The 72,089-nt window shown below is 43.4% G+C and overlaps 1 protein-coding gene, 1 long non-coding RNA gene and 1 pseudogene across 2 annotated transcripts; 1 reads left to right on the top strand and 2 right to left on the bottom strand.

Moving 5' to 3' along the window:
* Nucleotides 1-14,245: 14,245 nt before the first annotated feature.
* On the bottom strand, nt 14,246-42,925 carry LOC123480074 (uncharacterized). The gene is made up of 3 exons (XR_006655935.2): nt 42,810-42,925; nt 37,040-37,205; nt 14,246-16,043 (listed from the first exon to the last, which is right to left on the bottom strand). It is a non-coding gene; the product is annotated as an uncharacterized lncRNA (long non-coding RNA).
* Nucleotides 42,926-45,589: 2,664 nt separating this feature from the next.
* LOC112307368 (receptor tyrosine-protein kinase erbB-2 pseudogene) lies at nt 45,590-47,128 on the top strand (annotated as a pseudogene).
* Nucleotides 47,129-55,031: 7,903 nt separating this feature from the next.
* On the bottom strand, nt 55,032-59,702 carry PPP1R3C (protein phosphatase 1 regulatory subunit 3C). Its single transcript, XM_024563477.4, has 2 exons — nt 59,462-59,702; nt 55,032-57,501 (listed from the first exon to the last, which is right to left on the bottom strand). The coding sequence occupies exons 1-2, from the start codon at nt 59,473-59,475 to the stop codon at nt 56,562-56,564; spliced, it is 954 nt and encodes a 317-aa protein (XP_024419245.1). The 5' UTR covers nt 59,476-59,702; the 3' UTR covers nt 55,032-56,561.
* Nucleotides 59,703-72,089: the final 12,387 nt, after the last annotated feature.

Raw genomic sequence — 72,089 nt, 5'->3', positions numbered from 1 at the left:
AGGGGAAGGGTTAAAAAGTAACGATTGCGGAATATCTACTGTGCACTGGCTGTTTCATGTGCTTTATCTCTCTTAATCCTGAAAAAAAAAAAAAAAAAAACCCTGCTCTAAAGGAAATGTGACCTCTCTGCCTTTGACAAATGAGGAAACAGATTGAGAGAGAGAAAGAGCTGCCCCCAGATGCTAGTAAATGGCTGGGTCAGGATGCAAAGCCAGCTGTCTTTTTTTTTTTTTTAAGAGCCTGTGTTTTTCCCAATTAGACTGAAACTCTAAGTCAACAACAACAGCAAATATTAAATGTCTACTATTTAATAGGGCCAAGACCTGGGCCCTGTGGGCACATACCAATATGAACAACACACAGTCCCTGGCTCGCAGGCTAATGGGAAATGCAAAACCTCTAATTACAATGGTGGGGAACTAACAGCCCTTAGAGCAGTCCACAGTAACAGCCCCTCGATCTTGTCTTGCACTCCTCTCCCCCAGGTCACAGTCGGACTGGACCGGACTTCTTTCTGGTCTACCCAAGTCTGGCTCCCTCTCACCCAGGAGTCTCCGTGTTTGCCCTTCCTTTTGCCCGTCCTAAACTTCCCAGTTCATGTCACTTTCTCAGAGCCCCTCCCCTATCTTCTCTGCCCCATACACTCCCTCACCCTCACTCCCTTTACCTGTTCCTGGTTTTAGTTTCTTCCTAAACTTCAGGTACAGGTTTTGAAGTCTTGCTGCCTGGATTCCAGTCCTGGTTGCACCACTTTCAAGCTGTGCGATTAAGGGCAAAGTAGTAACTCCCTCAGGTAGGTTTCCTGTCTGTCAGCAGATACAATACTAATTGTACACAGTGCAGAGTGACAGCTATTGTTTTTATTCATTAATTTGTCTACTGTGTTTCTTCCTCACTAAAATGTAAGCTCCATGAAGGCAGGAATTTGGACTGTCACCACGACATCCTCAGGGCCTGGCACATATAGGCAGCATTAAATATTTGTTGAATGAATAGCTAACTTTCTATGTGCCAGGCATGGTCTATCCAACTTAAGCTTCACAATAACTCCATAAAGAATGAACTATTACCATCCTCATTTTACAGAAAAGATTCAGGAAGGTTAAATACATTTCCTGAGACCACAGAGCCAAACACACAGCGAGCCAGGATTCGGACCAAGGGGCTGCATGGTGTTATGCCACTGGCTCCTAAGCCAGGGAGGCCACGAGAGTGCAGGGAGAGAGAGAGATGAGCAAAGGGCTGGGGACTCTCAAAGAAGAACTGTTGTTCTGTGACCTTCAGTTTAGGTGTTGAGGCAAGGCTGGGTGAAAGGAGGAGGATTCTGAGTGGGTCTCTAAATGACAGGTAACATTTATGGGTGAAGATCGAAAGGAAAGTATTTCTCAACGAGAGAAAGAAGGAGACGGAGTACAACCCTGAAAACAGGAAAGCTCTGAGCATGTTTCAGAAACAACAAGTTGTCTGACTAGGACATGACTGCCCCAGGGTGTGACATTTTGACTCACTGCCAGCCACAGTAACTGATGGAGTTAGTGCGCATTTGTAAAGTGATGCCTGGAGGTGGAATTATGCAATAACAACCTCTTCTGTGTCCAGAGGTAGCAACAGCAAGTTACCTTGGAGCAGATTTTTATATTTACGAGAAAAATTACCTGAGGGACCATTTGTCCATGGAAAAAAAGGAACAGGGAATTTTTCCTGGAGTCTAGCCAAGACTGTCCCCTTCCTTTGCCTTGTATGTAGAGTCCAGGGCACTGGGGCCAGAAGAGGATGAGAAGCAGCTTGCAAAGGAGCCCTTCTGGAAGGGAAGGAAGCACAACCACACCCATCTTCCCAGAGAGGAAAGCTAGAATTGAATAGCCCTGACTATGCACCACCCTGCCCCAGGAGGAAAGAACACCAATAGCCCCTGAAGGAACTTGCCACAAGGTAAAGACAGCCCTGGGCTGGTGTCCTGGGTTTCATAAAAAGTTAAGGCAGTTGGTGTGTTACGGGGTGATGACACAGGACTCAGGGTCCCTTGGACCCCAGCTATCCTGACCAGGATAATGCTTCGGAAGCATCCACAGAGAACTATGGCCCTGGCTCCAGGAGTGCTGCCCGCTGTGATCACTCAGAGCTCTCTGCACTGTGGGACCAATGTCTGTGGTCAACGGAATAAGTGCTATAACCAAAACAGTGGCACTGTTAGAATAATGGAACATCCCAGTCCTCTGTCTGCCCAGATTTGGAAGTGGATTTGATAACCACCTGTGATCTTTGGCTGATTGTGAAGGAGGTGAGCTTCAGAAGGAGGGTATCTGACTTTCTGCTGCTGAGAGCAGAGGAGCTAGAGCAACTAGCTGAAAAAAAAATAAATATATTCTCACTTCTGGGAATATATCCAAAGGAGCACAAAACACTAAATCGAAAGAACATAATCACCCCTATGTTCATTGCAGCATTATTTACAATTGCCAAGATATGGAAGCAGCCCAAGTGCCCATCAGCAGATGAGTAGATAAAACAACTATAGGATATTTACACAATGGAATACTACTCGGACGTAAAGTAGGAAAAAATTTTACTCTTTGCGACAGCATGGATGGACATGGAGAATATTAAGCTAAGTGAAATAAGCCAGTCAGGGAAAGACAGACACCATATGATTTCACTTATATGTGGAATCTAATGAGCAAACTGAACTAACAAGCAAAACAGAGACAGACTCATAGATAGAAAATAGGCTGACAGCTATGGGGTGGGTGGTTAGTGATGGAAGGACAGAACAAAAAGGAAAAAGGACTCATGGACACGGACAACAGTGTGGTGATTGTGGGGGAAGGGGGTAAATGGGGGATAAATGGTCATGGAGAAAAATTAAAATTAAAAAAAGAAAAAAATGAAATTGACATGTGACCCTATTTATACTTCAACCTAATAATGTGGTTAAAGTCTTCCAAAAATGAGGAAGACATGTCCCACAACATCTTACAGCAAAAAAGCAGACGAGTGGTGAGTTACAGTATGACAGAGAGAGGGAGGAGCCTGAGAGAAAGTGGTCTTGGCTGCAGAGAGGGCATCAGGTAGGAGGGACTCGAGGACGAGGAACAGTGTCAGGACAGCAGGAAGGAACATCAAAGCAGGTTGATGTCATGGAAGAGACACTTTATCTATGAAAACCACCCTGGCAATCAGCTAGTCCCCATCTTCCACATCAAAGACTATAGAGATATTTAGGACAGACTTGAACGGTCACACAAAGATTTAATTTTCTGTAAGGTAGATTATCCTAACACAGGTTATCTAGAAAGCTTGTGAGATCTCATTCCATGAAGAGAAAATAACAATATTAAGACTGATTCTCAATGGTCATCAGAAAAGGTTTGCACAGGGCAGTGGTTGTCAAACAGTCTTAGTCACAGAAATATTTATTAGAATAAAATTATACACAGAACCTCAATATTTAAACTAGGGAAAGATGAGCAATTTGGAGGGAATCAGCGGCAAGACCCACTGAGCCACAAATACCAAGACCTTCCATTGTACCTCCCACCCCCTGCTATGGTGGCCCTGAGGGGCCTCGTGGGAACATCCAGTGCTTTGTAACATACAGTTTAAAAGCCAGTAGTGTAGGAGATGTGGTGTAGCAAAATAGACCCTAAGTCTAAGTCCCTTCTTTCTCATGAATCTTTACTCCTAACACAGGTTTTCGAAACACGGTTTTGCCTGCAACAGAGAGGGTTCCTGTCCTCAGCTGCTATGTCTGACCCAGCTAGAGCAATGGGTCACAAGTCTCCCATGGGCCTCTCTCTGGCCACTTGCTCATGTCCATATGAGCAATCCCATGCCGGTTAGCTAATGCCCAGTGTTCCTAGGCTCAGCCATATCTTGGCATTTTTTCCCAGTCTGAGAAACATCCTACAGTGATGGGCAAACTGAAGTGGTTCCACTCCCACACATTTACACCTCCTGCAGCCAAGCTCATCTTGAACTACTCCCAAAGCACCCTCAGAGAGAACAGCCTCTTTGGAGTCCCGCTGTGCCAAGTGCCAGAGATGCCATCCCAAGGGTGACTATGGAGAGCCAGACTCTGCCCGTGGAGTAACAAGAGATGAAGGGACAGACACCAGCTTAGACCCCAGTGACAAGGCCCAGACGAATGTCCAATAACTCCACACTGACTACAGCTTGTTCACCATTGGATCTCCCAAGCCTGGCTCAGTACTTGGCACACACAGATGCTCGGTAGATTCTTGCTGAATGAATAAAAGAATCACCAAGTCAGGAGACGAGGCTTTCTCTGGCCTGTCATTAATTAATGTGTGACTTGGGACAAGTCACATCTCTTTGACTTCAATTGCCCACTTAAAAAATTAAGTAGTGGGATTGTATAAGTTGTTCTATGGTACTGAGACTTCCTGAAGAAATGAAGCATTATCCACTAAAAAATGAATATTTAAATTCCTAGGAATCCATTCATTTTTGTTATTTGGGTTTTCATAAGTTTTTGTTTGAAACTTTATTTCCTGAACTATTCTTAGCCTATTCCAAAGGGATGATAAAGTCAAACTGAAAAAAGTGAAATCAATTGCCACTTAGTTCCACCTTCAAGTAAAACTGTGACAGAGACTAAGATGGGTCCCCATGTCCTCTGCAGACCCCTTACTCTGACACTACCACCCTTAAATACACTATTGAGTTGGGCCAGAAAACAGCTGGAACACAATCCCGGCACGGGCCTCCACACCAAATGTGTTTTTCGTCATATCCCCCTTAGAACCTATTATGTCAACTGACCTGTTGGACTAACCAAGCCATGCTCACGCCTTAGGATCACAGGGCTGGTGTCCAAGGCCCAGAGAGGGAGAGTGACTCGCTCAAGGCCAGAATCTAGATCCAGGTGTCCCAGTTCTCAGCCAGGGTTCATTCCACCAAAGAGTACTTCATACCCTGGGCTGCACGTGAAGACCCCCCGGAGGGCTGTGTAAAGTACTGTACTTGGGCTCCACCCCCAGAGTCAGATTTAATTTGTCTGGAGCCAGGTCCAGGCATCACTAATTTTTTAAAAGATGTTTATCAAAGTGTAACATATATGCAAAAAAGTGAATAAATTATAATGTACATGATAATGAATTTTTACAAACACCCATGTACGTAGACCAAGAAACAGGAGGTCTCTAGCACCCACAGTTCCCACCAAGGAAATTGCTATCATAATTTCCGACACATAGATTACTTTATGTAAGGGAAATATACGGAATGGCCTCTTTGTATGCTTGACTTCTTCTGCTCAGAATTATGCTTCTAAGATTTATCCATCTTATTCACTATGATTATAGTTCATTCTCATGACAGTACATTATTTTATGGTGCGAGTATAACACAATTTGTGATCCATTCTATTGCCGATGTGTCCATTGCATCGACACATCACATCTGAGCAGTTTCCAGTTAGGGGATATCATAAACAGTGTACATTTGCACACATACCTTTTGATGGACATATGCATACACTTTTTGAGTGTGTACTTAGGAATGGAATTGCTGTGTCATTAGGGATGCCCATATTCAGCTTTAGTAGATACTGTGAAACAATGAGATAAAGTGATTATATCAATTTATACCCCTAACCTGAATTTCATGACAGTTTCAGTTATTTCTACATCTTCATCCACACCTGCTGTCATCAATGTTATTGTGTTGTCATTCTGGTGAGTGGGAGAGTGTATTACATTGTTTTAAGTCCCCTTAGTGAGTCTAATGGACTACAAAGGATCAGAACCTCTACTTTATCCCTGAACTCATGACCGCTTGGGGTTTATGAAAATAGTGTTCTTACTTTTATAATTCAGGGCCTCTATGATATTCTACAAGCCACCCCAAAGTGTGAGGCCACTAAAATCAATGTTTTTAGAAAAACTTTTCCTAATGTATACAAAAAGTAAATTGGTGGATAAAATTTTGCCTTAATTTTAAGTTCTCCAGTACATTTTTCTTATTTTTGGCACCCACTGCAGCCTTTCACTAGTGAATGCTAGCAGTCAACAAAATAAACAGATAGGAAATGAAACAATAACCTCTTCCATGGAATCCTAGAATATGCAATTTGCTTCCGTAAGGTTTTTTTGGTAACCACAAGCATTCCTGCTAAGTGTGCAAGTTTCTCTGTGCTAAAAATATCCTGAAGGTCCCTCATCTTCCTCTGTCCGATTTCACTTTCCTCACCGTTAGGAAAAGGCATCCCTCTGCACCACGTGATCCTCTCCCAACTACAGTTGACTCGGCCCAAAGTAAACACCTGACTCAGTTTGGGCCAGCCAGATCCTCTCCTTTCACAAATTAGGAATTAAGATTTAGAGGCTGATCATTTATTTGAAGCCATACAACTATGTGAAATTGGAACCAAAATTGACACCAAGTTATTTGAAAGCCACATAAATGCTGGTATGACATTGGTATGAGCAGAGCTTAGGAGCATACCTACAAGAGATCTTAAGAGGAAAATTAAATAGCAATTGCACAAAAATAATTTCAATCTCAAAAGCCAAATTATTTTAGTTATCTGTTACCATGGCATAGCTAAGGAGGATGGATGCCAGCCACTTCCTAGCATTAAATCAAAAAGGCATGGAGTCTGAAAGAGAGAACCAGACTCAGGAAAACACTCTTGGTATGTTAAGAATAGTAATCCTGAAAAAATTCTCTTAAGTAAGGAAGAGAAGTGGAAATTAATGGTTCAGACACCACTGATAGTAATCTAACATACATTAAATACCATCGATTATGGTACTTGATATTGTTGAATATTACATATCATGTTTTGGTCATTCGTGTTGTCTTTATAGTCTAAGGAATGTAAGGTGATTCATTAGTTTTCATCTACAATCATTGTCATTTAGTGTCATTTTTCTCATATTGTTCTAAATTCTTCAAATATGAATTCCCCAATCATGTGGCTGTTTGGTACTATACCTCCAAAGTTGGAGGCACTGGATTAACAGAAAAGTTATGACACAGTCAGCAATGGTCCATTTAACAGCTTACTGGTTGACTTTTGATAAGTGTCTGCATCAGTCAGGATAGGCTAGGTTTTGCTACAACAAAACTCCAAACTGTGAATGGCTTAAACAAGCAAAGAGATATTTTTTTGCTCACATTACATTTGATGTAGGTTGGAGATGAGCTCTGTTTTCACACCAACCCCAGGACTCTGGCAAACAGAGGCTCCATTTCAAGGTGGACTTCCACAAAGACTGCAGCCCGGGGAGGGTGAGGAGAGGAATCATATGATGATTTTAAAAACTTTCCACTCACATTTCTTTGACTAAAGCCCATTATGTGGCCATGCCTAGGACTGTCAATGGAGAAGTGCAAGTTCATTGTGTACCTGGAAGAACCAGAATATGTGTGGCTAGTCTTAACAATGAATGCAGTGTGTGGGATCACAGTGTTACACTGTGTGCTTATAATACAGCGAGCTTTTCTGCTGGTAACATTGCTTCTTATTTGTGATGGAATTAGTTTGTGGTGCTCCACAGGTGCACTGGCACCTGAGTTCATTTGAAAACTGCTGGCCTAACCTGGGGTGGGAATTCCAGTTAGGTGGGAAGCTACTGGGGGCTGGCTGAAGCCCACGTGTATCACACCATACAGGTGCCCTTGTCCACCATGCCCTAGGCCTGTCCACTTCCCAGTCCATGGTGTAAATGGAATATTGTAAAGCCCCAGCTTGGGTTTTGGTGAGGTTGTAACTAAAGAAATGTAGCAAAATACAGGGGCCACTGTGAGGGGAAAGAATCTAGTCTGGTGTTTTGAGCCCTTTTGACCAGCCACTGTGACACCACACCGGCATGGAGGGGTGGGGCAGGGGGAGTGGTGGGGGTGAAATTGCAAAGCAAAGCAAACAGTCCCTGAGAAAACCTTCACATAGAATCTTCAGAGCTCCAGAGAACATGACTTGAAAATGTCAGGATTATGCAACCTCAAAAGTCCTTTCCTGTGTGGTAGCTCTAATGCCAGCACACGTTACATCTAAATCCCGAATCTAAAGAAACAGTTTTCCTTGAATCTAAAGAAACACAGTCCTTCTGCCCTGATCCCATGCTTGGCTCCGCCTGGCCCTGGCCCTGTCACTCCTCCCTACACCAAACAGTCCTCTCCGCCGACTCCCCATGTCCTGAAAACAGTATTGCAATCCTAAAGCTCTGTCCCCAAAACTGCCAACAATGCTGACATCTTTTGCTTCTGCATACAAGGTGGCAGGCCATGCCTAGGATTTAGAAATCACACAAGCCCACAGCCTTCTGTTTCTATGCCCAAGCTCCATTTCCACCTCTTTCCTCATCATGCACAGCCTTTTTGTCATCTAAGTGTCATAAGAGTTAGGGAATCGCCATGTGAAGAGGCTCTCGTCCCATCTGAAAACCCCTTGGTAATTCTCCAGGTAAATAATGAGGACTCTGGGGGACACTGGGAATGCCTCTGGAATGTTAAACAAAGTGGCTTTCATTCTGGCTGCCTTGCTGCTGCTGCTTCCGCTCAATGAAGGGGCTGATTGTGCTGTTCTTGGGTGTGTCTGGGACATCACTTGCCAAGACATCCCCAGGCCTTCCCTTGGCCAGTTGAGTTGGTCTCATGTCAGGGTGTTTCTGGTGGAAGAGGGACAAGACCTTTATTTTAAGACTCTCATAACAATCAGAAACACCCTTTTCAGTCAGTGGCATTTAAAATGCTGTACTATTTGCCAATAAGCCCTCTGTTTATCTAGGTCATTTGCTGTGTCTTTCCTGAGCCGTTCTGCAGCTGCTTTCTATTTACTCGCAGAGCGGTCAGGACCCTAGGCATCATCTGGGAACTTGCTAGAAACGCAGAACCTCAGGTCCCTCCCCAGACCCACCAGATCAGAACCCACATTTTAACAAGGTCCCCAGGTCATTATTCTACAAAACTGTAAAAGTTTGAGCGCCTTGGTCAATGGTGAGAATCTAGCTGTTTTGCAAAAGCATGTGACAGAGAGAGCACTGGTCCAAGGTCGGGACAGCTGGATTCCTGTTCTGATTTAGCCACCAGCTCACCTAGTGACCTTGGCCAAGTCACTTAACCAGTCTGGAATCTTGAATGAGCTGCACTCCTGACTCTCCAAGTTCTTGCTCTGAGGAGAGCAAACAGAAAGGCAAGCTCTCTCCCATGTGCTGATGGCGTGGTTTTATTGCCAAACACTTAATAGAAAATCATCCCCAAGATATAATTACTACCAAAAAGAAGAGCTCCAGAGCAGCTACCGTGGTCACTTTGTTTTGTTAACTCTCCTTCAGCATTTAATTATTTTATCCCATGCGAGTCTCTCTATGGCAACTCACTTCATTCGTCTACCTGAGGGTGCCTTTGGTCACCTCTTTGCAGTGGAGCTCTCTTAGCTTCAAAATATGAATAAGCATATTTATCCTGCCAATCATACAGGGCTGGCATGAGCGTCTGCTGAGAGAGCACCTTGAAAAGTCTGAGGTGCTGCCACACACACTGCAAACTGATGGAGCCCTGTGGGGAAGGCATTTGGCCATATGAAATTTTAAAACCTTTAAAATATATATATACCCTTCCCATCCCATCAGCCACTAGGTGTAGACCCTGGGGAAAAATCATGGATGAGTGAGAAGGCTGTTGATCACTATGGCGTTATTAGTAATAGTGAAAAATGTGAATGACCTAAATGTTCAACCACAGGGAACTGGTTAAATAATAAACCAACTGTAATAGAATAAACAAGAATAACATAAATAAATACATAATAAATAAATAAATAAAACATTTCCCTTGGGGAAAAAAAATTTTTGTTCTGGAAAATAGTTTTAGCAAATATATTTTAATCCTTTTTAACAAATATACCATATTTTGCTGTGTATAATGCACTCCCGTGTATACTACACACCCACATTTTTGGCCCAAACTTTCAGGAAAAACATCTTTCATTTTAATTTTTTAATTCAATTATTTATTTATTTATATTTAGCAACAAAACCAATTATCATATTCCAGGGTATTATTTTGCACATGGATATCATTATTGCTCTCTAGAGTTACACTTCTAACACATACACATAAACAAAAGAATTAAAAATATTTATATAGATACAAAATTAGTACTACCCATGTATAATGTGCATCCTTATTTTTCCCTCCAAAGTTTGGGCAAAAAGTTCTCATTATACATGGCAAAATACAGTAAGTCATTATGTTAACATATAGTCATTTTTTAAATTAATAAACCAACATTTTTAAAATAATAATAATAAACCCTTAATAAATAGTAAACGATGATTCTCCCCATAACAGAATTCCATGCGCCATGGAAATAAATCATGTTGAAGATAGCTACCAGAAGATGTGGATAGCTGTTGGTGATTTCTCACTGAGTAATGAAAATATACTGAAGACTAGTATAAAGTATGATTACATTCCATTCAAAAACAGAGCGTATGAATACGCACAGGAAAAAGACCGAAAGCATGTGCATTGTGAATGCTGGTGCACTCTGATTATGCGTAGGTTTATGTTCCTCATTTTCCGTATCAGTGTTTTCCATAGTGCAGGTACATTATAATTTTAATAAGGAAAAAGTATTTTTAAGAAAGAAAGTCATAGCATTCCTTACAAATTTGAAGCACTGTTTATCATCATTATACTCATTAATGGAGAGAGCCCCCTCTGACTGGGGGGAAGGGACCCAAAGGACAGAGTCCCACGTTGGCCACATTGCTGTCCTCACACCCACCATGTGAACAAACAGACTGGGGTTTTTTTGTATTTGAGACTTTACATTTTGTAATGATAGTGTAGTAGACTAAAAAGTACACATTTATTTATGCATATCACCTTAAATATAGTTGGTTTACATACTTTGCACGATATCCATGCAGCATTTGCAGGGGCTAAAGAGAGCTATCTCTTACATTCAGGGACTCAGGCAAGAGGGAAAACTAGGAAGGAAATCATAAATTCTTCCTGGAGGACAGAGACAGAAACCCACAGCCCTGCAAACAGAAAGGTAGCAGAAGGAGGTGGCATGCCTCCTACAAAGCCATCAAATCCAATATATTACTCTGAAGCCAGGTCAGGAGGGGGAGCAGGCAGGCAGCATTCCCCCCATCTCCCTGGGCCAAAACAGTGAGGGCGGTTCGCCTGCCAGATGGCCCTTCTAAAACCCAAAGGAAGGTGATTTCTTTTCAAGAGGGAAAAGAAATTTGATTCCATGTGTCTTCCCTCCTAGTTCATCTAAAGGTAGGTTTGTCTCCTTCATTTAAAACACCTTTCTCTGGAATAAAAGAGAACTAGCAATGAAGGGGAACCTGCTTTATCTTTTCTATTACAAATAATGGTGGTGATGGTGGTGGTGGTGGTGGTGGTAATAATAGAAATAGTAGTGATGGTGGTAATAGCAGTGATGTTAATAGTAGTGGTAGGAGAGATGGTAACATTAGTAATAATATGTGCCAGGTATTTTGCCTGTATGATTTTATTTAAATCTTCATAACACCCTATGAGATTTGTAGTATTATAAGGGAGGAAACCAGGACCCAGAAAAACAGAGTACTGGTCCAGAGTCACATAGTAAGGGCTGAAAGCTGGATTCCAACTAGGTTTGTGAACTCCAAAAACCCTTCCTTCTTCTATACCACACTATAAAATTAAGATGCTACTAGTCCCAGTTATATTTATCAAAAAATTGATGATTATAGGCTAATTCAGCCCTTGTTTTGCACCTATACATGGCCTGACTTATCTACAAGAGTCCAATTACACTCAACAAACTCAGAATGCTTTAAAAAAATCAATGTTTTCTTATATCAATAGTTAATGAGACTCAAAATATTTTTTTCTCCACTAAAGAACCACTTCACTTTCCAGTAGATATTATTCTTCAGCCTGGATAATGTGTCAGCCAACATTCCCTGATTTGGCTATCACCAAGGGGGAGGCTTTCCCTGATCTCTCCTCTGCCAGCTTCCTGTTTGCTGATGAGCACAATTTGATATAAAACTATTCCACTCTGACTCTAGCCAAGACTATTTGGTTTGAAGGATGAAAAGAATTTTTTTCCAGCTTTTGTAGAGTGATTTGATATCTTCTTTTTCCAAGTAATGAAACTGTGAGTTGAAGGACATTATCTAGCACAGATATTTCTGCAGTGGCCTAGGTATTATGTACCCTGTCCAGGGAACTTCCACCTCTGCTGAGCCAGAAAACTGGGGATTGTCTGAGAACCAGAAAAGAGGTATCCCCCAAAGGCAAATGCTCTTATAGAGAAGCTCTAAGTATCTAAAAAGATACTCATTGATTCAGCTTATTCATTCATCAAGTGCCTTCTGTGTTCCAGGCATGGTTCTCAGCACCAGTGATTCAATAGGAAGCATATTAGATGGAGTCACTGCACCTACAAAGCTTAAGGAGAAGCAGGAAATGCATGAGTGCTCTCAGCTGCAAATAAGAGAAAACTCAGCAAACAGTAACTTTTTTAAAAATAGAGTTATTTTTCTCTGTAATAAAAAGTCTATGGGTAGACAGTCTGTAGCTGTTGCAGCAGCTCAACAATATAATTAAAGTCTCTGTGGGTTTCCCTCTTTCCACTCCAAATCTTCGGCCTGAGGCCTTTTCAATTTTGTTTACCACGTGTCTCAAGATGGTGGCCACAGCTCTAAATATTATATCCGTGTTTAAGACAAAAAGAGAGGGTAGAGTGGTGTCAGCAACATCTGATTATTTATTCAGGATATAAAGGCTTTCTAAGAAGTCCCTCAGCTGACTTTTGCTTAGATTACATTGGCCAGAATGGCTATGTGAACCAGCCCTCCCTGTAAGGGACACTGGAAATGTATCTGGTGAATGGCAGTGAATGACTTAGACTAATCATGATTCAACCTCTGCGGCTAGGCCATCACCATCCTAAACGAAACCAGGGTAATCAAAAGAGCTAAACAAAATCACAGTATGTGGGAAGAATGGAAGGCAGGCAGGCAGCTGACTAAAACTGTCTGTCATGATGAGTAAGATTCAAAGCAGCGTGAAAAGACCCCGTTGGAGTTTAATGACCAATGCTGTGAACGCTTGACCATCCAGTTGCACATCAGACTGAAGACGAACCTTGGGATCCCATGCACACCTCACTCTTGGGAGCACAGCACCAAGGGCGGGGCAAGAGCTGCCCTGCGGTCGGTGACTGACAATGTTGTATATCAGTGTTCCTGTGCAAACAACTGTCAACGTGTGTCCTGGGCTCATCCTGTCTGATCACCTGGAATCTACAGGTTTCTTTGCTCCCTGCCACCATTTCTAGTTCCTTGGAATTTAATGCTTAGAAGTTTTCTTTGGACTGTGGATCTCTAAGAAATGCCATTTTCTTTACTTAGGCCATTGATCTCTGCAAAGAAAGAAAAATATAGCTATATACCCACCACATGGGGGAGTGGTTAAAGAAACTTGGTATATCTTTATAATGAAATGTCCTTTGACAGAGAGAATGATGCAATTCTATAGGTGCTGATATGGAAAGGTCTCCAGGGTGTTTTGTTAAGTGAAAAAAGTAGATTGTAAGACAACACACAGAGCAAAATACCATGTCTAGAATAAACTCTGTGGTGCTTGTAAAACACGTCCATAAACTCTGTGAAACAATCCCTCCAACCCCACTCCCGTGGAGTGTGGGTTAGATTTAGTGACTCATTCCTCCTGAACAGAATGAAGCAGAAGTAGTGGTACCAACGTCAGAGACCAAGTCATGAAGGGCACTGTGGCCTCCTCCTCACTCTCTCTGAGATTGCTCACTCTGGGAGATGTCAGTTCCCATATCATAAGGACACTGAAGCAGCCTTAAGGTATCCGTGTGACAGGAAACTGAAGCCCCTTGACAACAGCCCTGTAAGTGATCTATCTTGGAAGAAGTTTCCACACATCCAGTCAAGCCTTAAGTGCCTGCCAACATCCACACATACAGTATACCCTGAGTTATAACCACCCAACTAATGCTCCTGAATTCTTGACCCACAGGAGCTGTGAGATCATAAATGTTTGCTGTTGAAAACCACTAAGTTTTGGTGTAATTTGAGATGCAATAATGTATAACTAATATGACCTCCTTATCTGCATATGTAATAAAACTCAAGCTCTTACTCTGTGTTAGTCACTGTTTTAAAAATACCAAAATTTAATCCTCACAACAATCCTGAAAACTAGAGACTAGTATTATTCTTATTTGATGGAGAAGCAAATTAGTCCAAAAAGGTAAAGCTAAGGCAATTTAGAGTGATTTACTTGCAGTCTTTTTTACTATACTATACTATACTCTTATACTATCTAAGTCTTCACAATGTTGTTAGTAGTTTCTTGGAACTGTGACTTTAAGAGAAATGACATAATAAAACCAATTTTATCATAGGCTAATTGATATAAACAAGAGTTAATTTTTTATAGCATGTTTCTGGTCACAAAACACATCACCAAACTTCTAAATAAAGACCCAATACATTCTAATATTGAACATTGAATGTGAGCTATACGTACATTTAAGAGACATTAATAAAAACAAGATCATTATTTTCCGACCTGCTTATTCCAATTCAGGGTCCCAGTGGCCGGAGCCTGTGTGGGCAGCCCAAAGTGCAAGATGGGACCCTCCCCGAACAGAATGCCCTTCTTTAGCAGGGCCATTCACACACATACCACACTCACTCAGACTGGGACAGTGGACACATACCAATTCATCTCATATGCACACCCCTGGGATGTGGGAGGGGACCGGAGTCCCAGAGAAAACCCATGCAGATGTTGGAGAACATGCAAACACCACCCAGACCATGGCCCTGGCCGCCATGTTTTTTCTCATTGATGTTATAATGAAGTGATGTTCGAGGACCTGCTCAATGTACTATTCTGCTGGGTGGTACTGTGCTATACTATACTAGATTGTGTGTGTTGCAGGTATTGTGCTGTGTTGCATGGTGTGTGCATAGAAAAAGTGTGGAAGACACGTATCAAATTGTGGATCACAGTTACTTCTGCATACAGAGGTACAATTGGAGAGAGATAAGGGAAAAATGGAATTTTTTTGTCTCAACCTACTTCTGTATTGTTTGAGGGTTTTTACTACAAAAATTATTAATGTAATAACTGTGAAATTAAAACTTTAACTGAGCTGGCTAATGGATGCATGCTATTTGAAGAAATGAAGTATTAGGGAAGGAATGGGCACATCTGACCACATACAAGTAATCAGCCATTGACTTGCTTAGGAGAGAATTAGATTGGCACCTTATGCAGATTGGCAGATGCCGAGGGAACACTCTCAGCTCTGCTTCCCCTTAGCCCCTCCAGCCCAGAGCTTCCTCCTTTTCCCATAGTCCAGGAGGCAGGTAGAAGGTGCACCCACCCGGACACAAAGAATTCTCTCAGGACATGCCCAGGAGTCCTGCCACCTCCTCCACTGCTTCCCACCTGCTTTTTAGTACGTGATATGTGGTATCCGATCTGGAGAACGCAAGTAGGGTAGATGGCCAGGACACAGGGAATCTATTTTCAGTCTGGGCCTTAGCCTGGTTCAGGAATAGATTCTAAGAGCACAGTGGTTGAGGCTTTTCCCCTTGTGACTGGGAAGAGTCATGTGACTGGTGTGCTCCCAACACTGTCCTTGTCACTGTGAGAAAGATATATTTAGTATCTGGCCTGCAACAGAGCTGTCACTGGAATTCACTGTCTTGGCAACTCCAGGGCCCTGATCACAACCTAATCCTGTCTATATTTACAAGTTCAGTTTGTGGAGTGATGATAAGAGTTATCTATCTTATGCAAGACAGTATCAGATGGGCCTGCTCCGCTGGCCTGTTGCATTCTGGGCACAAGGTGACAGGTGGCCTTGAGCTTCTGATGTGTGAGCAGTCACACCACTGCTCACTCCACTCCCAGGTGACTGCAGTGTGGTAGGAGGTTCACCCAGCTTGTAGGAACAGGGCTGTCACATGTGAGTGCCACGTGTATTATGAAAAAGTCCAAGAAGGTTTTCTCTTCACCCCTAAAAGAAAAGAAATCAGGGTTCAAACAACAAATATTTGCCCCAAGAGTCTCCATTTCTTGAGCAACAACCACAATGATGTCATTAATTGATCCCAGTAATCTTTCCCACTGAGCCTTCAAAATTATCCACAGGAGACCATCTCCAGAAGCCTCTACCAACCACTACTAGTTGCTCCCTCAGATGAAAATTACGAGCCACCCTTGGGCTGCAGGGACTAAGAATGACATTAGTGGAGACTATTAGGAAAGAGGGTGAGATGGTGCCAGTTTCAGAGGCTGGTGGTGAGGTGAGAACACCTGGGTGTATCACAATGGCAGGGAGGAATCAGTGAGGGCTGAGGGCTGAGATATGGACATTAATAAGAGTTGGTAGAGACAACAGGTTCAAGACAGAATTAGAAGGACTGCTTGTTTTGTTTTGGGGGGGTAGTTGGGGGTTTTTTTTTTATATCATACAACCCTGGGCAAATCTCTCTGTTGCTCTGGACCTCAAATGCCCTACCTGCAAAGTGAGTGAACTGGACCAGAAGCCTTTATGACCACTTCTAGCTCTGACATCCCATAATACATATTATTTACTATAGCACGGAATTCAGTGACAGCCAACTGTAGGGCCCTTAACTTTCTCTTCAGGGTCATGTGGAAGAGATTGCTGGTCACTTCCCAATATCTTTTCCACCTTTTTCATTAGTAAAAGAGCTTCAGTTTTTAGTCAAGCAATACCATCAAACTAAAAGACTGAATTTCCAGGTTCCCAGAAAGATAACTATGTTCTACCCACTGAGCTATAAGTGGAAGCATCATGTGGAACTTAGAAAACTCTCCTTTAAAAGGAAGGGGCTGATAGGATGAATAACACAATCTCTGCCTGTGAGTTGCTTAAATTCCACTTTGAGGGAGAGAAATAAAACACTGGAACAATGAACATATACATGACAAAGACATACATGCCTTTGTCTTTTACCAGTTGTTCTAGATGTTTCATTCACACTTCTGGGAGGAAGCAATTAGAAAATCTTTTTTTATTGTTGTTCAGTTACAGTTGTCCCCACTCCTTCCCCCCATTGCTCTCCCCTCATTCAACTAACTCCCTCATTCAACAGATATTATGACCCCATTATATTCCAGATTCTGTCAAATTTATCAGAAACAAAATTTGACCTCAAGGAGCTCCCAACCCAACATACACACAATATTGATCTAATACTTAAAAACAACATTTAATAGTAAAATACAAAATTTTTAGCTTCTGTTGAATAATGCAGGAGTTAGTGACATGGAACTTGTATTCCCACCTGGCAACAATTTGCTGGGGCTGAATAACAATACCTCCTTTCAAGGGGGTTGTGTTCTTCAGTTTATGACAATTATCATTTTTCTTATACCAAACTAGAATCTGGAATGCAGAGAATGTCATATGTTCTTATCATCAGAAACAAACATTTATCGAGCACTAATACATCAGAATAGTAAATTTGAAACATAGTAGGCTCTAAAACCTACGTTAGTGCCTATGTTGGTATTTGAGAAAAGAGAGAGAGATGAGAAGGGGCAGTACAAAGGACAATACAACCCTATTTCATCCTACTTTTGTATTGGCTGTCAGGACGTGGGCGTGATGATGGACCTCTCGCATCAATCTTGGACATGAAGGTGGAAGCTCCGCCCTAGAAACAACAGATCAGAGATGTGGTCTCAGGAGTCCGAGTCCCTGATGACTTCTTGGAACTGCCACAACCAGTATTATGTGAAAGAATAAAACCCTGGAGGTGAAAACTATTCCTGTCTCATGAAGCCGACCCTGATCTTACTGATTCCAAGGTTTAAGTTTAAACAAAGCCCCAGTTTTATGCAGGAGCATAAGCTAGCTGCTATTCAGTAGACAATCCCAAACACTTTTTTATACCTTAATTATGTGGAGTGATCCCAAACATTGACTTGGAAATCTGATCCTACCTGGTCATGTATATCAATAAGGACACTTTGGGTGACAGATAACAGAAAATCCAAGTAAACAATAAGGACACTATGTTTTCTCAATTGTCAAGAAGTCCAGAGGTAGAGCAGTGCCAGGGTTGGTTAATCCAGTGCCTCAGAGGCACCACCACGAGCTCAGGCCCTTCACGTCATTCCACTTTGCCATCCACAGTGAGTCGTTGGCCCTCCACATAATCCCTCTTGGTTGCAGCAACTCCAATAAACTCCAAAGCCATCAAGACTAAGACTGTAGCCTTTACCATCATTACTCAGAGATGGAGGAAAACTTTTCCAAAAGCTGCTGTGAACGGTTTGCCTTCATGTGTCTTTGGTTAGAGTTGTATCACATTGTCACATACTTGTCCCCAAACCAGTCCCTGACAAAGAAGGTAGAATTATTATGATTGGCTTAAACTAATCAAGATTCATTCTCTGGGGACAGAAAATGGTAGGTTATATCTTCTCTGAAACCATTCCTGCTCAATGTCCAATAAAATTGAGGTCCTGCTAGGAAGGAACAAGGAGCAGGAGATTGATGTTGGGTAAGCAATGAACAATTCCACCAAATCATGTAACCTTGGGTCATTCATTTTTCTTCTCAGTACCTGAATTTCCTTCTCTGTAAAATGGGAAGCATGGACTAGAAGACTCTAGGGTCCTCCAAGTTATCTTCCCAATTGACTAGGAGCACCCAGGGCTTGCAGCAGAAGATGCTACCATTTAGGGATCACGGCACCATCGATAATAACCTAAGAAGGTCTAGAAAGAAGGTGGTAAGACTATTGGTCAAACCATTGGCCTTTTCAAGGGGATGCTGATGCCCACCACTGATTTCAATTCATTTATTTGCCAGAATGTATAGTAATGGACCTCCTATACATTCTGAACTCTTCAATGGGCCTCTGCTCTGCTCTCCTAGAGGATAAAGTGAGAAAGGACTTAGGGGTAAAAGGCAGGGGATGGATGAAGGAAGAGCTGTAAAATTGAGGTTCCAGATTTTCCTCTGCCAGTAAGTTAAATCTATTTCACAACTCACCCTTCCCAGGAAGCTTATGAGAATTTTTCCAGCTTTCCTGGAATCTGTGTACCCATGTAGTCTGCCAGAAGAATGGGAAGTCACAAAGCAAATAGGATGCATCTTTCTGAAGCATCAGTTAATGTGAGGATTGGGGAGATGGTAAGGTAAGTTATTAAACTGGTCAATCGTTTAAAACACTAATTTAGGTTGAATTAACCATGGGCATATTAGAAAGCAAAGATAATGTGGATTTTTTAAAAAGAAATTAAGATTTCTAAGAAATGTCAAGTTTCCAGCTATGACCCACAAATCACTTAGAGAGTGACAGACCTTCATCTTCCTCAATCACTTCTGAGAACTCATTCATTCAAACCTCTGGGTCTGCCACTTACAAGCTCGATAGCTCAGTGTAGTAGGGCAAAGTATGTGACATCCAGAAGGCTGTTTTCTCTTCTGTTGAAGGAAATCCCACTGTTAAATGTCAGTGTTAACTTTACTTGCTTCACTAGATGAGTGTAAGGACCAGAAGTGATAGTGCCTGGAAATGTTTAGCATGAAGCCTCAATAAATATTAGTATTTATTAAGTAATATGTGCTTACTAGTAAAAAAAAATGACAAACAACTAATATGTGTTAAGCACCTCCTATGTGCCAAGCACTGTGACAGGCCTTAGGGAAATAAAGATAAGAAGGGAGTATCTCGCAAACAAGTGTCTACTGTGTGCCAGGCGCTGGGCAAGGAGAACTGAGCCAGGTGCTTTCACATACACTTTTTCATTTAATCAAGGACAAATAAAATGCAGCCCTGTCTTTCAGGTGCAAGGCGGCGGTCTGAGAGCACAGCATGTCTGGTGGTTGGAGCTCTACTTCATTGGCTGGTCGTGATTATGGCAGCGATTTGTGTGGCTCCGGGTGTCTCCTCTTAAAACCCACTTCCTTTCATTTATAACAAGGCGCTCTGTGAATTCCTGGTAGATGTGTGTTGGAGTCAATTATGAAAAGCAAGGGATCAGAGACAAAGTGGGCAACTGCCAGTCGCCAAAACCCTACCACCGCCATTTTACTTTCACCCTCTCTTCCAGCTCCTACATCACGGGATCGTTTTGTGTGCTTTGTGTCACTTTTGCACTCAGACCTTGTGCCACAGCTGGAATTCCGGCTGTGTCCTTTACCAGCTGAGTCACCTTGGGCAAGCCACTTGTCCTCTGCAAGTTTCACTTTTTTTCATTCATCACATAGAAATAAAAATAGTTCCTTCCTCATAGGATTGAGTGGTTGTTTCCTTATGTGTTAAGTAGGACAAAATAAGTTCCAACCTTATGCAACTGAACGAGGTAATATACCTAAGCCCTTAATACATTGTCTGGGATGTAGAGAGTATAACATAAAATAAATAGTGGCTGTTATATAATTATGATTAGGTTCTTGCCGCTCTACCTAACCTTTTACCAGAGCTAGCACGCTGGCTCGTTTTGCTCCTTGGTGTGAGTCATCTCCTGTCATCTCTGCTCGGATAAACGTGAGAAACCAGTGGGAGTCGGTGAAACGTGGAAGCCAGCGAGTCCTCCGCTAGAGTAATCCATCTTTAGGGATGATCACAGAACTACCCGATTGGGCTGGACCCCTTACATGTCTCTTCGAGTTATTCCTCACATTGCTCTGTAAGGAGGATGTCCACCACTACCCCATGGTGACTCTTCGTCAGCCGCTTACTCTTCCTACAGAATCTAAAGGGGGAAATGTCTCCTCTTACATGAAGAGCTCTGACCCCAGTATTGTGTTTCCCTGGCTAGCTGAGACCAACAGGATGACATCATTTTTTATAATCATTCCTTACCCACGTGTCAGCTCATTTTAATTTTTTCAGAGTGTTTATATGTGCATCTGCGTGTTTTCCATTTTCAGCCCAAGTAAGCAAACTGTCCTTTAGCTTATTAGAGTGCACATGGGATGTTTTTGGTGCTGTAACGCTTCAGAACAGGAAATAGTCCTTCTTCCTAAACCGAAAGGCAGACCATTGCCATATGCTGGTTCCGGAGACCCCTGAGAACTGAGGGAAAAGCTACTAGGAAAAGAGCTCATGGCAGCAGATGTCTGGCATGAGCGAATTGACTTTGGGCATCTTAACCCTCCTGAGCCTCAGTTTCTCTTCTGCAAAATGAAGACACTGGACCCCATGATCTTCAGTTTGCTTCATTTACCCCCTTACACAAGTAATTACTAAGCTCCTGCTGTATGCCAGGCACTGGGGATGCCATGACGACCGAGACAGGTCCTGCTCTCAAGGTGCTTATATTCCAGTCACAATGACAATAAACAAAGTACTAACTTCAGACAGTTGAGGAGTACCAAGGAAAAGGTGAAGCATGATGATGAGCTAGACAAGTGCCTTGGGTGGGGCAGGTGGAGCCACTTTCAACTGGATGGCCAGACTCGGCCCCTAAGGAAGCCACGCTCAGGCTGCGAATTGAATGAGGAGAAGCAGCCAGCCACGAGGAAGAGGATGCCAGGCAGAGGGACTAGTTCTAAAAGTTGTAGAATTTTCCTTGGGGAAGAATGTGGGTCTGCCCCAGACGAGGAAACGCTGTTTTTACTTATGCAGTGATGACATAGCCCCAGCCCCTGAGAGGGGCATGGCCTGACAACTCCCTGTGTGGACCTTGGAGAGAGCTACTGCCTGTGAGGCTCAGCCACGAAGTTTCAGAATCACTGCTAAAAGCCAAGTGGCTGGAGGCAACAGAGATTAATGCATGCTGACCTTTCTGAGCGGCAATGACAATGATAAATGAAGGAGGGTTTGGATGCTGGCCCTTGACTATAACAGGAAACAGGCAGATTGTAAACTGAGGTTGATATTTGGAAGCTTAAGTTTCATCAGCTATGCAGTTTCTAGAGCCATTTGCTCCCACAGAGCATGTCAGGCATTTGGACTGGCCTTCTGGACTTTCGGACTAAGCTATCAGCTCAAAGCTCTGAGCCAGGAACACATGCAGGCAACCTCACAAAGCTCTCGGCCTCTGCTGGGGAATGGACCAGCCTGGTGGGCACACGGGTGCCTGGGGCAAGGCCTTGCTGGGAGTAACAAACACCTGAGCAGCGATCCCAGTGGCACCCGCAGGAGTCAGGTAACCTCTCCAGCCATCCTAATAGAATCTGCTGGGACCAGGCATGGAGTGGGCTCCTCGCATACAGGATCCTTTAACCCTCACAACCCCTCAGGGAAAGTCCTGCCATGACCCCTTATACACAGATGAGGCTGCAAGAGATTTTGCAACTTACCCAAGGTCACTCAACGGCAGAAGTGGAATTCTAACTTGGGTCAGGCTAATTTCAGGTTGCCGGTTCCATTCTCTTCAGCAATGCATCAATTACATGGGAATAGTAATTATATGTGTGCTAGCCTCATTGCATGGCTGTTAAGAGACTCACAGTGGGTAAGGAAGTGTTTTGTAAACACTGATAAGCTATTCCGGGGTCTTCTGGTCCCAGCATAGTTCCTAACAGCATTGCTGTCTGCACAGTTTCCTGCCCGCTCTCCTACCACACACCTGTTTCCCACCCTCCACTCCTGTGCAGAACACCCATCTGTGCGATTGCTGCAGCTACCCCTAAAATTGCTGCCCGTGCTGCCCCTGGGGTGGTGGTACGTGCCTGCCTTCCTGCAGAGCCGCAGGGGCCCCACCCCAGCCTTGCTGGGACGTCCTGGCATTGGGCCTGCAGGATGCGGTGGGTGTGTGGAAAATCTGAGGAGACGTCTGTCTTTCTTGGGAAGAAAGCCAAACTGCAGTTCGCTGGAATTCTATAAATTATGCACCCAGAGAGGATTTAGTTTAGAAAGAAAAGGGGGAGAAAATCCCTTACTATTTGCTTAGGGAGCTGGTTCGGCTGAGCTACGGCCAAACCCCACATATTTGGCCTAGCTTACTGGGTTGCAAAACAGGCTCATGTTCCAGGAGATGGCTGGGAAGGCCACAGAACTACTTGCATTTCTCTGCCTACTTGCCATGCCCTTGACCAGCCTGGGCCTATAGCTTGGTTTCTTGGGCCGTGAAGGCTGGGGGTTCAGGAAACAGGTGAGCCACCATGATCTCTCTCTGCACACACCTATCTTACTCCCTACCCCTTCGATCCCCTGAAGCCCAACGGTCAGTCAGGCAAGCTGACCAGAGACACTGCCTCCAGGAAGCCTTCCTTGGGCCCTGAGGCTGGGTAAGTGCTCTTTCCTAAGGACTCCCACAGCACCTAGAACTTATCCCACTGTATTACTGGCCTGGCCACCAGCTACTTTTCCACAGGCTCCTTGAGGGCAAAGACCTTGTGAGTTTTGTTCACTGTGGTCTCTCCAGCATGGTAGTTCAGTGAAGAAAAGAATAAAGACTACCTCTAGCCTCCTAGAGTTCTGGGGCTTTTCAGCTCCAAGAATTCCTGGCAGCTGAAGACAGGCATCCTGAGTGTTGTGCTGTGTTTTGCTCTATCTGTTTTTCTAGCCTCCTCTCCCACTCTTCTCAGTCTTCCACTAAATGCTTCCTCAAGTGTGAACTGCTTGCAATGACTCACCAATCTGTTTCTGCCCCCCTGCCTTTGTTTACCCTGACTGCTCTGCACCCCATCCCTTCACCCTCACTGCCACTCAGCCTTGAAGAATCAGTCCCAACCGTCTTTCATGCAGGAAGTCTATCCTAACTCTCCCCCCACCACCCAGACTCCCTTCCCTCGCTGGTTAGGAACCCCTATCTCAGATCCCAGAAAACACCTCGCCATGCTTATCACTGGGCTTACCACCGGCCTCCAGGGATTTGTTTATATAATTGTCCCCACCCCACCCCCAGCCTCCAACTACCTGGAAACAGAGAACCTGTCCTAATTACCTCTGTGTTGTAGCACTGAGCACAGTGCCTGACAGTAGCAGCTGTTCAGTGCATGCTTGTTGAATTAATTAATTAACTAACATATGCAGAAGATAATAATAGCATGCCATGTCATGGGGCAGAGCGTGATTAAGATCCCAGCAAATGCTGTGAGCTCAGAGGAGGGAGCGAGTGCTGTGGGCTGGGGCGGAGGGGACACCGTAGAAAGAGAAACAGACAAGGGATGAAGCACAAAGGGCAGGGTGGAGAATGGCCAGGGGGCCACAGGGGGAAGTGAGAAAACATCTGGGCTTTGAAAAACGTAAATCAGATCAGGGCCTACTGCTACTTAAAACGGCAGTGGCTTCTCCCTGTGTGTAGGAGAACATCCAAATGCTTTGTTCACTGTGGTCTCTCCAGCATGGTAGTTCAGTGAAGAAAAGAATAAAGACTACCTCTAGCTTTATCAAATGCTTTATCAAAGCCTGTGAGGCCGCGTGGACCCAATTCAGCCCTCAATCACTGAAAAGAGAAACTGAGTCCCAGGGTGACATTTACAGGGATGCCATGACCACAGTGCTTTTATTTAAAATACTTTGCATTGTTAAAAAAAAAAGTTTAGTAAAGCATGTGTAATATTTTTACTCTGAATATATTAACCTTCAGTTTGAAACCCCTGGTACAATTTCCCAGAGCTGTTTCTTATGGGAACCGAGTATTGAGCCTGCCTTTATGTAACACGATGGAGGTTTTTGTTTTTTCCATCATGGCCCATTTGAAAAGTGCCCCATTTAATGCCATAGGAACCTATTCTGGGGTTGTTTATCTGTGTGTGTGTGTGATATGTGCTCTTTAATTTTAGGGAAACAGGCTTTTTAGCACTCAAAAAATTCCAAAACAAGATATTAACTGCTATTGGTTGTTTATCTTTTAAATTGCTATGGAACCTTAATGTTATAGCCTTCAAACCAGGCCTCCCGAGAACCAGGGAACAAGAAGTATTTGTTTCTCCATCACTAGCTGCTGAGGCCCTCCTCATGCCAGCACTGGGCCCGGCGCGGCTGTGGCGTGTGTCTGCCACGAAGAACTTGTTATCCGAGAGGAGTGAGGTGTGGACTCAGTGCCAGGTGATGAGAGTTGAGCCAGGCACTGCACCGACCACCTTACATCCTTTGCTTCTCATTCTCCCAATACTCTGAAGGGGCACACATTTCCCTCACTCTGTAAGTGAGAAAACTGCAGCGTGCATGTCGGAGTGGGACCCTCGGCCAAGGTGTGCACCTCACCTCAGTCTAAAGCCAAACAGGACTAGCCCCACAATGGAGAGGGGAAGCTGCTTCAACCATTCTGAGTATAAGCTGTCGGACAAGGCACCAGCCCAGCCCTATTCCCAGCTGAATAGGAAAGGTTACAGTTGTTGATCGCCTATGTGTGCAACACACTTTGGGGTAACTATTCCTCACAAGAACCTCCAAGGAAGGTAATGCAATGCCATAGCTACAACGTAGGTAAGCAATTTCATTTCCCAGTGGCTCTCAAGAGATGCTGAGTCACATAGACACCAAGCCAATAATCTAACTCTACCTGTCTTGATGCAAAGTCTTTCTGCCCCACTGGGCCCAGCTGAGAAGAAGCGATGAACATCAGACTATTTGGTTAATTACTTATGACTCTGGGAAGATCAGCAGAAAAGGGCTCATCTTGAGGCAGGAACTTGTAGGCAATACATGGAAGAGTTTTGGTCTCTAAACAGGCTGCTGAGAATGGGGACAGGAGACTGGCGCAGACAGATCTGTTCCATCACTGCAGCATTGGGGCCCTGGGTTATTAACACCAGGCCAGAAACGGCCCGGCCCCCAATAGGGCCTGGGCCAAAGTCAGGTTACCCAAAGGCAGGGCTGATCACCAAACCCAATCCAGATTGAGTGAAAGGTATACAGTCAAATTTAGGAATCAAAAACAGCAAGAGCCACCAAGGGACAATCCAAGATGGCAGTATACAAAGTGCCAACAGGAAGGTCAGAGAGACCGGGAAGCTGACTGACAGCGAGGCTTGTTGGACATGCCAGGGCCTGGCACGGAGCAAACAGGTGTTTTCATAGCACTTTGGAGTCCCTTCATATCCCAAGCCAACTAAATGCACCAGGGAGAGTGGCGGTGGAGACAGAGAGGGAGGGGGAGGGAGGAAGGGAGAGAGCAATGAAAGTGGTGCCTTTGACCCCACCTGTCACCGCACTCTACGAACACACCCCACCCCTGGGGAATAAGAGGTGGAGACCAGCTGTCCCTCAGACCTCTCAGCGAGAGCATCAGGTGACATTCAAGGTGATCGCTGTGTTTAAAGCTAAGTACTTTTTATACTTAAATGTAAACCAACCAATTTGCCTGGTGTTTGTCCAAAGAAAGAATAGTACATCCAAATACTAGAAAATAAGGCCTCTGTGATGGACTAAGTGAAAACTCTGCAAAGGTTACTTTCCTGATGCAGAATCTCGGGGAATTTTGACCATTGACACTCTTAACCTTTTGTGCCACTTTTGGACTTAGCCCCAGCTCAATGAGACCCCACTGTCGAAGGGTGCCTGACGTGGTGAGCACCCCCTGGAGGCACAGGGCCCAGAGCCTGAGGTCTGACACAAATTGATATCTGGCTCATGGAAAGTGGTTTTGTTTTTAAAATAGATAGCTAAATTCCTTACCGCCAGCAATTCTGGTGTGTCAGGGTGACCCCACTGGGAAATGCTTGACGGAGGCTCTTCAAGGAAGAAAAGCAGTTAAGCAGTTGTTCCCTATCGCTCCCCCGCACCCACCCACCCGCCTGTATCCCTCTTCTCCAGGAGATCAGATGTTCTCTTGCACCAAGGGAGCATCTAGGGGCCTTTGTCTTCTAAAGCCCAGCTCTGTTAAGATACAGATGAAGCTGATACAAGATGTTGGCAGACTTTTCCTTTTCTTTTTATTTTTAATTTTAATAAGAGTTCATTTGAGCCTAACCAACATCATATGTTCACGGAGCAAGACCTCAGATGTTCGCTAAAGGGAAGGCAAGTAGAGCTCCTGGAGGGAGAGAACCATGGACGTGGGGGTGGGAGTATCTGAGAGGCAGGGACGTGTACTCGGCCCCTTGTAGTGTCCCAGAGAGGCTTGACCTCAGATGGGAAGTGATTGCCAGATGGCTCTGGAGGCTGGCCTTGAGTTCTGGCCAAGGTTGTGGTCAGAAGGCTTAAGGTTTGCAAGGGAGAACGAGGCAAGGACAGCTGGAAGTCCCTTCCAAGAAGCAGTCTTGGGCAGATGGCAGAAGATCACCAGCCCAAGGGAAGCAAAAGGGGTGATACAGCAATGGAGCTTCCAGGAGTTACAGCCCAGCAACTTACAGCTCTCCCTCACTTTTCCAGAACCAGGAACCTTGTACAGTCCAGTAGAAGGAACGGCAGCAGCCCCACTAATGACTGAAGCTGAATTTCTCCTCTACCTAAGGAGTGGGGAGAAGGTGCTCAAGCTGCTTCACTTTATTTAGAATAATGAATGAGTGTATTGTTTCTGAAGCCTGAGTTCTGTTCCATAATGTCTTCCTGAATATAAATATTACTGTGACAATAATCCTAATACCTAATGCTAGTAGAGGGTTTCTTCATTTACTCTTTCACATGCTAAAGTTCCTGAGGTCTGGATATTGTTATCCTTTGGGGTGTGGACTCTCGGCCTTTGATTTTACCCTCAGTGGTGGAGACCTCTTCCATAATGCCCTGCGGTGCTCCGCTGGCAATTGTCATTACCCATTTCAATCTTAGAAAACTGAGTTTCTTTAAACAGCATCACTGGAGCTCCCTCTCTACCAAGTGCCACTAGCTGATCTCACACGTGTGGCTGGTGTGATGATGACCATGACTGACAAATACTAAGAGCTCAGTAAAAGCTTGTTTAAAAAATGAGTAAGGAATAAATTATTTGATTAATTTGATTAAGCCAGTTTTTCAATTAATAAACTTTATTTCTTAGAGCAGTTTTAGGTTTATAGAAAAACTGAATAGAGCCCTGGCTGGTGTGGCTCAGTGGATTGAGCGCCAGACTGCAAACCAAGTAGTCACCGGTTCGATTCTCAATCAGGGCACATGCCTGGGTTACTGGCCAGGTCCCACTAGGGGGTGCATGAGAGGCAACCACACATTGATGTTTCTCTCCCTCTCTTTCCCCCTTCCTTCCTCCCTCCTTTCCCCTCTCTCTAAAAATAAATAAAGAAAATCTTTTTTAAAAAAAAGAAAAACTGAACAGAAAGTACAGAGTTCCCATAAACTTCCCACCCCTCCCCAGCCACAGACAGTTTCCCCATTACTACCATCTTGCATTGGTGTGGTACCTCTGTTACCATTGGCCACACGATACTGATGCATGATTATTAGTTAAAATCCATTGTTTACAATAGGTTCACCCTTTGTGTTGTACAGTTCTATGGGTTTGGGCAAATGTATAATGTCCTGTGTCCACTATTACAGTATGACACGGAATAGTTTCACTGCTCCAAAAGTTCCCCTTGCTCTCCCTTTGCATCCCTCCCTTCCCCTGATGCCTGGCCACCATGGGTTTTTGTTTTTGTTTTTGTTTTTGTTTTTGTTTTTAACCATCTGTATAATGTTGCCTTTTCCAGAAGGTCAGATAGTTGGTATTATACATATGTAACCTTTCCAGACCAGCTTCTTTCACTTACCACTATACAGCTAAGTGTCCTCTATATCTTGTTGTGGCTTGATATTGCATTTCTTTTTAACCCTGAATAATTTCTAATTGTATGGAGGCACCACAGTTTGTTTATCTATTGAAGGATGTCTTGGTTGATACCAATTTTTGCCAATAATTAACAAAGCTATTGCAAACATTTGTACGCAAGTTTTTGTATGAACATAAGTTTTCAACTCATTTAACTAAACACCTAGGAGCATGATTGTTGGATTTTATGCCAAAGCTATGTTTAGCTTTGGGAAGCCTGTTTTTTTTTTTTTAAAAAAAAAGCCAACTATTATCGCATAAAACGGGAGTTATAAGTGAACTTCACACGGAGTGGCACTATAAAAGAGGCCCTGCTTTCATTTGCAGTAAACAAAATGTTTAGCTTCAAAGTGTATACCTAAGACCTAGCATACTTGTATTTAGTGAATAATATGCTGTATAACTGCCCCCATGTTTTCACTTTGGTCTTTTCAATTTGGCTGCCAAACAGACTAGCCTGAGAAGGTTCTTACCCACTGGAATTGTATATGCTTGTGGGAAAGACAATGAATAAATATTCAACTGAAACCTGTTCAGGTGAAAATACTGGATAGGAAAAGAGCACAAATAAGCAGACAAGGAAATAAATGAGTTTCCTCATTAACTTTTATGGTGAGTCTGCATGTGCAGCTGAACTAGGATTGCGGGGAGGGCAGTACAGGAAGGGCAGGTAACTCAGAGACAGTTTGGGTACAAAGAGATACTACCAGGCCCTATAGCAGAGGAAGGCAGGTATGTTACGGGGAAAGATTTTTATTATTATTATTGATTACAGATTATATATATATATATATATATATATATATATATGGAGAGAGAGAGAGAGACGCATGGATTTGTTGTTCCACTTACATATGCATTCATTGGTTAATTCTCACATGTGCCCTGACTGAGGATCGAACCTGCAACCTCGGTGTATTAGGATGACACCCTAACCAACGGAGCTACCCAGCCAAGGCAAAGGGAAAGATTTATATTTTGGGCAAAAAAAAAGTTAAAAACATGAAAACCGAAAACAAAATGTCGTTACATCTTCTCTGTCCAATGTCAGCTGCCTTTCTCTGCATCTTCACATCATAACCTCTTGACCTGGTACATCTCTCCCGTTAAACTGGAAGAGTCTTAATTTTTCATACTGTCCCTCACATTGCTACTTTGCACATAGTAGGTGCTCAAGAAGAGCTCACTGCTTTGAAAGGGGAAGCTTTTACCAATACACACATGAGAAAAGGCTCCAATTTTACCCTCAAAGTTCAACTCTCACAAAAGCCAAACAAACCCAGAAATTTCCTCCTCTTGGTGAACAAGTGGTTTTAAGTGGTGTTGGAATGAAACCAGCATATACATTTCCAGAGCTTTGTAATCATTAACTATTCTCTACCTTCCTTTTGCGAACTTGGATAAGGTCCAAGCACCTTAGCAACAAGCCAGCAGCTCCCAAGCAGAGCCCCCAGTCCTCTGGTGGGGCCAGAATGCCAGAAACAAAGCATTTTTTATTGACATAAACTGTCTTTCTTCCAAAGTTGGAATCCCAAGAACCAAGCTAATGAGAAGATTCAGTGCCAGGATGTCACACTGAGTGAGGAAGGCCAATCCATGAACACTCTGTTTCTCTGTGCTCAGCCCAGACTAAAGGAGACACAGGGCAAACATATACAGTGGTTTCTGAAAGGCCCCAGCACTTAACCCTTGGACACCCAGATAATCGCTGTCTTTAGCTGGCAGTGTGGGAAAGGGTGCAGACCGTGGAATGTTTTCTGAACGGACAGGCAGTGCCCTGCTCAGAGAAGCAGAGCTGCCAGCTCTAGACCTGGGTCGTGTATTGCCCGCAAATTCCTGAGCCCGACAAGCAGGCCTCTCTGTTTGATAAGCCTGCAGGCGAAACCCCACCCCTCTCCTCTCCTTCTAATCCCACCTCTACCAATGGCCACATCTAAGGCCCAACTGCCAGCACATTTAAAAGATGCATTCTCAGCATAGCAATCGTTGTCCCTTAGTTCCAGGAGGATAACTGACTTCTCTGAAAACTCCAACAGGAGGTGACATTTCTCCGCTTCCCATCCAGAATTTCCTATGAGTGTTTCCTGACTCTGAAACAGTTTAGGATGACTTAGCAAGCCAAGCACAGAAGAGGGCTTCAATTTGTGTTGAAAACCGTGAATGCTCGTTAAAAGGGACTGAGCACTATGCACAGCCATGTGCTCAGCACCTCACATGTATCACCTCACTTAATCCTCACAAGAGGACTGGCAGTTAGGATCATCGTGAACCCCATTTGACTGATAAAAAGCAGAGGCTTAGAGAAACTAGGTTAGCAGTTCTCAAAGCGTGGTTCTGGACCAGCAGCATGAACATCACCAGGGCACTTGTTAGAAATGAGCATTGCCAGGCGCCCTCCCAGACCTACTGAATCAGAAACTCCATGGACGGGGCTAGCAATAAATTTCAACAAGCCCAGCAAGTGATTATGATGCACCTTCCCTAAAGCCACACAGCCAGAAGAACCCAAACACCAGCACTTTGGCTCCAGAGCCCTGCTCCTAACTCTGTGCATTAGATTCATCTGGACACAGATATAAAGGGCCTCTCTCTCACCTACAATCACAAACTGGATCCAAATTTACAGAATTGACCATCATTTATAGATGCTTGGCTACTGAAAATGGCCAGATTCGTAAGAGGGATCAAAGGGGAGAAGTAGCCTGTCTCTTCTACGTTAAGGCTTCTCTTTGACTCATGGGGCACTGTCACATCCCTCACAGGCAGGAAGAGCTCCTGAACTCTAAACATGTCACCCCACCCTAGCCAGAGCCTACACCCCAGCCTTATGGAATCTTCATTTCACGCCCAAGAAAGCAGACAGAGCAACTCAGAGGAATGAAGTGGAGGGTAGCTGGTACTAAAAAATAACAAATTATTAAAAGCATCTGTATTAATTTTTAAGGGATGCCATAATAATGTACCACAACCTGGGGGCTTAGAACAATGGAAATATATGGTTAGCCAGTCCTGGTGGATGGAAGTCTGACGTTAGGGTGTTGGCAGGGCCATGCTCCCTCTGAAACCTGTAAGGAAGGATCTTTTCCTGCCTCTTCTGGTAGCCCCAGATGTTCGTTGGCCTGTGAAAGCATAATTCACATGGTTTTCTCTCTGTGTCTTTATATCATCTTCCTTCTGTACGTGTTTGTTTCTGTGTCCAAATTTCCTGTTAATAAGAAGACCAGTCGTCTTGGATTAAAGGTCCATCTACTCCAGTATGACCTCATCTTAACTAACTCCATCTGCACTGACCCTATTTCCAAATAAGGTAATATTCTGAGGTTCTGGAGGTTAAGACCTCAACATGAAATGGAGGAGGAGGGGACATAATTCAACCATAACATGAAGGGCGGATTAGACTACAGAAGTTTTTAAACATGGTGTTTGCTGCAAGACCATTGTGGAGATTTTTTAACCATCCCAAGAGGCCATCTACCTGAGGGTAGTTTCCATCATGGCTGATGATCAGACCATCTGGTATTTGTCAAAATGAGAGCTTCCCAAGCCTCATCCCAGGCATCCTGAATAACAAAGAGAGTCAGGGAATGGTATGTTAATAAGCACCCCTGTGATTCTGATGCAGCCAGCCCCTCAGTGCTCCCAAATTTGGGAAGCACTGTTCTAGTCAGCCCTCATGGGATGGCCCGCATTCTAGCCCATGTGCGAACCAAACTCCTCTGAGGTGGTACCCAGATTCCCTCAGCATCTCGGCCCTCGGGCTGCCTTTCCGGGCCAGGTGATTTCACTGAGTGGGAGCCAACTTGAACCAGATTCTGTGGAATCCATCTCCACTAACCCAATAACTTCCCCCCTTCGAAGAAACGTGGACAAGAAGGCCACCAAGAGCTGGTGCCCCCCTGAGGGAGGAAAATCCAGAGGCACCGTTGCTGCTCTGAGCTGAGCCTGGGAGAGCAGCCACAGGGAACATAGGGGAGAAGCAGAAGTCAGCAAGGAAACACTTCAGGGCAAGACTAGCCACCTCTGCCCTGACAGCTACGCCTCTTCCCCAACCCACCTTACAGACTCCCAGTCAGAAGCCCGAACAGGGAGTCACAGCTGTAAGAACTGTACTTGCCAGATAAGGAGATTACACAGCAGCAAAGGATGAGCCCTGGACTGGGTGTCTAGATTCACCAACTCAGTCCACCTCTCAGAAACCCCATCTCTTCCTCTGTTTGGGTCTCATCATTGATCTTCTCATGACAAGGAAGAGATACCCACTCAAGTCAGCCCAAGAGAAGGGAAGGTGACTCATTATTAGGATACAGGTCCCATGGAATGCAAGGGCAGGAAAGAACTCACCTGCCTTCATGTGAACCAAAAACATTCTATCTTTTGAAAGCTGCATGACCTATCTCTTCTCCCTGTGCCTCTGCTCACTTCCCTCTTTCTCTGATCGAGAGATCAGAGTATACAGCGTATACTGAGTATACTACCTCAGCGTATACAGCAGTCATCCTGGTTGACTTTGTCCCCAACACTACATGGCCTTTCACCTCAGTTCCCTGTAGCTCAGTGGCTCAGTCCCTCAATGTTCCAATTCCAAATTCCCAGAAGAATTGAGTCCAACCTGGGTCAGGCAACCTTCCTTCACCCAATTAGGTATGGCATGACTGAGGAGTAGGTCACATAGTATAAACCCAGGCACCTGAGCCGGCACACCTCCTTAAGGGTTACGGGTGGGCAGCACCCCAAGGCATGTCTACTACACTAATATCAAAAAGTCACCACCGCTTCTCTATTAATTTTTTTTGTGGGGGAGAGGGGATGGGAGGGAGAAAGAGAGGGAAAGAAACACTGACAGTTTGCTTCTCGTATGTGTCCCAACCTGGGACCAAACCCACAACATAGGCATGTGGCCTGACTGGGAATCAAACCGGTTTGCTTTGCAGGACAACGCCCAGCCAACTGAGCTACACCAGTCAGGGACCATTTTAAAGTATTTACTAGATGGCAGATACTGAGCTACATTAGCACATGTAATCCTCATTCAAACATTCAAGCTAATTATTATAAATATGGAACCTGAGGCTCACAGAACTGAGCTTACTTATCTAATCACTCAGTAAGGGATGGAGCAGAATCACGTCACTAGATTCCACAGTGACACATTTTCCTTTCTGCCATATAGCCTAAGGCAACTAGACCAGGAAATTGTACCGTTTCATCCCATCAGGGAAAAAAAATGGAGGTTAACAATCTCTACCGTTACTATCTGTCAGATTATATTGATGATAAAATAAAATCACAGGCTGGAAAGTGCTTTAGGAAAGCTGTACAAAGTTAAATGCAAAGTCTTTTTTTTTTTAACATCGTTTATATTTCTTTCTTTCTTTTTTTTTTAATTTTTATTGTTATTCAATTACAGTTGTACGCCTTTTCTCCCCAGAACGCAAAGTCTTGAACACACCTGCTACCACAGTCCCACGGCGCGGTTTACTCACTGGGCATTTCCCTGAGGACTGCACAGCATTTATTCACCTCTCCTCTGAGGCCGGCATTGCTCTGCCCCAGGCAGAGGTCTTAGCAGCCGACGGAGACGCCCTGGAAGGAACCGCCTGCTGCTTACAGTCTGGTGGGAGGACCCCGAGTAAACAGGATCTGAATACTCAACCCAGAGCTTGACACTCCAAGGCAACTGCTATTCGAAATAGAGTAAGTTTTCGTGTTTTTCTTAAGAAATTTAGCTTCCAATGCCCACAATTTGGTCAACTGGGCTCAAGTTGCGTATAACAGAGCATAAACCATAATCACAGGCAATTCTCAATTTTAATGCCACCCTCGAAACAAGATAGGAGTCAGACCCATGGAGTTTTTGTCCCAGAGGGAGGTGTGTTTCACAGGCTCATTCACTCTCTGACAGGGTGGGAAAGATCTCAAGCCATGGAACAGACCATGCCTTTGGCTCTTATGATGCTTCACGGTATGTGTCACTTGGCCAGGCTCTGGTGCCCAGTTCATTGTTTACTCGAACGCTAGTCTAGGTTAGCGATTTTCAAAAAGTGTGCTGCAAGAGGCACATTGGTGTGCTGCAAGAATTTTTAAAACATGCAATACTTGACTAGTCAGGGCACTGACTTCTTTTCCCTTAAATTGACGAATTAAAAAATGACAACAGCCAACACAACAATAGCCATCCAGAGTGAATGAATCAAAATGATATCTATTTTTTGTCAGAGAAGAAAAATTATAATTATTTTGGGATACCGCAGAATTTCATCAATTAGTTTATGTGTGCTATGAGATTTTAAAAAGGTTGAAATCACTGCTCTAGATGTTGCTATGATGGTGTTTTGCAGTTGTGATTACCATTTACAATCAGTTGACTTTACGTAAAGCATATTACCCTCTATAATGTAAGTGGGCCTCATCCGATCAACTGAAGAACTTGAAAGCAAAAAGTAAGCTATCCCAGGGAAGAAGTAATTCTGCCTCAAGAAATTCTGGCCTGCCCTACAGATTTCAGACACCGCAATATCAATTCTTATCTGAATTTCCAGCTTTCTGGTGTGAAATAATCTCTCTCTCTCTCTCTCTCTCTCTCTCTCCCCCTCCCTCCCTCCCTCCCCCCCCCCCCCAATACTGATTCAATCCTCAAGAATTGGACTACTGATGGAGGCCTGTTGACATTCAGCTCATATTGACTACCTACTGCAGGTGAGGCACTGGGCCTTACTAGGAGAGGGAAGCAGATTATGATGCTCAGTGGCCAGGTGCAGGTCTTATAGACTGAGTCCCTCCTCCTTCCATTGGCTCCTGTCTCTCCCCTGGAGACTTGGATAGCCTCAAAGAGCTCACTGAGGTTTGTATAGATCAGAGGTGTTAAACCCATTTTCACTGGGGGCCACATCAGCCTTGAGGTTGCCTTCAAAGGGTCCTATGTAATTTCAACCCCTTAACACTTAAGGAGTAGTTACATTTATACAGTCCTAAAATTATTTCAGCCCTTTGAAGGCAACTGCGATCTGATGTGGCCCCCAGTGAAAATGAATTAGACACCCCTGGTATAGATCCTCACTACCCAAAATGCAGATGGTAGACCAGCCACATGGGTATCACCTGGGAGTTTATTAGAAATAAAGAAGCTCAGACACCACCTCAGACCAAGTGAATCAGAATCTGCACTTTAACAAGATTCCTCAGGTGTTCAAATACATGGAAAGTTCAAGAGGAACTGTGATTGACGGCAGCCTGAAATTCCAGGATGAACCGTGGAATGTTGGGAGATACGTTAGGTGTTAAGAAATATGGGTGTCGTTCCTGACTGGACTCTAGACAGCTCTTAGAACTTGAGCAAAAGTAACAGGGAAATAGACATGCTCAAAACTAACAAGAATAGGTTAGTTGGCAAGTTTTTACTATGTGCAAGGCACTAACCAGAGCAATCTGTATTTCTGTGGAAAAATATCGGTTCAGGTTCTTTGCCTATTTTTAAATTGAGTTATTTGTGTGAGGGTTTTTGTTTGTTTATTTTGGAGGTTGTTTTTTTTTTTTTGCTATTGAATTGTATGTATTCCTTATATTTTTTGGATATTAACCCTTTATCAGATAAATGGTTCGTAAATATCTTCTATCCCATAAGTCTAGCTCAGTGCCTTTTCATTTTCCTGATTGTTTCCTTTGTTATACAGAAGCTTTTTAGTTTAATGTAGTCCCACTTGTTTATTTTTGTGTTCATTGCCTGTGTTTTTAGTGTCATAGCCAAAAAAAATCATTGCCAAGACCAACATGAAGGAGCTTTTCCCCTATGTTTTCTTCTCAGAGTTTTATGGTTCCAAGTCTTATATATAAGTCTTTAATTTATTTGGAGTTAATTTTTCTGCATGGTGTAACATAAGGGTTCAAATTTATTTATTCATTCATTTATTTATTTATTTTTGCACGTGGGTGTCCAGTTTTCCCAACACTGTTTACTGAAGACCATCCTTTCCCCATTGTGGATTCTTGGCGCCCTTTTCAAAGATCAGCCGACCATACGTGCATGGATTTATTTCTGCGACCTCTGTTGGACTGTACCTGGTTCTACTCACTTGTAAATCTCTAAGGTCTAGCCCAGTGCCTGACGGGCAGCCAGCACTTAGTAACTGTTAGATGTGAGGTAGATGATCATCGGCGGCTCTCAATCGTTAACACCCCTTCTCTCTCCCCACACAGAAGTTGGAGAACGGGCTACAGCCCAAAGGAGGAAACCAGCCTCCCCTTGATTAATAAATAACAAACAAGACTGCTGCCAAAACTGCATACCTTGGGTTTATCCATGTCAAATCAGTGCTACTGGGGAGCCACAATGAGCACAAATAACTGTTTATAATCTCAGTGACTGCTAGTTTTACACGGTTGTACTCTTACCTCCAAAACAGAGAAGATAAATCATGTACTTAAATTGCAAATGTGGAGCACATTTCAACATCACTGAGGCTTCTCCAAAAATCCAGATCAAAAAGGAATAAAACTAAGTTGAATCCTTCTGTGTTTAAGGCACTGCAAGGTTAATTCAAACACCAGTCATGCTGACCTAAAAGGGCAAATTATTCAGAGTTATATAATAGATTAGACAAGTTCTTTCAAGCAAATTCTCTTTTCAATATGAAAACCTTCTTTCAGAAACCAGCATCATTTTAATAAGGGACTAATTTAGTGGTAAATGAAAGGATCCATTGCAATTCAGAGCCCTACTTCGTGTGGTCTGCTTAGGGACCTATTGCAAAGTCTTCATCCCAGGCCACTTGGCTATGACGGTGTTTAAATAAAGGCATCTCTTTTCCAAATTATGTTGCCATTTATCAAAGCTGCAATTCTTCTCCTTAGGGTCCAATTTTATGTTCATTTGCTTGTTTACCAAGTCTCAGTTGGTCCTTTTTACCCCCAAATATAAATATGCCTCCAACTTTGATTTAAGGCCAAGGATTTCTAAAAGCAAGTCAGACTTCAGAATGTTGTTCTTTCCTGTAGGAAAGCCTTATCAGATCTCATCACACCCATATTAATTTTGTGAAAATAAACTCACTTGAAAACCAGTAAGAAGCCCAGCTTTTGGGACCAGTGACAGTGAAAACATCATGACCGTAAATTTGAGCTCTCCTGGCAAAGGTTTCTTCTACGGTCCAAACACAGCAAAGAATCTGCCACGAGACATTCAATTCTCCTGTAATTCTGGATTCCCCAAAGCAAATATAATTTGAAGCAGAGATATCCAGTAGCCGAGAGTAATCATTTGGGTTGAAAGAATTGATTTCAAAAGGGAGGACTTCTCTGGACAAGGAATAATTATGTTTACAGTCGTCCTTGGAGATGTTTGAGTTTTGCTCACTAGTTTATTCACAAGAAGACAGAAATTTTAGGAAATTAGAAGAACAATCTCTTCAATGTTCATAGTCAATGTTCCTGCTGAGAGCTCTAAAGAGAAATGATTTATATGTGCTTCAGCTCCATCTTCTGCTTTCTAGCCTCATGCATTAAGAAAAACAAAAATTCACTTTTCTCTGCTAGACAAGGTCTGACCCAATCTTGATTATCGAGGGCCAAGTCCTCATGTAAGCACTTCACATGCAATACACCATAAATTTCACAACAACCCGAAAAGGCAGGTATATACGATGTCGGCTCCACTTGCTAAATGAAGAAAATGAGGCTCAAAGGGGTAATGAGCCTACCCAGGATCACACAGCTTGTAAAGCTCGGACCTGGACTTAAATACTGGACCATCTGACTCACCACCTGAGCAGGTTTGTCTCCCAGCTTTGGGTTGTTTACCACTGGCACCAGGACAGTGCCTTGGGTCCGTCCCTACTTTTCCTTCCCCGTGGTCCTCCTCATCCTCCCTCCAGGTGGAGAAAGCTTGTCCCAGGCTGTCTCCCAGTCCCCATTTCCTTATGGCTTTCCATGAATACATCAGTCACCTTGGAGGGCAGGGCCTGCGTCTTTTGTTTCTCACTTATCTCCAGGGCCTACAACAGCCCTTCAAGGCTCTTGAAAACGTGACATATGACAGACTGGTGTTTAGATCCCCTCTTCCAAAGTCTCATTCATGTCATCTAGGAAATACCCTCTACTTGAGATTCCTTCTATTCCATCAACCAAGTCAGGGATAAAAATATTCATTCAAACCCACAGTTCTTTTTTGTCTCCCACCAAGAGAGACCAGCTCTACCTGTGCAGGAAGGAAGAACAAGAAAAGAAAAAGGAAAGAAGAAAAAAGAAAGGCAAGAAGAGAGATGGTAGGGGTGGGGAGGGGTTTTGGGGGTGGAGTTAGTTCTGCTCATATCCAGCAGTGAACCCCTTTCCTACCACTATGATATTGATTGCATAAAGGCCCGAAACAATTAAAGCATTCGGGATTTGACAGGGGGAAATCAGGAGGATTTTAATAAAATTGTAATTATTAACAACTTCTTACTCATTGTTTATTTTCATTGCATTTTGTTTTTCTTTCTTTTTTATTGTCGTTCGAATACAGCTGTCTCCATTTTCCCGCCACCACTTCCCCTGCCAAACCCATCCCCACCTCCCACCCTCCATTCTTTCCCCCTTTGGCTTTGTCCATGGGTCCTTTACACATGCTCTTTGAAGCCCCTTTCCCTTCTTTCCCCATTATCTCCCTCTCCCTCCCCTCTGGTTACTGACAGTCTGCTCTTCATTTCCATGTCTCTGGTTCTATTTTGCTTGCTTGTTTGTTTTGTTGATTAGGTTCCACTTATAGGTGAGATCATGTGGTATTTATCTTTCACTGCCTGGCTTACTTCACTTAACATAATGCTCTCCAGTTCTTCACTTAAGAACAGGATATAGTAAAACCAAACCAACTAGCTGAGCTCTGAGTGGCCAAAGAAAGTCGACCTGTGATTATAAGAAAACAAGGCCCACTGTCTACCAAAGAAATAGGTGAGCAAATTGACTTTTTGAGTTCTAAATTGAAGATCCAAGTGAGCAGCACCTACATGAAAAATACAGCTTCCCAGCCTGGAGGCCCTTTTGGATTTCATGATGTTGCCCAGAGTCACAGTGGCTCAGCGGAAAGAGCAATGGACTTGGTGAATTTCCGCAGTCCTCCACATTGACAAGCTCTGTGACCTTGCAAAAGTGACTTACTGTCTCTGAACTTCAGTTTCCTCAACTATAATAAGGGAATAATTTGAATTTTACCTTAGAGTGTTGTTGTGAAAATTAAATGTTATTAAATTCTAATGTTAATGGCCTCGTATACACACACTATAGGCAGCCACTGCCCTCCTGAAGTTTTCTGAATATCCCATAGCTCCTCTGGGCAATTCACCAAAGTTTGCCTATACCAAGGGTCCTAGTATACCTACTACTTGATGCTGTTGGCCTACCCACCTCCACTATCCTCCACAGATTCCATTCTCTTGTTTAACTAAACAGAGTTGAGAGACAAGCAAATGAGCCTTTGGTAGAAAGTAATTCTCATTAAAGCATTATATAATGGCCACTACCCTGGCCCGATTGCTCAGTTGGCTGGAGCATCATCCCAGTACACCAAAATTTCGATCCCCAGTCAGGGCACATACTTAGGTTGTGGGCCTGATCCTCACCCGGGGTGCATATAGGAGGCAACCAAGAGATGTATCTCTCTCACGTAGATGTTTCTCTCTCTCTCCCTCTCTCTCTCTCTCTCTATCTCTATCTCTCTCATCAATAAACATATCCTCGGGTAAAGATCTCTTTTTTTTAAATATATTTATTGATTATGCTATTACAGTTGTCCCATTTCCCCCCCCGCACTCCACTCCATCCTGCCTACCCCCTCCCTCCCACATTCCCCCCCCTATAGTTCATGTCCATGGGTCATACTTATAAGTTCTTTGGCTTCTACATTTCCTACACTATTCTTACCCTCCCCCTGTCTATTTTCCACCTATCATCTATGCTACTTATTCTCTGTACCTTTCCCCCCTCTCCCCCTCCCACTCCTCTATTGACAACCCTCCATGTGATCTCCATCTCTATGGTTCTGTTCCTGTTCTAGTTGTTTGCCTAGTTTGCTCTTGTTTTTATTTTAGGTGTGGTCGTTAATAACTGTGAGTTTGCTGACATTTTTACTGTTCATATTTTTTATCTTCTTTTTCTTAGGTAACTCCCTTTAACATTTCATAGAATAAGGGCTTGGTGATGATAAACTTCTTTAACTTGACCTTATCTGAGAAGCACTTTATCTTCCCTTCCATTCTAAATGATAGCTTTGCTGGATACAGTAATCTTGGCCCTTGCCTTTCATGACTTGGAATACTTCTTGCCAGCCCCTTCTTGCCTGTAAGGTCTCTTTGGAGAAATCAGCTGACAGTCTTATGGGAACTCCTTTGTAGGTAACTGTCTCCTTTTCTCTTGCTGCTTCTAAGATTCTCTCCTGTTTAATCTTAGGTAATGTAATTATGATATGCCTTGGTGTGTTCCTCCTTGGGTCCAGCTTCTTTGGGACTCTGAGCTTCCTGGACTTCCTGGAAGTCTATTTCCTTTGCCAGATGAGGGAAGTTCTCCTTCATTATTTGTTCAAATAAGTTTTCAATTTTTTGTTCTTCTTCTTCTCCTTCTGGCACCCCTATAATTCGGATGTTGGAACATTCCAAGATGTCCTGGAGGTTCCTAAGCCTCTCCTCATTTTTCCGAATTCTTGTTTCTTCATTCTTTTCTGGTTGGATGTTTCTTTCTTCCTTCTGGTCCACACCGTTGATTTGAGTCCCAGTTTCCTTCACATCACTATTGGTTCCCTGTACATTTTCCTTTGTTTCTCTTAGCATAGGCTTCATTTTTTCATCTGGTTTTCGAACAAATTCAACCAATTCTATGAGCGTCTTGATAACCAGTGTTTTGAACTGTGCATCTGATAGGTTGGCTATCTCTTCCTCAGTTAGTTGTATTTTTTCTGGAGCTTTGAAGTGTTCTGTCATTTGGGCCTTTTTTTTTTGGTCTTGGCGCGTCTGTTACTTAAAGGGGCGGAGCCTTATGTGTTTCCCAGGGCGGGGTAAGGCTAGTCGCTGCGCTGTGATGCTGTACGTGGAGGAGGGGCCGAGAGGGAGCAATGGTGCCTGCTCCACTCTCCTCCACCGGACCTCAATCTTTCACTCCGCTACCCACAATCAAACTGGGCCCCTCCGGTGCTGGTTCCTGAGTGGGTGGGCTTGTGCACGCCCTAGGCCCCTGTGGGTCTCTCCAACGACCTCTCCTGTGAGGCTGGGAGTCTCTCCTGCTGCCGCCCTGACCCCCACGGGTGTTTTCAATCAGAGGTTTGAGGCTTTATTTCCCTGAGCTGGAGCCCTAAGTTGCACGGTCTGCCTCGCTCCGGGATCTGTCTTCTTTTGAAGCTAAAAATGCATCTTCATACAAACGGGATGAGAGGCATTTATTCAACAGTGAGTTGAGTTCCTACCTGTCACCAGGCGCTGCTCCAGGCCTGGTGGGGGGGCTGCAATTTGAACCTCCTGTTTCAAGCTTTTCCATGTCAAGCCCTATCAGTTGATTATTTATATTCTGTACTTCTTTTTAATTTCTAAGATTTTTAAATTATTATTCTATTGACCTTTTTGTTTTCCATAATTTAATTTTATTTTTAAGATCAATTCTTTTTTTTTTTTTGAGAAAGAGAGAGAGGAAAGCGGGGAGAGAGAAAGACATCGACACAAGAGAGAAACATTGATGTGAAAGAGAAACATCAATTATTTGCCTCCCATACATACCCCAACCAGGGACCAAACCCAAAACTGACGCATGTGCCCTGACCAGGAATTGAACCCACAACCTTTTGGTGCACGAAACAACACTCCAACTAAGTGAGCCATGTGGCTAGGACGCCATCATTTTATTTTTCTTCAGTGGTCTGTCTTCATCACCACTGAGTTTCACTTCGGTCTCAATCTCTTTGATCTTATCATTTTTTAATGTTTTCCTAAATACTTCTAGAGTTCTTACACAAAATTCAGCCAGTTTTATATTCCTTAAAACTTATAAACACTCATTAATTATGTAAAGGAAAAACTCTTAAAGGCAGTCATATCTTGTTATAATCAATAAATAGACTTAGTCTTGCCACAATTGCTAGGCACGCCATCTGAACTTTGGGGAAAGTAGCAACACATTTTACATATATGTAGACTAGAAGCTCATTTACCTGCATCTCAGAAGCAAACTCTTCCTCATTCAGGACTTTCCAAAAACCTTCCAGCAGCATTTAACCACTTAGATCAGAAATTTCACATTGTCGGTCTACTGGCTGATTCAGCTGGCATGTGTGTTTTAATTGGCACTGACGGTATTTTTTTAATTGAATATCCACATCTTTGAATTCACCACGCCCTCAATTGTGTACACATAGTCCATTTCACTAATTTACATTACCTGCTGGCTCTTGAAGACATTTGAATTTATTATCCCTCATAAAATGGAAATCTTTCTGAAAAACATTATGTCCTTCCCAATCTCCTTAAGCAGAACATCTGAAATATAACTTAACCTTCTCTTAATAACTCAGAGTTATCATGCCCCACAGAAGAGCCCTCATGGATTATTGGGATTGTTGGACACATGATAGACCCAGGCTGCTGTGCTTCTTGAGTTTTTACAATGGTCTTCTCTTGTTCCTTCCTATCTCATTATTAGCTACTTCATTTCGCTGTTGCCAGAGTAACTGCCACCACTACCACCCACGCCCCACATACACACTTACAAACACACACACTTTTTTAACATCCACAAACCCTTTCTAGCCCTCCACTGTTCTATAGGCTTGGAAACAAGAAGGTAATTTAATAGAATTGTGTGCAAAGTAATAGTAAACAGGCTCTGAGTTAGAAACTCCTTAAGGAAGATGACTCTTTATAACAAAATTTGTGCGAATTCTTCATTTACCATTTGACTGTTCAGAAGTCATCACTGCTCAGTTACAGGCTCTTGGGGGGAAAAAAGTCATAAACATATGACTCCTGTCTAATGAAAGAGTTAGCAATTGAAATTATGACAACTGGATTTCCCATGAAGAATCAAGAACTTAATAAGCTTTAGTTCTTGGCCATCCTGCCAACCACAAAGCAAACAACTAAAAAAACAGGCACAGATGTTACACTCTTCCTTTGAGTTGATTAGGAAGCACTAAGAGCATTTGTGTACCCAGCACTGTCAGATGAGCTGTTCAAGTAAGCAGCAAGCCAGTTGTCATTAACTGCATGTCTATGCCCATTCTAGGCCAGCCAAGAGCCTCTTCTCATCCTGCACTCAGAGGCCACAAAAGCAGCTCATGCAGAGGGGTTCGGGCTGGGCTGCCTTACTCCCCTCACATCTAATAAGGTCCACTGCCCACCCCCGCCTAGATTTTTGTTCCCTCAAGCCTATGACTATAATGACCCCACCCCAGGTAAACTTCTGCCTCCCATCTCTCTGTCCCTGAGTCATCCTGTTGAACTTTCTAACCCTCTGCTCTCACCGCATTGCTTCTGGATAAAGACAAAGTGCAGTCTGTCTCCCTATTAGCTGGAGAAAAAAAGAATACTTCCCTTAATCCCTATTATTCTTTTCTATCTCACCTCACTGTAGCCCCCAGCATCGTGGCCAAGCAAGGCTATCTCTCTGCTTTCCCAGCACACCATAGTCATCGCCACTTCCTGCCTTTGCTCTTGCTCTTTGCTCTTCCAGAATACTATCTCTTTCTTTCTCTGCCCATCCCAGTTCCACCCATCCAGGTCTCTACTCAGAAGCCAAGCCTAAGCAGCACCCCATTCATTCAGCTCCTTACAGTTCCCAACATTTAGAGCCTTCCTTTTCTTTCCAACTATCCTGGTCAAAGGGCCTGGATTTAACAGGAGTCTTATCTAAAACTTCCTTGGTGCTCCTGCCCAACCTCTATCCCTTCAAATTCTAAAATGTTTAATGGACACAAATGACCTTGTAAATGAAGAAGACCCTAAGAAGGGGAAGGTTTCTATTTGCAGAAAGTGCAGTATCTCTCCCACAATGATACATTGCCCTTCAACTTCCACGTAGAAAGTAGGAGTGGGCTAGGTTCCCAGATATCTAGCAAAGAAAGGGCAAGTCAGCCTCCTCCCTTCCCCCAGCCCACCACACTCTTGCCGGACGGCATTAAAATGCACTGCAGCATGTTCTTCTTTTCATTTGGAAAGGAAACAAGACTTGACATTCTGTTTCTCCCATTTCATTAAGGACAGGGGTCATCCTGGGAAGGTGAAGGGTAGTTTCCAAGAGAAAGAAGACTTGTGGGGGAGTGGAGGTGGGGTGGGGGAACTGGCTCATCCCTTACCATTAGCCTGCTTCACCCTTTGAAGTGAACAAGCCAAGCTTTCACAGTGAATTATTTTCAGTGAGGTCTCTGCCAGGACTCTGCTTTCCCTGGCTAAGGCAATACCCAGAAGGACTGAGTGATAGTTCAAGGTCAGACAAGGTGTCCTGACAGGACTGGCCAGTGGAGGTGGTACTAAGACAGAGGGGAGATAAGAAGCAGAGAAGGGGAGAAGGAGAGAAGGGAGAAGGCAGGACATGTGTGGTAAAGCTGAACCTGGAAGCCTCTCTCACTCACTCACACACACACACTCCCACAAGAAACACATTCTTTTCTTTCCCTCCCTTCTCTAACTCCCTAAGGCATGTCTATAAATAAACAATAAGACCCCAGCCTGCCAAGGCCCATTATTAACTCTTGCAGTGTTCTGGCTGTAAGTATCTAAGTCCTAACACAGTTCCTCACTTCATGGTTTGCAAAACGCTTTCCCATATGTAGTCTTCACCTGATTCCCGTATCACACACCCTACAGGCCCTGGAAGCCCTTCCTCATCAGTCCCATACACAGAATTATGGACTGTCCCCCCCACCCCCCCACATTCTCAAAATTCTTAGCCTTAATACTATCAGCTTCGGGTCAGGCTACTCAAAAAAAGTTGCCTATGATCTTGGATGAAGCATATGTGATGGCTGGTGTGGGCTCCCCCTATGTGTCACGCCTCCTGGGCATCTGCCTGACCTCCACAGTACAGCTGACAACACAGCTTACTACAGCTTATGACCTATGGCTGCCTCCTCGACAACGCCCAGGAAAACTGTGGACTTGCTGAACTGGTCTGTGCAGAATGCTGAGGGAATGAGCTACTTGGAGACGTGTGACTCGTGTACAGGGACCTGCCTGCTTGGAATGTGCTGGTCAAGAGTGCCAGCCATGCCAAAATCACATACTTTGGGCTGGCTTGGCTGCTGGACATTGATGAGATGGAGTACCATACGGATGGGGGCAAATTGCCCAAAAGCAGATGGCGCTGGAGTACACTCTCCGCAAACAGTTCACCAACCAGAGTGATCTGTGGAACTACGGTGTGACTGCATGTGAGCTGGTGACTTTTGGAGCCAAACCTTACGATGCGATCCCAGCCCGAGATATCCCTGACCTGCTGGAGAAGAGGGAATAACTGTTCCAGACCCCCTATCTGCAACATTGATGACTACAGGATCATGGTCAAATGTTGGATGATTGACTCTGAATGTTGGCTTTGGCTCCAGGAGTTGGTGACCAAGTCCTCCTGTATGGCCAAGGACCCCCAATGCATGTGGTCATCCAGAATGAGGACCGGGGCCCTGCCAGCCCCTTGGAGAGCACCTTCTATGGATCACTACTGTAGAATGACAACATGGGGGGCCTAGTGGATGCTGAGGAGTACCTGGTACCCCAGCAAGACTTCTTCAACCAAACCCTGTCCTGAATGCTGGAGACACAGCCCACTGGAGGCACCAGAGCTCATCCAGCAGGAGAGACAGTGATGCTGGAGCCCCTGCAGGAGGAGCCCTCCACTGGCACCCTCAGAAAGTGTGGGCTCTGATGTGTTTGATAGCAACCTGGGAGTGAAGGTGGCCAAGGGGTTGCAGAGCCTCCCTCACAAGACCCCAGCCCTCTACAGCAGTACAGTGAAGGCCCCACAGTACCCCTGTCCCCTGAGACTGACGGCTTCGTTGCCTCCTGATCTGCTGCTCCCAGCCAGAATACATGAATGAGTCAGAGGTTCCCCTGAAGACCCCCGTCACCCCTAGAGGGCACTCTGCTTCCTCTGCAACCTGCCAGTGCCACTCTGGAGAAGCTCGACTCTCTCCCCCAAGATTCTCTCCCCTGGGAAGAATGGGGTTGTCAAGGACATTTTTTACTTTGGGGGTGCTGTGGAGCACCCCAAGTTCTTGGCACCCAACAGCAGGACTGCCCTTCAGCACCACCCCTTTCCAGCCTCCAGACCAGCCTTTGACAACCTTTATTAGTGGGAACCAGGACGCATCAGAGCAGGGCTCTCCTCCAGCACCTTTGAGGGGACACCTATGGCGGAGAACCCCAAGCACCTGGGCCTGGGAGTGCCAGTGTGAGCCAAAGGGCCAAATCAGCATAGGCCCTGCTCACCCCTCAGGGGGTAGGGAAGGCCTGACTTCTGGCCTGTGTTGGGAGGACTCGGGAAGCGGTCCCTTGGGCCACACCCCATGGAGCCTGCCTTGCCACAAACTTTCCATTCTACTCCAGTTCCCAGGTGGCTGAGAGGGGCCCTGCCTGGCTGGGAGACGAGGCAGCATTGGCAAGGAAGTCTCCTTTGACTTGGAGCCCTGCCCCACAGGCACCAGGGTCCAGTGGATGCCAAAGCCAATCTCCTCACCTCAGGGGGCGGCCCAGCCTGGCTCTCTTCTTCCAGGGGCCTGAAGGATTTAAGGAAGCTGGGCCTAGGAGGGGAAGAGGCCGGAAGGGAGTGTCCACGACTAAAGGAACCCATTCAGAGACTGTCCCTGAGTCCTAGCTCTGCCCTCATGAAGAAGGGAGCAACAATAGTGCCCAGATCTAGTCCTATACAGAGTGCTTTTTTGTTGTTTTTACTTATATTTTTTGTGTTTAAGGAAAAAAATTAAAAAGCCCTGGCTCACATGTAGCTCAGTGGATTGAGCACTGGCCTGTGATCCAAAGGGTTGCTGGTTCAATTCCCAGTCCAGGCACATGCCTGGGTTGCCAGCCAGGTCCCCAGTAGGAGGCACTCGAGAGGCAACCACACATTGATGTTTCTTCCCCTCTCTTTCTCCTTCCCTTCCCCTCTCTCCAAAAATAAATAAACAAATAATAAATAAAAAAATATATTTAAAAATATTGTTTAAAAAGAAAAAAAAGTTGAAATAAGGGCTCAGGGGAGCATAGGAATTGTGGGAGGGAGGTGATCCCTGGGGTTGGGGGAGGGTTGTCTCTTCTACACCTACCTTCTCCATCTGCAAATATACTTTTTCTTGGAGGTGGGGAGAAAGTTGCCAATGGTTCAAGCCACATATATCTTAAAACATGATTTGCACACCCCTAATAATCCACACCACTATCTATTAAAAATTTTCTCTGTTCCAGGTATTATGTTAAATGTTTTACATGCATGATCTCATTTAAATTTCACAACGATCCCGAGTTGTCAATATGATGGGGCATATTATAGATTGCGGGGAGCTCTGATGTTATGTTACTCGACTGTGCATGCTGAATTTTGAGCCCAGGTCTATGTGACTCTAATGCACATGTCCTCAACCCCTGCCCTGGTGTCCTGTTACTAACAGCCCTTTGGCAGCTAAGATTCCAGGGCACCTACTGAGGAGTCTGCTCAGACATCTGGAATGCCAAGATTAACAGCCAGTTAAACAATGCCTGCAGTGATGTCTTTTACTTATCACTTCAACGAACATGTATTTTGCCTACCAGGTGTTGTGGACAGAGCAGTAACTTAAACAGACAGGACCTGCCCTCAGAGCATACAGTCTAGGTCGGGGAGGTGGTGCATAAATGAACACAAAATTAAAATACAAGTACCAGTTTACCCAGAAGTTCCAAAGGAACACAGAAAAGCATGGCATAGTTCTAATTTTTCCAGACACTGTTTTTAGCTGTGCTATGTCAAATGATCTTCTGTCCTCTTTGCTCCCCTTAAAATATCTTAGACAGATTCCATTACTTCCTGTCACGTTCAGTTACTGAAATTTAGTCCGGGCCAATGTAAACTCCCATCTCGTATCTGTTCCAAAGCCTTCTGGCTTCTCAAAGTGGGTAAGACTTGCTGCTGAAGGGGCTTGGAGTGCCACAGCAGGAGGGGTTGGGCTCTTCCTCTTCACCCCCTACAGCCCACTTCCCAGACTCGTGTGGCTGGAGACCCCTCATCCAGACGGTGGCTATCTGGGGTGGGAGAGCCAGCCACTCAGCTCAGGCCTTTGGACCCATGGGACAATCAAGCATCCCGCCCTCCAAGCTGTGGGAGAGACCTTGCCCCATTGCCATCCTTTCTGGTAGCCCTGCCTTCTCTCTCCGATGTCTTTTCACCACCACCACCCCCCACCCCCCGACACAAATAGATAACAGCTCAGACAGCAGGACTGCTGCTCAAGCAGATGTCCAGCTAGGAAATATGATACTAGTGGTTCCCAACGCCAGTCCCTCCCCCACCCCACCCCCACGCTCCTTTCTCTGCCTCAGGGAGAAACTCTCTCTCAGAAGCTCTGCTCCTCCCCCAAGCTGACTGAGGATCTCCCACCCCCTTCTCCAGCTCAGTTCTCTCCTCCTAGACCTGGGGTGGGGGCAGGGTTGATGGCATTAGAACCAGTTCTGCCTCTTCATCAGTAGGTTGGGAGCTCTCTTTAGGAACATGGGGTGCTTAGCACCTTTTTTGTCACCTGTGGGCCGTGGCAGCTGTTCCAAGATACAGGAAAGATCTCACTCAACATCCTGTTACAGACAAAATTGTAATTGTGAAACATGGGATGAAGGAAAAGAACAGGGTACTATGAGAGGAAATGTCCATGCTCTGGATCTTGGGTTCAAATTCTAGCCCTGCCCCTTACTGTGTGCCTTTAGGCAGGTTACTCAACCTCACTGTGCCTCAGCTTCCTTATATGTCCAGTGGTCATAATAATAGTACCCACTCTATAGGATTAAATTTTAAAATGTAAGTAAAACTCTTAACATGGTGCCTGCCATTAATAAATGCTCAGTAAATGAGGTTTCATGAGGACGTGAACTGGGAGATGCAGGCACTTCACAGGCACTCGGCAACATTTGATGAAATAATGAACAAGGGACACTACCAAGAACTACCCACCTGAGATTAGACCACTCTGAGGAGGTGACACCAGCTTTGACATGAAAGATAAGGGGACATCTGCCCAAGAGGGAAGGAAAAGCAAAAGGAACAATGGGATTAGTTGCTTTTTGCCTCCTTAGGGTAAAATTACTCCCAAATCCAGTTTAGTAGATTGGACTTGTATCACATTACATAACAGACATAGAAAAGTTGCCTTCAATATTTTAATACAATATTTACATACAGAGTCACAAGATGTTAATTCCCTTATGTCAAGGCCAAAGGATGACATAACTTCCAGGTGCTGAAGTCCTCCGGTGCTCAAGTGGCATTTCAAGTATGTGCCTCCAACACAAAGCTCTGAACCCTCAAAACAATTTTGTGACAATGACAGTTGTCATGAAAATAGTTCAATATGCACATAGAATATTTGTCGTTTGCTACCAAGGTGCTTGCTCTGGGGGGTTGTTTCCATTTTTTAAAGTTGCCAGCCAAGACTTCAGTAGCAGCAAAATCGAGGTCCTGGCTAGAGGCCACGTCTGATTCCACATGACCTAAATGGCCAGAGACAGAGTCAGCTTCCACTAAGAAAGGAATGTGTCATAAAACCAGAAGTAGACATATGAACTAGTACTTTATGGTCTATTAACTAGGGCACATCCAAAGATTAATTTTAAAGGTTGCATATCCAAGAGTGTGCATAACTGGATATTTGAATCTTTGTGCGTTTCTGCTTCCAGCCGTGTCTAGTTACTTCGAATCTGACCAGCATGCTAAATGGCTGGGATAAAACATCTCCCGAAGGAAGTAGGTGCTGTGATTCACCAGCCCCTCTGACTCAGCGGATGCATGCTGTCATGCGGTGTTAATACCTAGATCCATGAACAGACCATGAGTGGGGCAAACAGCCAGGAGCCCCACTGGCCATCATTATAGCCGTATCCTTTTGTGATACGTAGCATCTATGTCTATGTTGCTGTAATGGCAACTTTCTGGCACAGCTGTGGCCTGATCGTTGTTTCCAAGACTGGTAACTAGATGACATAATGCAACTGGAACTGATCCCGAGATGGGAGGCTGCCTCTCTCTACCCCAGTTTGATGCACTCTCAGGGTAGACATGCAAGGGCTGGGAGACTGTGGTAGGAATCACAAAGGCAGTGTGGCACACGAGCCTATCTTTGTAGGTGGTGGCAGCAACAGGGGGCTTTCCACTCTGCAGCTGTCATCTGGAAGGTTAAGGGGACATGTTTATCATGTTAACTAGAATTTCCCTTTTTGTCAGCTACAACCCTAGGTATGAGCACTAAGAACCCAGGGAAAAGCTGGATTTAGCTTTAATTTTCATTTTTGCAGCAGCAATGAGAACACAAAGGAAACTTTTACTCAGTTGGACACGATCTGGCATCTCAGAAGAGGGTTAGTAAAATACATAAAAATAAATGGTCCATTGTCATGAATTCAAACCACATACAAAGAACTGGCAGAACAATGCTCTCAAAACCCAGCTGTTCCAAAACAAGTTGTTATTCTTAAGGCTTATACAGGGCGGGGCAAAAGTAGGTTTATACTTGTTCATATGGAAAATAATATAATAATTTATAAATAATAATACAAGAATAAACTGTGTTTTGTGTACTCACAACTGTAAACCTACTTTTGCTTCACCCTGTACAAGGAAGAGATCATTCCTACCTACCCAAAAAAATATTGAAAAGAAAATAAAAGTTATATATAGGATGCAAATGAGAAAGTTTGTATTTTGCTTATAGGTACTAACAAAACCTGTTTAAACTTTTTATTATGAATACATATATACATATAAAAGCATATGTATACATGTATACATATGCACAGATACACATGAAATAATATATATCATGTATATATTTAAAATTTGCTTTAAAATTGTTAGCAATATTTTTGAATCCTTGTTTGTACCCTTTCCAATTCCCTCCATCTCCCTCCACTAGAACTAGCCACTATGCCCAATTCTACTTATTTTCTCGATTTCCTTAGATAGATAGATAGATAGATAGATAGACAGACAGATAGATCTGTTAAAAATCTATATATTCAGTTGTGTGTGGTTTTGGACCTTGCATAAATGAATCATACTGCATTTCCTGCAACCTGCTTTTTTGCTCAATTTTGTTTGTGAGACTCATTTGTATCGCTAGGGTAGCTGCCATTCATTTTCACTTATGCTTTCTATTCCACTGACATATAAAAATTTAAGAATTCAGAAGTCAATATTCTGCAGAGAGGACACACAGAAAACTGAACCTGACACTCAGCACATTTCTCACTCAAGGTATTTGCAAATTCTGAAGTTCCGGTATCCACTTCCTCCATACAGTTTTGTGTTTCAGAAGTCAGAAATCCTCTAATCCCTGGCTGGGATGGGTGGAAGGGTATATGACTTGTCTGAGCCAATCATAATGTCTCATTCTCCTGTCCAGGGATTGGTTCATGCACTGACATGTGACTTAGTCCTGGTAAAACATGGTGGTGGGGGTTGGGAGAGTCTTGTAGATGGAGGGATGAGAAGAAGTTATTTACCCATAAAAAGTGACACAAGAAAGAGATGAGCTTCTATGGAGTGGTGTTGTGTCTCCATATAATACTGGGAAACTGTGGCAGCCATTATATAATTAGGGAGCAAGTTAGCACAGGGATAATCAAAAAGAATGAGAATGAGAGGGGAAAAACATGGAACTAACCTGAGTTTCAAGCTACTGAATTAATCAACTTTGAAAACACCCTACCTTAGTACTCATATTATGAGATCATAGCTTTTCTTTATTGTTTAAGCTAGTTGAGTCAAGGGATCGTGTCACTTGCAACCTAATGCATCCTCATTAAAAAACCCTTACATACAAAAGATCATAGAAGAGAAAAAGAGAAGCTAGATTGGTAAAACTAAGAAGTCTATGTTCAGGTAGTTTAGCAAGAAAGGGTATGGGCAGGGGTAGGGCTGTTGGGAGAAAGGGTCAGGAGTCCAGGCTATACTAATTCAATAACCTCGAGTGAACTCAAACCATTCTGGGCCTCTATTTCATCATCTGTTTAAAAAAAAGAAGTGGGTGGAGAAATCCTCTGGTCCATGTATGACCCTGTTCTCTGACAGGGAGCAGTTGAAGACACCACACTGCTTCAAGCAGAGGTCCTTATCCCTGAAGTATAGTGGAAACACCTAGGAAGGTCTCAAAATTTCCAACACCTGGGCTGCAACTTGGACCAGTGAAATCAGAGTCTGAGGGTTCAGGGAAGACAGGCATCTGTAGTTTTTAAAACTCTCCGGGTGACTCCAGTATTCAGCGTGGGTTGAGGACCACTGGCTTAGAGAGATCTTCTAAACCCAGCGGTGGGTGTCCATTCATTGGCAGAGGGAGGGAAGGGCCAGGGGGTGAGGAGTCAGCAAGACTGCATGTGAGGGGCTGCTCTTGGTTCAGGATCCCTGCCCACTAGCAAGTGGGTTGGTTCAGGCCACAGTTCCCAGCGGCTGCTAACACACTGTGCACCACCTGGCAACAAGAGCTGAGGAAGAGACTCTCTTTGTGCAATGGAAGCACCACCCAAACTTGTGCACAACTTTTGAACTCACACTGGTGGAGATGCACACAGTTCACTAACCACCCCAGGGATGTCCAGCCTTTCAATTTGGAATAAACTAAAAGGAAAGCCATACATTTATAAAAGAACAGAGTCCTTCCTTAAATAACTAAATTAAACCTTATTTTTGGGGAACAGAATATCATGCCCCTCAAATTCAAGGCATCCTTCCATGTTAAATTTTCAAAACCGTGTTGTTTCGGCTGTTAGGTGTCAGGACGTGAAATACGGATGACTCTGATCCATTAGAAACACTCAGGGATCCCCTTTGACTGAGCTCACCTTCACTCATTCACATGAAGCCTGGTGACAAGCTGGCCTTAGGTCAAGCTGACAAGAACTGACCAGAGCCACGCCTGCCTGGAAAGCACGCCCTCTTTAAGACCGGGAGCAGCTACAAAGGAGGATCAGGGGGGCACTTAGGGAGGAAGTGTGAAGCAAAAGACAGAAAGTCACTGTCTAGCCTGAAGGTCATTTTCCAGCCTGACTCAGCCTGGCATGGGACCTCGACCAAGTCTTTTCCCTGCTCTTTTTAAAGGTAGGCATTGGAGTCCCATGGTCTTCAAGGTCATTGTTAGGCTCAAATTTGCTTTTTCTCTATCCCATAGGAAGACAGTGTTCTCCTTCACCCAACCATCAGCACGGACAGAGAGCCAGAGGAAACAAAATAAGTGTAATGAACTCCGACGCCAGAAAGGTCAGGCAGATCATCTGAGAGAATGAAGCAGTGGGTGGGAACTGTGACTACATAGGGCAGGATTCCCCGTGTCAGGACACGTGCCTCATCTACAGGGGCAGCTGCTGTCAACTCTAGGTGGATGTCACCATAAAGAAAGATCTGGCAATTTTTTGAGGGAAAAGAAAATCTAAATTTTTTTTAAATGTAATTTGCTGATTGTTTAACTTTGGCAATAAATTCTGTTTAAAAGAAAGAAAGAAAAGGGGGAGGGAGAGAGAGAAAGAAGGAAAGAAAGGAAGGAAGGAAGGAAGGAAGGAAGGAAGGAAGGAAGGAAGGAAGGAAGGAAGGAACCTGTGTTAAACAAAAAGCACCTGCAGCCAGATACAGCCTGCAGGCCTGTAGTTCACAGCTTCTGAAGAAGAGGATATTTTGACATGATAAAATTTGTTCTTCGTAATTTGACTTTTCTGGTAGGTTGGCCATTTATTTCCCCCTACGTTTAAGAGACGCTGTGCAGAAGCTCTTTCTGGAACGTTAGGCAAGAACTGACACTACAACTTAGGTGCATAGACCTGCTGCTGCTTACCCCAAGGAGATGAACCCACTGCCCTCCCGTGCATGCCCTCCGTGCAGCTCCAAGCTTTGCCCCTCAGGAAGGTGACAGAGCTCAAGAGAGAAGCCATTTCAGCCTTTCCCACACCATCTCCTCCCCCACTGTAAAGCTGAGGAGTGGCCCCAAAATAACCTTGACCCAGAGGGACAGTCCCAGCAGCTTAAGTAACTCTCCCCGGACCCCAACCCCAATGATCCGGTATTAGGAGGTCACCCACAAGACTGGGACCATGTGAGTACCCTCAGGTGAGTCAATTCCTGACCCAAATTAACCCCGTCACGTTAACCTTAAACAAAACAGGAGAATCTCAGTTCATGGTTTCTTATTTAACTATGGCTCTGACAAAGAAAACATACGTAGAGGTTATATCAAATACTTTTATTCTTAAAGTGATAAGTTCACTAAAGATAGCTATAGGACAGTGAAATATTTAGAGTAGAAAAAACGTTGAGTGCTAACCAAACTTCAAATACTGTCACAGCAGAGTTATTCCAGTAGCACTTGTTCCAGCACGGCAGACCACACATGTGAAAATTAACTGCGTTCTCTGAACACCTCACAATGGACACGCACAATGACAGAAGCAAGCGTTCAGGGGCTTCTGTCCTTGATCTTACAGAACGGATTCATGCACACCTTTATATATGCCATATATAAACAAATATATTACAAAACATCCAAAACAATTCATACCGATTTAAAAAAAAAACTTTGACTTCAAAGAAATTGGTAAAAAGTCTTAAAACATCAAGACGAATATAGGCAAGAAATAGATTGCTACCTTTATGTGCAAGGTACTGGATTCTTGAATGGAGAATCAGTGTCAGCCCTCACTTCCAACATCACAGCAAAAAAGTGTGGTGGAAAAGTAAGTCGCCTTCAATATGAAGGGTGTGAGTTGTATACACCAACACCACTCTCGAAGATACAACAGTATTGCAGGAGGAATGCCAGTATACAGAGCGGACCTTCTCACGAGGCCAAACAATCATGAGTTACCAGATGACCCTGCAGATATTTGGGTTAAGTAACTACAATATCCTGGTTTAACAAGACACTGGCAAAGAGCTATCTTTGATGTGACAGAGTCTCTACAAGTCGTTAGCCATTGGTGATGGCGTGGTTTTTTGGGTTAAGCAGCATTCTATACTGAGAACGCGAGTGTGATGCCTTAATCACAAACAAGGTCACTTAGACTGCAAAGCCAGATGTGCTGAAACTTTCCCCAAACCGTGCTTTTCGATAAACCGTGTCTGAACAGAAAGGCTTCACTTAAAATCTTGATTCTCCAGAGTTATAATTCACCTTTCCTCAATACCACCCACCATCCCTAAAGCGTGTTTCGTTTTTCTCCACAAGAACATGTAGGATGGGTCTTTTTCTTCCCTCTACAAATTACTTCCCCAGGAGAGAACTGTAAAACCAACTTACAAACAAAATATTCTTACATTTCTCATCAGCAGTTAAGTATCGGACCTCCCACTTCTACTTGAACTTGAGCTCCAGAGAGCCTTTTGGGAACACTTTTCAGACATTCCTCATACCATTAGCACAGCTTTCCCTCACCATCAACTGTCCTTCTCCAACCTCTCCATGCCCAGTGTAAAAGTGAGTGAATTGAGAGAGAAGGAGAAATGGCATTGAAAAAGTATTGCTTCTACAAAAATGGAGTTCCAGACCGTTCCTTGATCCTTCACAGCAAAATTGTACAGCATCATCCATATAGACCCCAACACTAAATTCTCAAGTGGCTATTTTTTTGAAGCCAGGTCTCAAAAGCTCAAACCTAAGCCTACTGAAGGAAAGTAGCCAAGACTTCCTAATATTGAGCATTCTAGACCTAGAATTACATGGGAATATGACAGGTCAAGACCATTTACTAGGTTGCTTAATTCATCGATAAGAGGCCAAGTTCTCCATTCTCCCCCAGCTCTGCCACTCTGGGAAGAGCCCGCTGGCCAGCCTCGGACTGCCAAAGATTGTTGACTCCAACTCAGTCTTGGGGGGCACCCCTTGGAATGCACAGTTCTGGGATGCCATCTGCGTCTGAACACCATCCGGTTTCCACTGCACGTGAACAATTCTATAATTCTGACCCTCATTGTTGTCCCAGAAGACCTGCCCATTAGCATGGTAAGAAATGCAAAACTCAATTTTTTCCTCCGTTGGAATGACGGAGGGTAAGTCAATGGCAAACGAGAAAGTGTCACTATCTGAGCCACCATACACATTTTTCATGTAGACACAGTCCACATTGGTGTAGTTTTTCCAAGTATCAAAAGTAATACGGATCTGAACCTTCTTCTCAAAGCTGACATTCTTTACCTTCACAGTCCCAGTCACTGTTCGCTCTTGAAGAGAGCAGTTCTCCAGACACACGAAGTTCTTCTGAAAGTGGCTCCGAAAACTTAAGTAATCAGTTGAAGGCTGAGGGAAGTCCAAAATCAAGTTTTTCTCCTCGTGCAGTTTTAAGCCAGAGGACAGATCATTGAGGTCCAGGAGATCAAACTGGAGATCCCACGCTGGCTCTTCTGGGAGGTCAGAGAAGACATGGATGGCAGTGAGGGAGAGGCCCTTGGAATCTGCAAACACAACCCGTTTCTTGGCTTGGCTGTGTGAACTCTCCCAGTCATTCTGTGATTTGGCTTCCTGTTTTATATTGAGACACGGTTTCAGAGGCTTTAATTTGTTGACAAAATTTCTTCGTTGGAAGTCATCATAAGGGCCCAGGAAACTCTTCAGAGGTGGCGAATGAGCCAAGCAGAGCCTCATGGCCACATCCACCGGCATGACGGAACTTGTCAAAGGCCGTGGATCTAAAACTTGGATCATTCTGGAATAGAAGAAGAAGAAGGGTAGTTATCACCTAGATCTGGAATACTCTTCCCCAGTCCCAAATACATACGTACTATTTTTTGTATTGGCTAAATTATTGCCTACACAGCTGAGTATCAGGGAGGTGCTATCATATGTAACAAAAGAAAAGAGTGCTATGATCAAATCTGCATTCTACGTTTGGTTCTACCCTTAACTGGCCACAAGGCCATGGGTTAACTGCTTAAAACACGTGGGGGTCTCAGTTTCTTCATCTGAGAAATAAGAGGGTTGCATGGGGTAATCTTTAATATACCTCTGAAAACCACTGGCTCTGTTCTGGACCAGTGGTTCTCAAACCTGTCTGGCCACAATGGCCTAGGGAGTTGGTTTTCTTTCTTTAGCTTTAATGCAGATTCCTGACACTTGGAGTTACTGAGGCCGAACCTCTGGGGGTGGTGACAAGGAGTTACATATGTTCTTAAAGCTTCCACTGATGCTAATGCCCAAAAAGGTTCTGGAGCTGTGAGACTCTGGCTACTTTCCTGATTTTGCTATTGAATTGATTACATGTTTCTGTAAAGGTGACATGCCTGAAGAGGAAAAAAAGTAGAAATAAGAATAGAACAGTTTGAGATTTTGAGGGCTGGGAAGAGTGAAGTCAGAGAATTATCTCTGCATTTATATTATCATGCTCTTTTCCATAACCAACTGAAATGCAACCCAGCAATGCATACACTTAAAAACATTACATAATCTGTGTATTAGTAGAAAGACACCCATGAAGAGTACCCATTTAAGTTGAAAAAGCTGATTTACTGAAATTGAACTATTTTAATATATTTATATGAACTTATAAATATTGAAAAACTTAATAGGAAATACCCCCAAAAGTTAATTATCTCTGGGTGCTAGGGTTGTAGGTGATCTATTTTTGTCTTTGTACTTTTTTGGCATTTTCTACTGTTTGGACAATAGATATTTATAACTAGAAAGACAATAAATCTATTTTAAAATGTAAACAAAACTATGCTCAGCAACATTAAATTAAGAAGTGTCCATCAAGGAGGCTTTTTTCCTGGCCCATAGCCCTCAGTACACATTGCCAAGCTAAAGGGCTCTTCTCCCTATCCTGGCCTTACAGATAAGAGGTGTTCTGTGGATACTGTACATGACATTTCTCAATAACTCTTCACAGCAGCTCTATGCATGTAGGTTTCATCACAAAATGAATAGTTAAAAAAAAAAAAACACTCGCAGAATTTACTTTATTAGTCCTGGGATTTTTCTGGAAGAACTACAAACTTAGAACAAATAAATGAAAGGTGAAGCTATATTTGTGGGTCTAATAGTAGCTAACAGGCAGGATTTTCAGGTGCTAAACTTTGTCTGAGGAAGCCAGTGAAAGTTTTGTGGGGAGGCTTGTTTTCTATTTTTACTTTTTGCACTTACAGAAAGACAGTTTTAGAATTTAGCGATTTCCCAGAATTTTAAATCCTGGCCAGGAGTTCAAAAATTATCATTTGCTCAAACCCAAGTTTGAGTTTGCTGTGGCGAACCGTGGGAAGAAGAGTGGAGAAGGCCGAATGAATGCAAACATCGTCCTGTAGTTTTCTCCCCGAGCCAAACTACACAACCAGCAAAGTCAGAGTGCTGTTTCCTCAAGTTACCAGTCCGTGGGGCCTTTGTGCAGGACCAGGAGTTAACAGTGAGAATCCAGGAGGGGTTCAGAACTAAAGCTGACGGTCCTTAACACTTTGGTTTACGATGCGGGTTATTAAATCAGCTCCGCCTAAACAGCACAGGGCAAATCTCCACACTTCGAGGCCTCCGCCTGGTAGATTCGACTCAGCAGTCCGTCAGCTCACCCTCCCGTGGGGTCTGCATTTGCAGAGAGGACAGAACGGAAAGGGAGCCCAACCTCCCCGCAGCTGCACGCACCCCTCTGCTCCCCGGCGGAGAGTCTGCAGAGAACCTACCTGGTGCAGCTCATTAGGCAGAGAGGCGGCGACCGACCGAGAGAGCCAGCGCTGGCTACTAGCGCAACTTCGCACCCGGGTCCCAGCTGTCCCCGCTGGGCGGTAGCTCTGGCGATTGCGGGTGCGGCGCGGGAGAGGCCCCTTATCTGCTCCTGACCACGTGACCCGATCCCTCGACCAACCAGCGCCCAGCCGGGGCGAGCCCTCTCCGGGAGTACGTGACCGCCGTGGTGCTGTCCTAGCTGGGTGCGGGCGGGGAGCGCAGAGTCACCAGCTGGACGGGGCGAGCCCGGGACGAGGGCACTGCCCCGTACCGCACCTAGCGGGTGCTGGCAAAGGGAGAACGCCGCAAATCTCGCCCAGCCTGGGCGCCAGCTCGGCGCGGCTGCAGGGAAGGAAATGTCTTGAGAGTCTTGTCTGTGCACAGCCAAAACGTTTATATCGATCAGTGTTAGGTGCGTCTGCGCGTCTTCTCCCTCACCTCGGCCAGAGCGAGGAGTTGGCTGCATGTATTTTGATTAGGGTGTGTCCACAAACGCACCTCACTAGTAGACTGAAGGCTGCCAGGAATTAACTGTTCTCTAACAAATGTTGTTAATAAAGCCTGCTAGCCCCATAAAAGTGAGGTGGCATTTAATTAAAAGGCACTAGGTATTTTAATCTAGTCTTCAGTTTTCCTCCCTGGGACAGAAAACTAAAGCCAGGAATGAAATGGCTTTTTGGGTCCCATGGCCGGTCAGCCACAGAGCCAGTGGTCAACCCAAATCCCTCGACTCCGTTCTGACGTCCTTTGGCAGAGATGTGGAAGCCAAAATGTTAGAATATTGCACTGTAAGTTTCATGACTCTCCGAGCCAGTTACTTTCACTGAGGTTTCATTATGTTGTTTAGTTTGGGAGTTTTTAGACCATCAGTTACAATCATAAAATTTCTAAATTGAGTATGAATTATTTTTATAAAACCCATGTCCTCTATTACCTTGAATATCCAGGAGTCAATTAAAAAGTACAAAATTCCTTGTGTCTTTTTAAAAACTGTCAAACAGTGGAATTGTTAAAGGGCAGTGAGCAGAATGAAGGAAAAGAAATACATGCTGGATATCACTGGGAAAGATACTTAATGCTTGGGCTGGAGTTGTGAAATGAAACACCCAACCGTAGCAGAGTCACTCGCCCCTCAGCCCAGCCAAAACTAACAGAGAGGACTAGCCTTTGGGTCGACACTTACCAGCTGCATGAATCTAGGCAAGTTCTAGCCTCAACTTCCTCCTGTACAGTGGAGATAGTAAAGCTGCTCTGAGGATCACAGAAGACTGTGCCGATGACAAAACGCAGCCCAGTGCCCGGCAGGTGTATTCAACCCCCATTAGTGCCGGTCAGTATTCCATTCTTCGGCAGTAGTTTTTAGTCTGTTACCACGGGAAGCCAGAACCTGAGCTACAATATTGATAATAGCTAGTGATAAATGCTTGTTGAGCCTATCCTGTGTGCCAGACACAGTGTTTTCTGTCTTGTCTATTTAATTCTCACAACAGCCCTAAGTGGTGTGTACTACTATTAGTTCCACTTTAAAGATAAAGTAACCAAGTCACTTAAAGGTCAAAACCTGCCCAGGACCTCACAGGTAGAGCTGGGATTAAAACCTAGCTAATGCCGGAGCAGCAACTACTATATCATACTGTCTTGCTTTAATTCAACAATTAGAATGATAAAGGTGGAAGGTACCTTAGGAGTCATTGGCTTCAAAATCTTTATTTCACAGATGAGATATTTAAAACTCAGGGAAGCTGTGCTGCCTGTCAGGGACTGGTTAGGTCACAGTCAAAGTCAAAACACTGGGCAGAATTTTCTCCTTCATTCATGATCATATGTTGAGCTTTAAAAAATGGATATTACCAGTTAAAGGTGTGGAGAAACATAAAATAATAACGCATTGCGATCCCATTTGTGGGGAAAGGTATGCATACAAAGAAAATAAAATAGGTTCTACCAAAATACTCACAGTGCTTATGTTTTGATGCTGAGATTCAGTAATTAACAATTGCTTGTTTGTATTTTTAAATTTTTCTACATTGAACATGGATTTCTGTAATTAATAAATCACTTTTAAAGGATATCTAAACTTTCAGATTCATTTAACACACAGAGCCTACCTATTAGGTGCCAAGAACTGTGTAGGCACCTCGTACTGTTACTTCCACAACCCTGAGTTTGCTCCTTTCCATTCATGCAGCTTTCTCTCCTGCCCCCTGGTGCTGACTGAACTCAACATAGAAGATCAGCAAACAGGGCTCTCTCCTGAGAGGAACCAACACTCAGTAAACCCCTAACCTGGACAATCCAGTCCCTCATGTCTTCCCCCCTCCCAACCTTATTGACATCTAATTGACATAGAACATTGTTTAAGTTTAAGGTGTACAACGTGTTAATTTGATACACTTAGGTACTGTAAAATGATTATACCAGACGGTTACCTAACACTGCCAACATATCACATTGTTACAATATCTTTTTGTGGTGACAACATTTACGTTCTACTCTCTTGGCCACTTTCATGTATATAATACAGTATTATTAACATAATTGTACATTAGGTCCCCAAAAGTTTGTACTCTTTGACCAACATTTGCCCATTACCCCCCCCACCAGTCCCTGATAACCACTATTTTACTCTGTTTCTATGAGTCGGGCTTTTTTAGATTCCACATATAAATGAGATCACACAGAATTTGTCTTTTTGCATCTGACTTATTTCACTTAGCATAATCAGGCCCCACACTTGTCTCTTTCCTGGCTTTTACCACCTTTCACTATGGGATGAGAGGAATTGGGATGAAATCAGTGTTCTTAGGAGTTGCACCAATGAAGAAATGGGTTGGGACTTGTAGGCAGTTTTCTTACCACTTGTAGGTGTTCTCCGACTGCGGCTGGGCATCGGTTTGTCCCACCCATCTTAATAAATGTACTAGTGAGGCCTTACTGATCTGCGCAGTGTTCTCAGCCATGCCAGGGGTTACAAGGACCATGAGGCACAGCCCTTTGACCTTAAGGATGTTAGCATCTTTATTAGAAAAAAAAAGTTTAAATTAATGAAATACCCAAGGAACATTTTAAGGAGCTACTAAGCAAGGGCTGATGGTGCCTGGCTTACACAGCTGGGTCTCTTACAGCGTCTGCCCCACGTGTTTCCAGAGCTATGCCCTGGTGGAGCACACTGAGGGCTTCCCGAGTTGCCAACACTTTCTGCCCCCTTGCCTTTTTTTCAGTGCCCAATCAAGAAAGTGTTTGAGAATTCAACCTTCTAGTTATTTATATTAAAATGTCAGCACTTTAACCACAATTAGTAGTAACAGGATGAACTTCATAGCTGAGCTTCACGCCCCACGGTGTAGAGTCAGTGAGGTTAAAAAGTGCTCATTTTGGTGAAAAGTACTGGGATTTCTATTCTTGAGAGCAGAGAGGAGCCAGCTCACTCCTCAATGAAGAGTAAGTTTTTACACTAATTTCTTCTTCCTCTGTTAGCCATGTTGGATGGGAATACAATATCGGGTGAGGAAGTGTAATTTAAACACACACACACACTGCTTACTTTGGGTCAGGCACTGTTTTACGCACTTTACAAATATTAACTCATGTAATATTCATAAAAATCCTGTGACGTAGAAACCATAATGACTATCCCCATTCTACAGAAGAGGAAACTGAGGTCGTCTGTGGCAGTTTAAGTAACTTGTACAAGGTCGCACAGCTAGCAGACAGCAGGACCACGTTTCAAACTCCTCTAGAGTCCACGCTCCAAGTGCGAGCTGCTCTGGAACAGACAAGCACCACACTGGTACCTTCTGAAACCCAAAGGAAGCTCTGCGGAAACTCAGAGAAATTCAGAAAGGGGAGGGCTTTCTGTGGAATATCTGTGGAAGCTTCAAAGAGGAAGTGAGACTTGGGAAGGCCAGGAAAATTAAAAGAATGCAAATATGGCGAATACCATCTTTAGGGCATTTAGATGCTAAGAATCCAGCTGCAGGACTCAACCAACGAGAGAGTGAGATCAGAACTGACATAGTGCCAGCAGCCCACCATTTTTTCCCAAGGACATAATCTCAGAGGGCAAGAGAAGAAATTAGAAGTGTTGCTGAGTAGACTATGCTATTAATCATGCAGTTTTCACTGAGGGAATTTTCAAGTGTAATTTTCACTGCCTGAAACTTTTTAGTTTTTACCTCATGTTCCACTTCTAAAACATCCCTGTTAGAGAGCAATCTGGAAACAGGCATGAAGTCAGGATGGTTGTTACCAACACAGTAAGTGGTTAAAGAAAGTGCAAAACACCTGAGATATAGGATGTGTCTCAGCTGAGGTGAGGAAGAAGGAGAGGGAAGGGGGAATGAACAAAAGATGATATACTTGGTCTCTCCAATAACCTGTTGAGATGTAGAGGCAAAAACACAAGTAACCATACCAGGTTGGCTGAGCGGCAAATGGGTCGTGTGAATGTTATACACATTAGCTACCTGCGCTCCAGAACTTCAGAGAAAGGCAAGGTCACCGGGGCTAGGATGGCCAAAGGGGACCAGGACATGTAGTGTAACGCAAGGCAAGCACTTTAGCTAGAGGAGAGGTTTCTAAATGGGGGTGTTGGGGGGAAGCATCAAAGGAGAAAGAAATTAAGTCCTGTGGACTATCCTGAACAAAATTAGAGAGCTGAGAGCTACAAAATGAGTGAGCAAAGAGTGAAATAAGCTAACTGTAGGGGAGACATTGTTCTCACATGTTGGTAAGTACGTCTCCAAGTTGCCACAGTTTCTCCATATTCACTGAAGGATTAGGGTGAAGAAAAATGTAAGTTAGAGAACCTATAAAAAAAAGTTTAAACCACTATTGAAGGGCTTTTAGAAAAGCTTTACTCTGAAAAATATGGAGGACGTGAGAAGGGATATGTTGTGCAGTGGAAGGGAAAGGAACTCGCCCAAACATAGGAAAAAATCAAAATGAGAAATAGCAATACTCTGAAAAAAAATAATGAGAACATGCTGGCCCTATCAGATTAAAGTTTATTATTAAGGTAGAGTGGCTTTTAAAAGTCCTATTAGTGCATGAATAAAGATTCACATCAGTGAGATTAAAATGTCCATAAATAGACTTACTTACATATAACAATTTAGCTTATGGTACAGGTGGGCATGTCCCATAAGGGGAGAGAAAGAATGAATTTGTTTAAAAATAGGTTGACCTTTTTGTATTCAGTGCATGCTGCAGCGGAAGGGGGACTAACGTGCTTTGGTGAATCCACAATGTGCACAGAAAAGGCTCCGCCAGAGGGAATTCTGCAAGGGGACTGCCGGCCTGGTTCAACTCACTCTAGGTCTGGACACTGTAATTTCTGGTTTTGTTTGTTTGTTTGTTTGAACTCACGGCCTGTGGGAAAGACAAAAAGTATCCATTCAGTAAGGGAGAATTGATAAAATGTATATTCTTAAACTCTGTTTATCTCTAGTTCCTCCCCTCTAAGAAGGTGGAGAAGAGGCTTCATGGCCGGTTCTCTGTGCTGAGAGGGACTGAAGCTCTGAGCATGTTCTCATTGCTCTTTCCGGGCCACGGTGCACACCTCTAGTTTCAGTTCCGTATTTGGCTAAATCTTTGCATTCTGAATTGCTGTGACTTTGCATTTTGACTTTTTGCTTGCAAATTCAAAGGTTCTAAGATGCGGTGGATCTCTGTCTAACCACTGTTTACGCACCAGGCTCATTTTGTCTAGAGACAGGTTGTTTTGGTTTGGGGTTTTTTTTTTTTTTTTGCTTTGTAATTTGGTTTCCAGACTCAGCTATAGTTGTGGAAGGAGTTTTACAGCACCTTTGGCAGAAGGAATCCAAACTGAAAACAGACCCCCCATTTATAAGGTACCGCAACATTTCCTTTCTTACGTGACAAAATTAAGCTTCTCCTCTACCAATCCACTCCCCCTCCCCCCACCATGTAACACAAACATGTCACATCACTCACCCCCAATTCTGGGCAAAGCTGTTAATAAACACTTGCTCCAACAGATGTTCAAAAACCTTTATTCCCTTCCTTTAAGCTACAATGCTGTATTATCTCCCTTAACCATGGAGACAGAAATCAGACCCAGTCAAAGCCAGGATTCTGTTTCTGTTGAGCTGCTACACGCCTAAGAAGCAGTGAAAAGTTCCATTGGGGGTAAGTTGGGGAGGGTGAGCAATTTCCCAGATTCTTCCCAAATCAAGTCAACTATTTTCACTAGAGCTTTAATTTTTTTTCTGAAGTATAGCAAATCCTCTAGAATGTCAGCCACAACTTTAAAAATACATTGCAAAGCCAACTTTCTCCAAGCCTTGTTTACTTTTTCTTAGTGAAACATTCGATTTTCAAAATGAATAATTGTTAAACTTTTAAGTTATTTACTAAAACTGGCAATTATTTGAGATCACCAATAAAAAGATATGTTTTAGTTTCCCATACTTCTCCTATCAAAACAAAAACAAAAACAAAAAAGAACTCCTCTTGTAGTAGAAAATGATGATGGTCTTACTTTCTTGTAAACATTGCTGAGCCTTTGTTGTTACACTGAGTTTTGGAGCTCAGACTAAAAGAGAAATTGTTGTTTTCTTTTTTTCTGTAGAAAGAATAGAAGAAAGAAAATTAACATTATTAAGAAAAAACCATGTCTCCAGCACTGTTAGGTCCTTTCAGTCACTTATGACATAATCACTGGCTACACTATTGGTACAATATAATGCTTCCTTTAAATTACATGCTATTAGAGTGAGGGAAGATGGCGGTGAGATAGGTGGGAGCAGGGTCCACTTCCGCCTGCTCACAGGTGAAACACTTAGCTGATCTTCTGAAGAACAGAGCCAACAGCCAACAGTATCACAGCATATATGAAGATTGGAGACCAAAAATTGTAGAGGACATTGAAAAATCAGATGAGAAGGTGGAAGCTGTGAATACCAGGATACCTCCTGGAAGAGGAAACCCACCAACAAAGGAACCACCAACAGATAACAACAGAAGAAGGTGAAGGAGGGAGGGAAGTCACACTAAGTCAACCCAGGACCTATCTAGAAATGGTAGAGAAATTATCCAGAACAAACAACTGAACAAGAGCAAGAGAGAATCCTCAAAATCTTGTACACATGGAAGAACCAGCTTCAACACAACCTGCCCACACCTGCACAAAAGAATACAAGAGGTGGTGGATGGAGGAACCCTCAGTTAACCAGCTGGAGGGAAGGACCCACCAAAGAAAGACCCAACAACAATCAAAACCCAAAGATATACAGAGAGCCAATATAAATGACAGCCCAAGACCAGCAGGCTCAGGAGATCAAGGAGACTGTACCTCTGAATCTCACATGTCTTCTACAATAGAAGTTCACACCATAAATCCAGGGAGCCAGAACAGATCAATTTAAGAAGCAGAGGCTGACAAGAAGAGTCTCACAAACAATGGGAAGACAAAGAAACAATCCCCAAATGAAAGGAAAGGAGAAAGCCTCAGAAAGAATGCTAAATGAAATAGAGGCAAGTCAACTATCAGATACTGAGTTCAAAGCAATGGTTATAAGAAAGCTCAATGAGCTCACACAGAATTACCAAAAACTACAAGGGAACTACAATGAACCCACTGCAAACTACATCAACATGAAAAAGGAAACAGAAACTATCAACAAGGGCCAAGAGGAAATGAAGAATACAATTTCTGAACTGAAGAACACAGTAGAAGGAATCAAAAGCAGGCTAGATGAAGCAGAGGATCAGATCAGCGAGCTGGAGGACAGGGTAGGAATAAACACCCAGAATGAGCAAGAAAGGAAAAAAGACTCAGGAAGAATGAAGAGGGGTTAAGAAAATGCAGGACAACATGAACCATAATGATATCCATATAACAGGGAGACCAGAAGGAGAAGGAGAAGAGCACGGGATAGAAAACCTGTTTGAAAAAGTAATGATGGAAAACTTCCCTAATTTGATGAGAGAAAAAGCCACATAAATCCAGGAAACACACAGAGTCCCAATCAAGAGGAACCCAAAGAGGCCCACTTCAAGACACATCATAATTAAAATGGCAAAATTCCAAGATAGAGAGAGAATCTTAAAGGCAGCAAGGGAACAGTAAGAAGTAACATACAAGAGAGCCCCAATAAGACTAGCAGCTGGCTTCTCAATGGAAATGCTGCAAGCCACAAAGGAATGGCAAGAAATATTCCAAGTAATGAGAACCAGAGGCCTGCAACTAAGACTACTTTATCCAGCAAGACTCTCAATTAAAATGGAAGGCCAAATAGGGAGCTTCCCCAGACAAAAGAAGCCTCAAAGAATATACCTCCTCCAAACCAGCTCTGCAAGAGATGCTAAAGGGTTTGCTTTAAGAACAGGAAGAAAAACAGTGAAAGAGAAAGGAACACAGACAGGAAAAAATGGCAATGAATAAGTACCTATCAATAATAACCTTAAACATAAATGGATTAAATGCCCCAAACAAAAGACACAGAATAGCCAAATGGTTAAGAAAATATGACCCACACATATGCTGCCTACAAGAGACCCACCTCACAACCGAAGACCTACACAGACTGAAAGTGAAGAGCTGGAAACAAATATTTCAAGCAAATGGACAGGAAAAAAAAAGCTGGGGTAGCAATACTCCTATTGGACAAAATAGACTTCAAAAAAAGAGCCATAAAAAGAGACCCAGAAGGTCACCTCATAATATTCAAGGCAAGAATCAATCAAGAAGACATAAACATTGTAAATACATATGCACCCAACATAGGAGCACCAAATACATAAAGAAAATCTTGGAAGACTTCAAGAAAGATATTGACAGCAATGCAATATAGTAGGGGATTTTAACACCCCACTGTCAAAAATGGACAGATCCTCCAAACAAAATATCAACAAAGACATTGTGGCATTGAACAATGCCCTACATGAAATGGACCTAATTGATAGATATATACAACCTTTCATCCCAAAGAAACAAAATACACATTCTTTTCAAATGCACATGAAACATTTTCAAAGGTAGATCACATGATAGGACACAAAACAAGCCTCAACAAATTCAAGAAAACTGAAATCATATCAAGCATTTTCTCTGACCACAAGGGACTGGAACTAGAAACCAACCTCAAGGAAAAAAACCCAAAACACTCAAACTCATGGAGATTGAATAGATGCTAATAAACAATGAATGGGTGAAGAATGAGATTAAGGAAGAAATCAAAAAGTTTCTGGAAACAAACGAAAATGAACTCACAACAATCCAAAAGTTATGGGACACAGCGAAGGCATTCCTGAGAGGGAAGTCCGTAGCGATACAGGCCTACCTATAAAAGAAACATTTCAAGTAAATAACCTAACCCTATGCCTACAAGAACTCAAGAAACAACAAAAAAGACAACCCAGAGCAAATAGGAGGAAGGAAATACCCAAGATCAGAGCAGAATTAAATGACATAGAGACTAAAAGCACAATTCTAAGGATCAATGAATCCAGGAGCTGGTTCTTTGAAAAGATAAACAAAATCGACAAGCTTTTAAACAGACTCCTCAAGAAAAAAAGAGAGGACCCAAATAAACACAATCAGAAGTGAAAGAGGAGAGATTACAACTGATACCACAGAAATACAAAGGATTGTAAGAAATTACTACGAAGAACTATATGCCAAGAAATTTGAAAACCTTGGTGAGGTGGACACATTTCTAGAAAAATATAATTTTCCAAAACTCAATGAAGAAGAAGCAGAGCCTGAACAGACCAGTAACAGCTGATGAAATTGAAACAGTAATCAAAAAGCTTCCAACACCCAAAGCCCTGGGCCAGACAGTTTCCCAGGAGAATTTTACAAAGCACTTAAGGGAGAGCTAACCCCCATCCTCCACACATGCTTCCAAAAAATTCAAGAAGATGGAAGACTCCCAAACTCTTTTTATGAAGCCAGCATCACCCTAATCCCAAAACCAGATAAAGACATAACAAAGAAAGAAAACTTCAGGCCAATATTGCTGATGAACATAGATGCTAAAATCCTCAACAAAATATTGGCAAACTGCATCCAGCAATACGTTAAAAAGATCATACACCATGATCAAGTGGGATTCATCCCAGGGATGCAAGGATGGTACAATATTCGCAAATCGATAAACATAATACATCACATAAAACGAAATATGAAAATCACATGATCATATCAATAGATGCGGAAAAAGCATTTGATAAGGTACAGCACCCATTTATGATAAAAACACTAAGCAAAGTGGGAATAGAGGGAGCATTCCTCAACATAATAAAGGCCATATATGAGAGACCTATGGCCAACATCATACTCAATGGACAAAAACTTAGAGCTTTCCCAGTAAGATCAGGAACAAGACAAGGATGCCCTCTCTCACCATTCTTATTCAATATAGTATTGGAAGTCCTAGCCACAGCAATCAGACTAGAAAAAGAAATAAAAGGCATCCAAATCAGAAAGGAGGAAGTGAAACCGTCATTGTTTGCAGATGACCTGATAGTGTACATAGAAAATCCTATAGACTCCACCAAAAAACTACTTGACCTAATAAATGAATCTGGCAAAACAGAGGGATACAAAGTCAATACTCAGAAATCAAAGACATTTTGGCACACCAACAATGAAATATCAGAAACAGAAATAAGGGGAAAAATCCTATTTGATATAGCAACAAGAAAAATAAAGTACCTAAGAATAAACCTAACCAAGGAGGTAAAAGACCTGTACTCAGAAAACTACACAATACTGAAGAAAGAAATTAAGGAAGACACAAACAAATGGAAACATATACTGTGTTCATGGATTGGAAGAATTAACATCATCAAAATGGCCATACTACCCAAAGCAATTTATAGATTAAATGCAATCCCTATTAACGTACCAATGACATATTTTGCCAATATAGAACAAACATTTCAGAAATTCATATGGAACCATAAACAACCTGAATAGCTGCAGCAATTTTGAGAAAGAAGAACAAAGCAAGAGGGATCACAATACCTGATATCAAACTGTATTACAAGGCAACTGTAATCAAAACACCTGGTACTGCATAAAAACAGGCACATAGACCAATGGAACAGAACAAAGAGCCCAGAAATAAACCCAAGTCTCTATGGTCAATTAATATTTGACAAAGGGGGAAGAAGCATAAAATGGAGTAAAAATAACCTCTTCAACAAATGGTGTTGGAAGATCAGGACAGCTACATGCAAAAAAAAATGAAACTCAATCACCAACTTACACCATACACAAAAATAAATTCAAGGTGGATAAAAGAGTTAAATATATGGCGTGACACCATAGGAGTCCTAGAGGAAAACATCAGCAGAAAAATCTCAGTCATTCCACGCAGCAACATCTTCACTTATATGTCCCCTAAAGCAAGGGACATAAAGGAAAAAATAAACAAATTGGGCCTCATCAAATTAAAAAGCTTCTGCATGGCTAAAGAAAACAACATTAAAATGAAAAGAGAACCAACTATATGGGAAAACATATTTGCTAATGATACCTCAGACAAGGGTCTGATCTCCAAAATATGTAAAGAACTCACACGACTCCACTCCAGGAAGACAAAAAAACCAATTAAAAAATGGGCAAAAGACTTGAACAGACACTTCTCCAAGGAGGATATACAGAGGGCCCAAAGACATATGAAAAGATGCTCAGCATGACTAGCCATCAGAGGGATTCAAATTAAAACCACAATGAGGTAACATCTCACACCAGTCAGAGTGGCCAACATAAACAAATCAACAAACAAATGTTGGAGAAGATGCGGAGAAAAGGGAACCCTAGTACATTGTTGGTGGGAATGCAGACTGGTGCGGCCACTGTGGAAAACAGTATGGAATTTCCTCAGAAAACTAAAAATGGAAATGCCTTTTGACCCAGCAGTTCTGCTGCTGAGATTATACCCTAAGAGCCCTGAAACACCAATCCAAAAGAACCTATGCACCCCAATGTTCATAGCAGCACAATTTACAATAGCCAAGTGCTGGAAGCAACCTAAATGCCCGTCAGCAAATGAATTGATCAAGAAACTATGGTACATTTACACAATGGAATTCTATGCAGCAGAGAGAAAGAAGGAGCTCCTACCCTTTGCGACAGCATGGATGGAACTAGAGAGCATTATGCTAAGTGAAATAAGCCAGATGGTGAGAGACAAATACCTTTAACTGGAACATAGTCAACAAAAGAAAAAAGCAAACAAAATATAACCAGAGACGTTGTTATTAAGAACAATCTAACAATAACCAGAGGGGAGGAGGGAGGGGACAGTGGGAAGAAGGGTTTTCAGGAACTACTATAAAGGACACATGGACAAAACCAAGGGAGAGGGTGGAAGTAAGGGAGGGAGGTGGGTTTGGCTGGGGTGGGGGGGAGTGGTGGAGAGAAAATGCAGACAACTGTAATTGAACAATAATAAAGTAATTTCTAAAAAATTATATGCTATTAAGTTAAAAAGAAAAACAAGTGACTATTATTTAAAACAGGACACAGAGTGATTTCTCTTATCTGGCTTCTACCCTGCCCCACCCTCAAATCCAAAGTGTTTGGATTCTATTTACAGAATCAGTCTTCTC

This window comes from Desmodus rotundus, chromosome 4, assembly GCF_022682495.2.
Source record: "Desmodus rotundus isolate HL8 chromosome 4, HLdesRot8A.1, whole genome shotgun sequence".
Taxonomy (NCBI): domain Eukaryota; kingdom Metazoa; phylum Chordata; class Mammalia; order Chiroptera; family Phyllostomidae; genus Desmodus; species Desmodus rotundus.
The sequence above is the reverse complement of the archived record's forward strand: the minus strand, read 5'-3'. Positions and strand labels throughout refer to the sequence as shown.